We start from the raw sequence: 72,089 nt of genomic DNA, 5'->3' as shown, positions 1-72,089 counted from the left end.
GGAGGGATTAGGGGGATGTTGGCCCGGAAACCGGGAAAGGGAATAACATTCGAAATGGAAATAAGAAATACTCAAGTTTAAAAAAAAAGGAGCTGGGGGTGGTCTTAATAGGATAGCTTGAGTGAGTGGTGGTGCTGCGCTCTGTCTTCACCCAGGGAGTGAGTACGTGACCCTGTACAAGAGGTAAGAGGTAAAGAGCCCATGTAAACTGGGAACAGCAATGGTGCAGGGTAGCTTTGTCAGTTTGCTGGCTTTGGTATTGTCCTATAGGCTCATAAATGTTAATGCTTGGGAAACTAGGTAAAAAAAAAATAACAAGGAATCAGTTAACTTTTAGTATTTTTAAATCGAAATAGTAGTTTATTACACATTTTTGAAATTTTCTTTTGAAATTAAAATGTAATTGCATTATTTTCCCTTTCCCCCCCCCTCCAATCCTTCCACCCCACTTTGTTCTCAGATTCATAGAGTCTGGCCTCTTTTTCTCTAATTATTGTTTCATAACTGTATATGCATTCCTAAATATATAAATACAGTCTGCTCAGTCTGTGTAATGTTCCTTGAATGTATGCGGTTTTAGGGCTGACCACTTGGTTTTGGATAACCGATCTGACCTCCTCTGGGAGCACTATTTCTCCTGCTCTCAGCACTCTTTAGTTGCCTGTAATTCTGTCTAGGGTTGAGGTGAGATTTCCCCCTTCCATGTTCATGTTCTGTTGGTATCCTCTTTGTGCAGGCCATGTTTAGGCAGCCATATTGCTGAGACTTCCCGTATGTGTGTCGTCCGGGTATTCCCAAGAGATGCAATCTCACAGCTGACTTCCTGGTTCCCTAGCTGTGTTTCTCAGCCTCAGGTGCATGAGTTGTGCTGTAGATAGATTACTTTGGGCTGGACCTCCCAGCATCACTTGTTCTTTACATTCTGATTGGTTGTGAAAGTGTTGTTCAGAGATTTAAACATGGACATGCTTGGGGATGGGGAGGTGATTCCTGAGGATACTACAAACCCAGGTGTGGTGTGAGTTTCTTTGCAGTAGCCAACATACAATGGCTGTGGCTTCTATAATAACTTCCAAAGTTACTGTTTAAAGGCTTCTGTGGAATGCCCTGCCCCCTTTCTTTTCCAATAAATGCGATCAAAGAATGGTTTTACAGGTCACAAGAGTGCAAGGAATCCTTACTATATCAAGTCGCAGGGTAAGTAAAATGTGTTTTGCTGTAAATAAAATGTATAATCTTGTTTGTAAAAATACTCAGAAAAAACTCACAGTTTTACAGTCAGAAGAGGAGAGTGGTTAAGATTAAGCCTCAAACAGGCTTATTACTGTCCTCACATTTCTGTTTGAAATATCTACATGTAAATGGATTACCTTCTCTGTGTAAACAGTCTTCACTGCAAACGTTAAGCACGTAGGAAGCCTTGACTCTCTAGTCTGGAGACTAACTTGACTCCTTTCCCTCCCATCTCCCCTTAATTTTTCCGTCTTTCTCTTCTGCCTCAATTCTGCACTCTGAGACTTTGATCCCTGGACCAGAAGGGTTGATAATAGCTAAAGCCTGAGTTCTGAGGCATCTTTATATCTGAGTAGGGACATAGACACAGCCTTTCCAGAGACCAGAGGAAAGCATGAGAAAGTCCAAGCTTGCAGTAGAACCTTGACTTAAGAGGTTAAGCTATCACGACTGGAGAGAGAGCTCAGTGGTTAAGGGTGCTAACTACTCTTCCAAAGAACCTGGGTTCAAACCCCAGCAACCACATGTCACAACTGTCTGTAACTACAAGATCCGACCTTCTCAGACAGACATACATGCAGGCAAAACACCAATGCACATAAAGTAAAAATAGATAAATTAAAAATAAAAGTTAAGCGCTCTCTCCTCACTGTGCTTGAAGAGAGCTTTAGGTCTTCTGCCAGCTCCCGGGTGTAAGAGAACTTTCCTTCAGGATATATTTAAGGCTGTGAGTATAATAATGCTTCAGAGATGTTCCCATATAGGCTACTAAAAAGAAAAAACGTCAAGAGTAGCAGAAACACCAAACATTAGCACACAGCTGCCTGCAGCAGTGAGTTCCATGAGGTGAAGCAGCTAGGGTTCATGACTCAATCTTGAAAAGAGTTTCAGAATTGATCAGCGCAGACGACAAAGCAGACTGGCGTTTATTAAGAACAAGTTTCAGTGCAAACTTAAGCTCATGAGAGTCTTCATGCTCATGAAGACAGGAAGATGCTCATGAAAAGGAGAAGCCACGTCCAGGAGTGGGCGTGGGCTTCTTGAAGGAGTTACCTCTCCTTACAACTTTTTCACAACTAAATGTGACTCCTCAGTGATGGCAGTGACACTTTTTTCAATTGGGGAATATAAAGAATTCACAGAACACAGACAGTCAACAGATTTTTAAATATGGCTGCAGGCATTTAACCAGCTTTTTTTTCCTGCTTTTTTCGATTTAAACACTGCATCAAAGTGTCTGCAAAAAGGTTACTTCCGTGTCCTGATGTTTTGAATTAAGTCTGGGTTAACATAAGCTGAGATAATAGTTTGTGGAGAGAGGTGGATTTTAACAAGATATGTAAGTTAAAGACGACATAAATACCCCAAGTTGGAGGAGAACAGTGAAGGGATTACACAAGCCTTAAATGTTTACCTGCCGGCATGCTTATGTACTCTATGTGTGCCTGGTAGCCACAGAGGCCAGAGGAGGACATCAGATGCCCTAGAACTGGAGTTACAGGTAATTATGAGCCTCCATGTGGGTGCCGAGAACTGAACCTGGGTCCTCAGCAAGAGCAGCCAGTGCTCTTGACTGCTGAGCTGTCTTTCCAGCCTCGCTGTAGTTTCTTGTTGAGAAGATGAAAGCCAATGATGTCATATGCAAAGTGTCCATCCTGGAGTCTGAGTGGGGTGCTCAGGTCAGGAAGTTCTGTCTCCTGTTTGCAGCTATGAGTACCATTGTGCTGTCACTGGACTGTGCTGTGAATTTGCTGTATTCTATGGATTCCTCATCGCTTCCTTTTCCAAGACCCATTAGGATTCATTCCAACAAGATGCTCTTGTTCTGTGGTCCTCAGGATTGAACCCTCAAGCACAGGCAAGTACCTACCATGGAACTATATTCCTAGATAATAAATGCATCTGTTGAAGGAGATGTAGTGGGCACAAATGCTGGATGTTACAGCATGCTCATTGTTTTAAGTGATTTTACTGAACTTTGATTCTTCTATTTTTACCCACTGAGCGCTATTTTGAGAAGCCCAGTGGATCTTACATATTAACCATATTAATATCGTACGAGGGACCATACAATAGTAGTCAGGAGGTCAGGCTCTGTTTCCTAGCGTAAACCCATTCCTGTCATGCAGGAGCTAAGCCACTTGGTACAAATCCCTTACTCTTTCTGTTCCTCCATGTCTTCCAAAGGACTCATTGCTCTGAAGATTTGTATGTGCTCGAGTGTATATATGTATGCATGTGTGTGTGCTTGTGTGTCTGTCCAAGTACAAAGAAAAGGGAAAAGAAAGGATGTGGCTGATAAACATGCAAACTTCCATACTCAACCTGCCCACTACCATAATGAGGTTCTTGCCAATAAAGAACCCCAGTTCAGTGCCCAGTGGTGAGGGAACCAGTGGGAAATGACTAACTGGGCAGGGGAAGCTGGTTTTTATCACTGTTTTAGACTTTGCTTGTTCTCAGGGGATTTTAGATTAAGAAAACTTGGGTTTTACTCTGAACTCTGAATGATTTTTTTTTCTTCTTCTGAATATGGGCATAAGAACACCTCCACATAAGACAGCAAAGGGCATTTCTAAGAAGAGAAGGTACTTCTCATCTTCTGCTCTTGTAGAGAGTGGTGGCTCTCAGTAGCTGGGAAAGTCCTAGCTGCTGACCTTCTCTTCACATCTGGTAGAGTTGGGGACTAATCTCAGGATCTTTAATGATACTACACCAATCACCAGGTCACCTGTGTTCTTGTCACATTTCATCAAAGGCCAAGAGGAAAATCTATCTAGTCTGTCAGAGGGGCTGACCTAATAATCAACCTCATCAACTGTGCCTATGGAGAAAAATGTCTAGTAACACTATAATCATAAAATCCAATGCATGGAGCAGCCCAGGCAGCAGTGCATGCCTGCAATCCCAGAATTCTGGAGGAAGGAATACCATTGGAAGTTTGAGGCCACTCTAGTCTCCATGGAAAGTTCTAGCCATCTATGTTTTATAAGGCCCTTTCTCCAACTCCAAGAAAAAATATATCTATCATATATATTTGAAATGCAGGAGAATGAGAGGATAGTTGTTATATTTGCTTTTGATTTTATTTTGTTGAAAAGGTACAGGTCACAGACTGGTTCCAGTTCCTCCTTTAAGAACTCCCAACAAGGGTGATTTCCAGTCTCCCATCCTCCCTCCCCCAAAATATGCTCTTACTTCCCTCATCACCCAGAGCTTTTTCTTCGACAAGCTCCCTGATGTGTGCAGCTCCCTAGGGCAACATCTGCCAAGGCTTGGTGCTATCCCTTGTGGAATGCTGAGCTGGGAGATTCTGCACATTTTGTTGTCTTTCAACATCACAGTGTCAAGTAACACCCGTTCTGTGGGTGGCTCTGGGGTCTAGGAGCAAGACCTCATCCACCCCACAGCCCACTGGGTGTCTGGGCTTTCTTTATGTCTTGTTCACCACTGTCTCCTGTGCTTAGAACAGTGATTTAGCCCAAATGAATTTGAAGATGCCCCATTTGACCTGTCAAAAATCATAGCCCTTCCTCCCCTCCCCTTCTTTTCTAGAACTGGTAGTGCTCCTGAAACCTGGGCCATCTCCCACAATTCATTCTTATTATTACAGGGGGAAGACGATACTTTGCAGATCTTCTCTGAATGCCTACCGACTACTAATGGGGAGCATCTATTTTTCTCTGTCTAAAGAAAATTACCTAAAGCTGGGCACCTTTTAACTTAAAAGATTGCTTTAGTTCACAGTCATGAAGATTGAAGAACACGTTACCAACTTCTGCTCCCCTCTTCTGAGGACCTTCTGAGCTATATCACTCTATGAGAAATGGCACATAGCTAGCAATATGTATGTGATGAAGACTGCATACTGAGAAGAAAAGCCAGACCAGGGATAGGTTTCTTTCCCCCATGATACCTTACTCTAACAGAAGCTAAGCAGAGTCCCTCAAAAGCTACATTAATCTCATCTGAAGGTAACTTACCCAATAATAACCTAATTGTCTCCCTCAGGCCTTACCACCACAAGTCTGTAATACCAGGTACCCAAGCTTCTACACATGAAGACACCCCTAAATCTTATCAAACCCTAGCACTATATACAACCTAAGCCTACAGCTAAATGAGGAAGACTGACTGTCTTATTACTTAAGAAACACCGTGAAGCAGAAGCGACTTCTCAGACTTTGTATCTGACAAAGAAACCATCACTAAGCTGCCAAGACTTCAAAAATCTTTACAGAGCTGACCCTTCCCTCAAACATTTGCTGTGTCCCATTCATCATTAAAACCCAGATATGCTGGAGCAAGCCTAGTGAACCAAGGCATAAGCCCCATATTTTTAGAGAGGACTTGTCCAACAGCCAAGGCGGAAGTAGAAGCACTGAACAGTGACAAAAGCCAATGACCAGAAGGATGAAGGCATCCGAGGGGGACCACATGGGCCATGCTCTAGTGTTCTCAGAGGAGCCACCTGAGTGCCTGCCCCTGGCTTAGCAAGCATTAACATTGTTCTTTCTCTAAATTTTGTGTCAGGTTATCTGAGAATCCCTGCTTGGGGCCTCACAGACAATTACAAAGGAGGAAAAGTTATCCTAATCTACATGTTCCAGGGTCACATGCAAGGCTCTACATGACTTGTCGGAAGACCTGCTGTTTAGGGCAGAGTAAGGTAAAGAGCAGGCCAGACCTAGTCAGAAAGCACAAGGCAGGGCTTAAGACACCCAGAAACCATGGAGTAAACTGAACCCCTTACAGACATGTGGGTGGACTTTGCAGGAAACAGGGGTTTCCTGTGTAGGGCTAGCAGCTGTTTCATGTGCAAAATCAATTGACCTGGGTGGCCAGGCCTCTCTAGCCTGGAAGCTGACATTTTATGGACCTGCTTCTTTGGGAATTCTTTTTAAATAACTTTAATGTATTTACTATTTATGTATTTCCTGTGTGTATATGGGTGCTCTGTGTGTGTTCCTGTGCCACAATGTACATGTGGAGGTCAGAAAACAACTTGTGGCAATTGGCTCCCAGGGATTAAACTCTAGTCATACAATGTCTTAAGGAACAAGCCACTTTATTCTACTGAGCTGCTCTCTGGTTTCTCCTTCGGAGAACTTGTAAACATGTCCACATAGACAGGGCAACTTGTGTTTTAGAATAAATTCTCCAAGAGAGAAGCTGGGGACTTTGCTAATAAAAGCAAAGAGTTTTAAAAGTAAGGTGGACTTTGGTGGTGACTTTGTGCAAATCTGTCCTTTTACAGATGAGGACATGGATGGCTAGTTCAGGAATGTCACTTAAGTGGGGGTATAGTGGGGGTGTTGCTTATTTCTCAAGTATACCTAAGCTAAGAGACAGCCGTTTCAGCAAGTCCTGCTGTAGTCTTGCAATTTACATTAGCTCTGGCCTTTGAAGGGGACCGCTGTGGAGTTCAGTCATCAGGACTGTGAAACACATCTCAAGGGCAAGAGCTTTAGTCCACAGGAGATACCACAGTTCAGTATCATTTACCTCCAGAGTCTAGCTACTCTAGACTCAACGACCACCCTCTACAGTCTACCTCCAAACCTAAAGTTTTGTCAGCAAAGCCACTCAAGATGATATGTCAGCTAGCTCGCCGAAGAGACATCCTGGCAAGTCAAATCTCTGCTAAGGCTGTGAGCTGACAACCTTTGGGAGCCTTTGGCATGTAGTTGTGCTAAAAAGAGAACATCCTCTTCTTTCCTTTCTAATGTGAGCTTTAACATATCATTGCATTAGAACAAAGACCTAACTGGTCATCTGCTGGGAGTTTTTTTAATTAGAAAATAATTATTTATCGGCCAGGCATACTTGTCAATATAAGAATCAACTCAGGCCAGCGAGGAGGCTTAGTAGATAAAGGTACTTCCTGCCTAGCCTTACAGCTTTTGTTCAGTCCTTGAGACCCACATGGTAGAAGGAAAGAACTGAGTCTTGTAAGTTATTTTTGTCTTCCATATGTGTCTTCCACATGTTTGTGTGCACACAGAAGGGGAGAGGATAAGTAAACCAACAAATAAATATAAAACAAGTAAGTAGTGTTGTGGTAAATATTATTTGGGGGTTTCTACCCCACTTTAGATCATTCCATTCCTAAATAAAAGACACAAAACCTTCATGTGTATAATAAGCCTTAAAACCGCTAGAGCTGGGCAGATAGCAACTCCTCTATGCTATTCTGTCTACTTCTGGGTCAGTAACCCTGAGATAAAACTTGCCATGTTCTGCCCAGACCATTCCTACTGCAACTGGTCACCTCTCATGGCCATGCTCCCTTGATCCAACTACTCTCTGGCATCTTTCTTCTCTCTCCTCATGGTCTCTTCCTCAGACCCCAACCCTTGGGAACCAAAACCCCACCTACCTCTCTTCTGCCCAGCTACAGGCTGTAGGCATCTTTATTGACCAATCAGGGATAAGTTGTGGAGGGGGGAAGGTCACATAGCATCACCTGGTGAATGTGAGGATCTCCTTATTGGAGGAGGGGGAAAACCAGATCTTGAGGGCTGGTATTAGCATTACTATACACAGCAACAGACCAAACCTCCACAAAGTAGACTCAGCTCTGTTGAGAGTCATAATGAGCCAGTTACAGGCATTCTCCAACTCCCTTGAGAGAGACTGTTTGGCAGGGTTCTTTTAAGCATTTCTTCCCTAAATTACTCATGGCTTTCTTGTAACCCTCTCTAGAATTCTGAAATTAAAATAAAAAAGAGTAAACATCCTAGATATGAAGACAAGTAGCCAAGAGGAAAGGCTTAGTTTTGGGGGGCAGATAGCCATCCTCTTCACCAGTCCTTCATTGGCACACATGGGTCCCAATTCATCAATGGCATTCTCCCTCAAACACTCAATTTGGTAAGAGAGGACTGTGGCCCATTTACACATTTCGTTATTTATACTCCATTCAGTGAGTGCCCAATATGGCACTAAACACCATCAATGCTCCAGGAGCATCGTGGAGGTCTTGATCTCACTGAGTCTGCAGTGTGCCAGTGATCTTGATGATATTACTGGAGGCTAGGGCATGCTGGAATTGACTGACCTCAGTGATAGATAATAATAGAATGCACTCAAAGGGTGGCTACCTCAGGCTCAAGCATTGGGAAGTCTACCTCCAAAGGAAACTCTGATTTAGCTGCTACTGAAGGGTCTATCAGTGACTTAGTGTAGAGGAATAGCCAAGGCTGACATAGGGAGATCATGAGACTGCACATGGAAAAAACAGCCTGTATGTAAAAGCTCAAGGTGAAAGGAGACAGAGTTTATCCAGAAGTCAGAAAAATGAAGGTGATATAAATGAACAGGAGGCAAAGACAAGGCGAGAGGCTCAGACTAGCACCGCAGCGTCAGTACAGCACTGCATTGGAACCGTGACCACACACATGTCTCTTCCCTGCAGGCTTCGGTGTCCTCAGGAGTGACAGAAAAGGCTTGGTATGCTAAGAGGCCACCGTAGAGAAAGTAGTCACAAAGCCTAGCCCAAAGGCCTGTGAAGGATTCATGTGAGAAGGGCAAGGACCGTCACCTTGGTCTTCGTCTTTGAAATGACTCCATGTTCCTTCAGTCAGGTAGGGAGGAAGGCAGCGGGGAGTTGGTGGAAACTTTGCTGAGTCCTGGAGCCATGTTATCAGAGGGAGACATTTGTACAGTCCACTTTCTCGATAGTCGGTATCAAAAATGTTTCATTAAGCTCCAGAGAGAGTAAATACTTAGGTGTGATTACAGGGTACACTGAAAGAACTTCCGTCGTTTAATGACCAGAAAACAAATATTGATTGGCACTTGTTTTTTAAAAAAGTGTCATGTATTGAATAAGAAATAATGTTTAACAAGGTTCCTAGTCTTGTCCTATACATAGTAGGTATCCAGTCATCTTGACTTGATTTACTTCAAATATGTAACCTATTGAGGGCTCTTTATGCTATTGGTCATCAAATGGAAACTGTGCCTACTGGATTATGAATAACCACACAGAGAGACATGCGCCATTAGGCTAAGCCCCATACTGATGGTTTAAATCCCAGATTTTCCCTCTCAAGCAAATGACTTTCTCAACACCCACGGTTGTAATCAAACAAATGTCACTCATGTTAAATCTATAGCATCATATCAAAGCATGTTACAGTCAAGGTCACAGGCCCAGGCTTTCTCTTCCACCTTAAAGGCTTTGGTGTAATTATTAGACTTCTGGAAGATACAGCTCATGGGGGAGCAGAATGGGACCTTGGAGGAGCTGGTTTGCAATGATATAGTTGATCATTGATTTCTCCTTTGCTGTTTCTGCTATCTGGTAAACATTAAAAGAAAAAGGTGACCCCTGTATAGCTAGAAACCATGGTTTTGAAAATACGCCCACGGGTCATTAAAAGTACATTAGTAAATAAGATTGTGGTAAAAGAACCAAGAGGAAAGGTGAGAATTCACAGTCTGGTTTCCCAAAGACATATATCAAATGTTTTATTCAGCTAGTCTGACCTGAACCAGCCAGCCTGGACACCACTTCATCTCCACTCACCCTGCCAGACAAAAGATGTGACCAGTGAAAGGTCTTCCCAGGATGGAGAGAATTAGGTAAAAATGCCAAAGGCAAGACAATTCAAAAGTAGCTATTGTGAGAGTGACTCTCTAAATCCTGAAATTAGAGAAGGCAATATATACCACGTGGGAAACACATGACACTCCATGCCTACTTCCTGCATTGCGGAGGCACTGTTACCTGTCCCCAGACTGTGTGTCTTCAAGGAGGCCCCTGGGAGCCACCAGGGCACAGTTGATAGCAATTCTGGTGGTGACCAGAGAGAGCATTGACTTGGGAGCAAAACTGCAGTGAACAGTATCAGGTGACGCCCATCATTGGGGTGTTAGATGACATGTCCTAAAGCTGGCTTTTCACAGCCACACTTCTACCATTGCCATGTTCAACCATTACTTGGTCGGAAGCTGGACATGTAACCCTCCATCTATGTGGTCCAAGTATCTACTCCTTCCCACAATGCCGGCCAAGTTCAATCCTGGGGTCCAGGAATGAAATCACTTAAACAAGTGGTTTCTTACATTCTTTTTAACCAGTGTTGGTGTGCACTGCACACTCTCCTATCAGCACCGGCCTCAGCTGCCTGCATGCCTTCTTTTCTCTCTTTCAGAGTTTAAAGATAATTTTCTTCCTTAACACTGACCAAGGTGATCTTCCAAAACCATTATTGCCAGAGCAAGAACATTCAATTTGCTTAACCTTTCTCAGGCCAGCAGCTATAAGCATTCTCAGAATCCTAAATGAACACTACTTTCTCTGCTATTGTTCCCACTAGGATGGTGTTTGTTTCTCCCAGAAATAGCTTTGAGGTCTGATGCAATATTTCTATTTGATTCTCTCTCTGTCTCTATGTATGTGTGTGTATGTGTGTATGTATGTGTATGTATATATATATATGTGTGTGTGTGTGTGTATGTATGTGTGTATGTGTCTATGAGTGTGAATGTGTGTATGTGTGTATGCGTATATATGTGTATGCATGCATATGTGTGTATTTGTATGTGTGTACACACATATGTGGAGGTCAGATACTGATGTAAATGGCATCCACTATCATTCTCCTCTTTATTTACTGAGGCAGGATCTTCTTCCCTAACTTTAGAGCTTACTGTTGGTGACAAAACTCTTGTCTTCTCAGCCCCCGGCACTAGGGTTGCGATATAAACTGCCATGCCTGGCTTCTCACAAGGGTGGGGAGATACAATCTCAAGTTCTCATCCTTGTGAGGGCAGGCCCTGGAGACGCTGAGCCATCTCTCCAGTCTCACTGTTATTATTTTTGTGCAGATGGAAATTGTATGTTTAAGGTCATGCAGTTACCTGGCAGATATGCCACTCTGATCCAGACGTCTGGATTTGGGGGTTCACTGCTTTGTCCACATTTCTGCTTCTACTTTCTAAGAAGCAGAAAGCAGACTTACCAAACTGTGAGGGAACTTAAGAACAATTACAGTTGTAAGTAAAAATAAATAAATAAATACATAATCTTCAAAATCAGGCTCCTGCTCCCTGCCAGAGAGTTTATAAAAATGACTTTTTCTATCCTTCCTCTCAGCAGTGAGACATGAAACTAGAAAAGTCTTGAAGAACTAAGGTAGAATTTTGATGCTGGGAGCCTTCTAAATACTACATTGTCTCCAGAGAGGAGAACAATCCAGTCTTTGTTCCTCAGGGGCATTTTCCATCCATGTTGGGTCCCAGACAGGCCCTCAGTTCTTAGAAGGGCTGTTGTCTTTTTCCTGCCACAACACCAGTGTGACATATCTCACACTTCAGAAGGCAGCCTACTCAGTCCCCATTCATAGATTCCTCTGGAATTTAATGTCTACTTACCACCGCCCCCTCACGAAAAAAAAAATCCTGGCTTTGTTCAAAGAGTTATTGGAAATAGAACTTGTGAAAAACTCTTAGTATGTGATGTGGACCCCGACAATAATGTTTTGTAAGAGCTCTCTTGTCCGATGTGTGCTGACAGCAATGAATCACTTCACTTAACAGAATTGCTCTTTGTTGTGTAAACTTTGTAAAGTCCCCCTGAGGTGACCTCTTGCATTTGGGGGAATTCCCAGCCCAAAACTGGCATCTTTCTGTGGACAGTCGTATTTTTGTGGTCACTTTTGGTGGTAATTCCCAGTGGACTTCAAAGTTCTACCACCCCGTGGGTCAGACACCAAAGCCAAGTGCAGAACTAAGACTGTAAAATAGGTACCTGTACAAGGCTCATTCCTCAAGAAGCATTAAATAGAACAAGCATGTGTCTCTCCAGCTCTTGTGTTAGCATAGCTCCATCTTCTCCACCTTAAAATGCCAGCCTCTGTCAAAATGACCTCTCGTCTAAACATACAGTGTTCCTAGACTCATCCACTCCTGCATGCGTTAGGTTCCTATCTCCTGTAAGCATCTGATCTCTTGGAGAAGACACAGTCTGGATGGGGACTATGCTTTTAGAGGGGTTACCACCATCACTAACAATAGAAGGACTTCCTTCTCCACCCACATGGTTTCTGGTAGCTTTGTCAGGGCCTGAGTTAACTGTTTCAGTCTGAGCCAGTATACTTAGAGCCTGCAAGACCACTCACTCCTATAACCACAAAGACCACCCGACTGTCAAAAACTGCAGACACTTCCTGCCCATGAGAGCCTAAGATGACTTACCTGTCAAAAGATCTTCTTTGTCTCCTAAATTAAGCTCAGGGGCTTGACTATGAAGAGGTCAGAACCTGTGTTTCCCACAAATGCGTATCACATAGGTCCATCATCAGCCCCCAAAGATTTTATGTATAGATCTTTTAAGAATGACAAAGGCCGGGTTGGGGATTTAGCTCAGTGGTAAGAGCGCTTGCCTAGCAAGCACAAGGCCCTGAGTTTGGTCCCCAGCTCCGAAAAAAAAGAAAAAAGAAAAAAAAAAGAATGACAAAGGCCCTGAAAACGGATCCCCGTTGAAGGAATTAGAGAAAGGACTGGAAGAGCTTGAAGGGGCTTGAGACCCCATATGAACAACAATGCCAAGCAACCAGAGCTTCCAGGGACTAAGCCACTACCCAAAGACTATATACGGACTGACCCTGGACTCTGACCTCATAGGTAGCAATGAATAGCCTAGTAAGAGCACCAGTGGAAGGGGAAGCCATTAGTCCTGCCAAGACTGAACCCCCAGTGAACGGGGGAGGGTGGTAATGGAGGGAGGGTGGGGAGGGGAACACCCATATAGAAGGGGAGGAGTAGGGGTTAGGGGGATGTTTGCTTGGAAACCAGGAAAGGGAATAACAATTGAAATGTAAATAAGAAATATCCAAGTTAATAAAGATGAAAAAAATGACAAAGGCCTAGTAACACATTATCAATACAGTGTATGCAGGATGAAAGCAGGTGACAGAGATAAATAAATAAATAAATAAATAAATAAATAAATAAATAGGAAAATTGAGTCACATCCTACCTCTGCATACACACAGATTTTGTATATAAAATCATACATTAAGTATATCCTACCTTTGCATATGTGCACACACACACACACATACACATACATGCACACACATACATCACATGGCATATGTGATGTTGGACAATCTCTCAAAGATGCGGGACTTCTTTTCCCTTCTTGTGAGTGGCATGTGGTTGAAAGTGATCAGTCTAGTGTGACCACAGCAGAAGTCAGCACACAGAACACTGGACATCCAGTGCTGACAGCTATTGGAATTGCCATCATTATCGCAGATGTCATTCCTTCTATGACTGAAGTAATGACCATTGCCACAAGTTTTCTAGCCAAAACTAGAAAATTACTCCAGGAACTAGACTATTATCCTTTAAAAAAATTCAGTTTCAAGGTCAGCATGCAAAGCGACAGGTTTCCCTATGGAATTTCCACACACCATATTCTTATGCCTTCTCCTTGTTCGTTCTTTACTCTTGGGACCACTTTCTTCTTGCTGTTTATTATTCTCCAGAGTCCTACATTTACTTTTGCTTTTATTTCATTATTTTTGATCCTTCTATTCGTGTGTGTGTGTGTGTGTGTGTGTGTGTGTGTGTGTGTGTACACATTTGTATGCACAGAGGCCAGAGGCGGATGCCCTATTGCCCTCTGTGTTAATCTGGAGCCTAAGCTAGCAGTCAGCAAGACCCTGCTTTCCTCTATGCCCTCCCGCCGCAGTACTGGGTAACAGGCACAGAAGCAGCACGCTCAGCTTGGTGCTAGGAGTCTGAGCTAGGAGTCTGCCATGGCGGGTGCTCTCCGCTGAGCCACCTCCCCAGCTCTGCCCCAGGTTTTAAATGAGTGGACCTCTAAGCCAACAGTGGCTTCAGTAAGAACACTTGTTTGAGCTAGTGGAAGGTTACAGAAACAGCGCATAGCTCCCGATACTCCTTTCTTAGAGTGGTAGGAGAAGCCTGGGCTGCCTTCACAGTTTTATCTGCCATCTGAGTGGAACAAGATTAAAGTTCTGGCCCGAACACTTAGCACAACCGATAATCGTGTGAGTGCGAAAAAATAAAACCAGGGGAAGCGGGTGTGTGTGGCCAGCACATGACAGCCTGTAACCCTACCTGGGATTTCAGTGTTCCCCGGGCTTATCAACTGCTGATAGGAAACACAACACACCTTTCACTGGATGTGAAGGTTTCCTGTGGCTCTTCTAAATACAGGATGCACGGCAGACACGATCGTTTGAAAGCTTGTCTGCCAGGGTATCTGGTAGCCCATCAGTGTTCACTGACCAACAGGTAATCTGAACAGGTGAATTACCGCACACAGGGGATGACGAGGGCGCACTTGCCAGTCAAGGAGGGAACAGATTTGCCTGCCTCCGAGTGGTTGCTGGGTCTGCTTCCCGTTAACGAACAAGGAAGCTTTTGTATTGTTTGTCAAAATGTTGGACATGTGGTGTTGGCCTCTGTTGGGGCCTGCAGTAGCTCCCCTCAGACCTGGCTTCCCATAGAACTCCTTCCCAAGAAACTTCCAGCACCGGCACTATATAGCTTTAGGATTCCATCAACCGCAGATACGTACGAACACACGTTTGAGAAAAATGTCAAAATTAAATGTATTTTATTTTTATTCATTTTCCCCCCATAAGACTTGTGGTGCAATCCAGGGGGTTATAAAGTAAATAATAGGTATCCCTGGCCAAGAAGTCATCCTCAGTATCATTTTTAGAATCTGTATCTACTTATACATCTGTAAGAAAGAATCCAGCTCTGAACCCACGGCTTGTGAATTTCTCCCACACTGAACAGCACTCTGTTACAGATACCAACTCAACTGAGTAAAAGTCAGAAGTCTCCGGCATCTCCATGACCCCTTCATGGGTTGGTTTTGCTTTGCCACTTTTGACTCCAGTTAGTAAGAACAGCATAGGCATATGTGATTGTTTTAGATATCCAGTGGGTGTTTATAGAATGAGTACAGAGCCGCCTTCAAGTAAATACTAATTTTTCAGTACATTCTGAAATATTTTATCAGCACTCTTTTTCCAGTGCTAAGGGGTGTGTCCAGGACCTACTGTGTGCCAGGTAAGTCCTGGCCACAAACATAGCCAGTCCCAGCCTGTCGCTTTTACATGCAGGACCCTTTCCCTTCCTCTAGGTCTTAAAGAACAAAGATATTAATTGGGAAGTCAAACTCACTCTCTCTCTCTCAACTCTCTTTTCCTTAGATGTAATTTCCATGAGCAGATTTGGGGTTTTTTTTATTCCTTTAAGAACAATGTCAGTGCCATTTTCTAGAATTTTTATTTCTTCATCTCAGTCTTCTCCTTCCCCTCTCTGTTACTATGTCACTCTAGGCCATATTTATGTACTGTCATATTCTTAATGTTCTTTGAATCGTTACCCCCACAAAACACTCTGTTAAAGGTATTTCTGGCAGAGGTTGAGAGAGGACAGGGATGGGCATGTTATACTTTGTGACCAAACAATAATTATTGATGAGTAGAAGGCAGAAGGAAAGGCAGCTTCCTTTGCAATAAGGGAAGCAGATTCTCCTGCACCCATGCTGCTTCTCCGGGTCTCCAGGTCTTCTGCAGCAGAGCTGAATGAGAAAATTCTCTAGCCCGTGAGAAGATCCTCTGGGCTCACACTCCAGGCACCCAACCCCTGTCAGGGATGCCCATACAAGCCAAAAGCCCTTTTCCCAAACTATGGAATTTGTTACCTACTGCCTTGTTATTATTTAACATTTTCTTTGCTAACAAGTTGAAAAAAAAATGAAAACCTTTCTTTCCAAAGCAAAATACGTAGACATCACCTAAACATTCTTTAACAGACTGATTTATTCTTGTTTTTCTTTAGCAGAGGAAATTGCCATCTAGAGAGGCATTTTCTAGTTTTGCAGATTCTAACTGTACAATTTTGTTTCTGTCTAAACAGAGATTTTGCCAATAGGTGGCACTAGTGTGTTTAGACAGAATTAATGTGTCCCGGGTGGAAGATACTGTGAGGTTCAAATAGCTACAATTACCCTTTAGCAACACGTTTTCACATACTCAGAGGTTGCCTAGACTTTTCAGCACCTCAAAGTGGGCTGCAAGATTCCCATACTAGCATTTCAGAGGCTGGCTCTGTGCCTACTGGATAAGAAAGAAGGTCTGAGGTCAACCACCCCTCCACCACCACCCTTCGCAACCAAGTAAGAAAATGGCTGCATGTGTTTGCATGTGTCTTTGACTTTGGTTCTGGGACAGCAGAAACAGGAGACTCTTGGGAGCACACTGGCCAGCCAGGCTAGCAAGCACTGGGTTCAATGGGAGACCTTGTCTCGAGAGATTAGATGAGAAGCAGTTTATCAAGACACCCAACATCAACCTCTATCTTCCACAAGCCTAAGTCCACAGACACACAGAAACACATGCACACACATGCACACACGCAGAGAAATACACACACACACACACACACACACAAATGCACACACACACACACACAAGCAGATACACAAACGCACACACTCCATTGGTAAAATGAATTTAAATATTCTAATTTAAATGCTTTCATATCACACACCAATCTTGAGTTTTAGATCCAATCTTATTTTTGAAATCTCTCATACATATTCAAAAACCACTATTTCACATCCCTATGTTTTGAGGAAAAGTCAGTGTGTCAAATTCAAAATAACTTTATGAATTTATTTTCAGTGTAAAAATAGCATTAGATGATTAGGCAAACTTGGAAAATTATAAAAAGCACATACTGGAGTGGATAAATTCTCAGCACAGTAGAGATCCACATAGTATATAGAGCCTAACACTGGCAGAACATGAATAGCATTGTATTACAAGGGTAAAGAGAGGTAAGTGAAATAGGGCTGCCTTAGACTGGTGGAGTCAAGGGACAAACTCGGCACTTTACAAGACTGCTTACATTGCTGGGAATTTTACATGGGGTAGAAGACCGTACTACGCCACTTCCAAGGTACTTTCCTAAACTCAAATCTTCCAGCCACCAACCGTTGTGTTGAGTATATACTATTGAAAAGATGCTGTGCCAGGTACTACAGTTTGTACCGTGGAACAGGCAGCAGGAACAAGGCATTGGGCAGTGAATTTAATAATTCATTACTTGCTCACAAGCATAGTGAGAGGTTATTGCGAGATTTCCAAGAGAGAACAGATGGTGTTCCAGTATAGGGAACAGGGCTGGAAGCTTTAATCATTAAAAGACAACCAACAAGGCAAATGGAGGAAGAGGGAGTAGGAAGACTTATAGTAGGAAAGAGGTCCATTTAGTTTAGGAAAAGAGCATGGTTATGAGTGGGTCCAGGCCTGGCACCAAGAAAACAGAGATTGATGGGACTCTGTAGATTATGGATACATTTATCACAGTAGCTAAGGTTTTGTGCTTTAATTCAAACTAAGGTGGGATGCCTGGTGTGGTAGTGCACACCTGTAATCCTGGCACTGGGAGGTAGAAAAAGAGGAATCGAGAGCTCAGTGACGCCCTTGGTTGTATAGCACATTTGAGGTCAACCTGGACTATACAAGACCCTGTTTTTTAAAAAGTGGGATGTTTGGGATTCCACGGAGGAATTATAAGCTAGGGAGACCTGATGTTACTATCAGACTTCTGCATTGAAGCTGAACTGGGTGATCTGAAGGGACGGGTGGAAATGGAGATTTTTTTTTGAAGTAGGTCAGGCATGAAGGGATCATCGTGACCACCGTCACGGAGCATGCTGCTTTATAGCAGCCTCAGTAGAAACTGGTGCAAATAAATGGGAGAGGACAGTAGAGAGAATGGCTTCCTACTCAAGGTATTGAATCAGGTTGTTGGTCTTTGTATTAAACTTAAGAAAATAAGCTCTGCTTGATCAACAGACATGTATCAGTCTCTTAGATTTCAGGTCAGTCTCTATTCTACGCACAAAGGATCCATCAGGGAACACAAAAAACAACTACCTAAGAAAGCATCTGTGAAACCATAGTGTGGAAAGAGTAGAGACCAGGCATTAGAAAAGGCCCGCCACAGACAAGTCTGGCTTATTGCCTGTTACTATAAATAAAGTTTTATTGGCACAAATCCATGTCTGTTCATTCACATAGTGTCTGTGAGTGCTTTTCCGTGCAAGTGGGTGATGCAGTGTGGTCCACAAAGATGAAAGCATGCTTTGGTTGTCCCCTTACAGAAAGTTTGCAAATCTTTATACTTAGGTGATCTATATGTTAATCTTGCCTTCTCCCTTGATCTTTGTTATCTTGGGAAAATGCATTAATGTCTATGACTCACTTTTCCCAATATTAAACAGAAATACTGTTGGCCATGCCACCCACATAGACAAACAGAGAAGACACAGTGAGAGTTTTGGGGTAGGTAGCATGCTTCATGGATGTGCATTGCAAAGATTGTTCTGTTCATTCTAACTTTTCCTACATGGTGTCACAAGTCCCTAATCTACCCGTTTAACCTGATGTTCCACTTTCTAAAAGTATTTTTCTATTACAGCACACTGAGAACTGACTTCTTCAGTCTGGGCCCTCACATATGCCTACCCCATTACCTCTCCATCTTTGAGTTTATTGAAATCTTCCTTGTACATCTTTTCCCAGCTTCTCTTGTTCACATATCCATCATGCCAGGTTGGTGCCTCCCCAGTTCTCCTACAGCTGTCCTTCTGTGTCCTTCACAAAACAACGAGATGGACATTACAACTTGCACTCAGTACAATGTGCTGTCCTAGCAGATGCTCCATAGTCAGCCCTTAACCAGTATAATGTGAATTATACATTTTAGCCCTTAGAATGTCTCTTCCATAGGAAGAACGCTACATAGAAGTAGAAGTCTTCCAGGACCTGAAGACCAACAGAACAATGCTTGGGAGAATCTTTGTAAAAGCAAGAGTTTGTACCCAAATCACCATAAAGATTGAGTTGAGCTAACCTTTGTGTCTTCAGTTATTTGGATTCAGGCAGGTTATAGTTTTTAATGGAGTTACCCGTTTCCTAAAGTGGGAAAACTTCATATAAAAATCTGAGTTTGTGATTTCGTTTAGAGTAGTAGTTCTCAACCTTCCTAATGCTGTAACCCTTTAATATAGTTCCTTGTGTTGTGGTGAGTCCCAAGCTTAAAAGTATTTTACTGCGACTTCACAACTGTAATTTTACCACTACTATGAGTCATAATGTAAATATTTGATATGCAACCCCCAAAGGGGTCACAACCCATAGGTTGAGAACCACTGTTTTAGGAAAAAATAGCTAGATGTCTACATGGCAGCAGTCTGTAAAAGCTTAATAAAGACTGCTGTTCGTGTGGTACATATAGTCTTCACCTTGTCACGGTTGCCTACAGTCCACATGACATTAGCTCCAGGGCAGTGGCCAGATGTCATTATAATTTCTCTGTTTACGTATGTCTGCTTTCTTGTCTAGAACCAAGAGAAAAATGAAGTGCATAAAGAAGAAGCTCATGGCTTCTGGGCTCAGATTGGTGGGTTTCAAATTCTGGGCCCCTCCTATACAGATTTGGCAGATAAAACTTAAAAAAAAAACCCAGTAAAATTAGAATTTAAGAGAAACAATTTATAATTTCTTTTGCTTTAAATATGCCCTGTATGCTGCAGTCTGCTAGATCTGGTAACACTGCTTGTACTTGCTGTGTGACTTCAGGCAAACTTCCTAACTTTTCTGGGCCTCTGTTTCCTCCCTTATAAATTGAAGACAACAAAGGGACATTGTGAGGACAGAATGAACTGTCTGTGTTGGTTTTTAAAGAAACTTGGGGTGAAGCATACTTCTTGGGACAAGGTGGAGCATGCTTTCACATTCGATGAAGCAAGAGACTCATCTTGGTTCTTTTTTTTTTTTTTTTTTTTTTTGGTTCTTTTTTTTTTTTTTTTTTTTTTCCGGAGCTGGGGACCGAACCCAGGGCCTTGCGCTTCCTAGGCAAGCGCTCTACCACTGAGCTAAATCCCCAACCCGAGACTCATCTTGAAGTATACAACCCAAGATGATAAAATTGAATCGTTTATATTAGAGGTCACTCTAGACAAACCTCAAAATTCAAAATGATATGCTAATAAAGATTTATTTCTCTCTCCTATTTGTAAGGTGTCAAAGGTCATCTCCCCCATATATGGAAGCTGTAGCTTTTGAAGTCACCACCACAGCAGAGGAAGGCAATTAAGGAGCTCTAGCAGCAACTTCACTGCTGCCATAGAAATGATAATGGCAGCTTGACAATCGTGCCGGTTGACCAGAATCAGTCACGTGGTCCTGGCCTAGCAAGTAAGGGAGAGTAGGAGCCGGGGACAATCTTAGTACATGCTCTGAGCTCAAAGTCAAAACACCCACTGTTCACTTGAGTACTTTCCTAAGCCAAAAAGATGTAGCCAGAGGATCGTCAGTACTAGAAGCATAGAAGGGCAGCATCTGTAGGGAGAAAAGTTGTTCTTTGTTGAGTTGATTACAGACTTGGAGGCTTAGACGCAGTCTGAAGTCAAGCAGAGAAGAAAGAGCAAGAGGGGGCTATGAGGGTTCTGGTAAGGGACCCATGGGCATGAGGAGTGGTGAGGGTGTTTGGTTTGTTTGTTTTCCTTTTCAATCTGAAGCACATACACTAGCTCTCATTTTTCGTGTCAGATTCGGAGCTCCATAAAACCCTGACATCCCCAGCATTTGAAGAATAATTCTCAAAGGATATGCAAATGCCTGTACAGGTCTAATCAGTGGGTGAATCCAGGTGTCTGTCTGGAATGGAATGCCACTCAGAAATTCAAGTCGAGCCTTTGCACTCTAAAAGGGGGCGGAGGGCACATTGAGCAACACAGCTGGTTCACTGGCCATAGGAGCTGAGGGCCAATGCAGCTTCCAGAGTGCCAAGGTTAATGAGATTGTCTTGTTCTAATCTCATCTTAATCAGGGTTTCTGAGGTGGGGTGGGGGGGTTGAACTGTGGAAAGTGGTGAGGCTCTGTCAGTTACACCAGTGTGTTCATGTCACAAATCAGCAAACACTTTCTGATTTCCAGACCTGGACCTGCAATGCGGGGGAGGGTTCTAAAATATGCTCGAAGAGATTGCAAGTCAGGACTCGAAAATACAACCCAGCCCCACACAGGCGAGCCACCCGTGTGCTGAACAAAGAGTTCATTTTGCCTTTCCATGCTTTCAAAGAGGAAGAAAGTGCTGATGGCAGTCAAAGTCACCCATGTCCTCAACCCCTCCTGACTTCTAACATTGTCATCTAATGCTTCGTGAGCACCGGACCCATGCAGTGATAATCTTTATCCACCCCACCCCCAAATGACAGATTTGTTCTGGAATTTATCATCATCACCATGGGGGAACTGTCAAGGCTGGATGTTGAATGAACCTCTAACCTCCTAAAAAGTTCCAAGATGATACCATTGGGAGGTGTATTGAATAGTCATTCAGTCCTGGGGTCCTCAAGCATGTGCCATCAAAGGGTACTGTGGAACACTAGCCCCTTCCTCTGACTCGATGTGGTGTGTGCTCCCTGCCACTGGCATCCAGCATCTCCAACAGAGGTCTAAAGTTCAGCATCGGCTTCACCAGATGCTGAAACTGAAGCCTCTAAATTTGGAGGACAAAGTTGATTAGCTCAGGTATTTTGCTACAGTGATGGAAAGTTGACGAATATGAAGGTATTACATGTTAATTTACTACATTAAGGAAACCTAGACAAAGTTCTCTGGCAATGGTAATCTTTGTAATCTACCTTTTACTTTTCCAATATCCTTAAACTAGGCAGACACCTCCATGGCAATAGTAAGACATCAGGAGATAACTGCTTCAACACCCTCAAGTGAAAGCTGTCTGTCTGACATGGGTAACTTTGACTGCCATTTCATTTCCTGTTTATTCGGTGTGACTGACAGTCATACTGGATGGTGAAGCTTATTTCAGCCATGTTCTGCAAGGTTACTACTGAACACTGTATGTTTACCAGACACTATCCTTACATTGTTTTCTTACACTTCCAGTTTTCTTTTTCTTTTCAATTTTAATCATAGTGCTTATTGGTTTAAGGAACATCCCAGCCTTGTCTTATTTAATCTGTGATTATTTTTCAACCATCTCTCCAGCAATTGTTCACAGAGCTGGAGACCTAGAAAGCTCTATTTTTAGGCAGAGCTGTTTTGCTTTTCTTAGCATGGTAGATGACATTGAGATGTTTCTATTCTGCAAGACGCTTCTCTTCTTCAGTTGACCAGGTAACTAGTTTGATTTCTGAATAATATAAACTCACAGCCTCTGGTTTTCATAGTACTTCCTCAGTGCCATGGCTCAGAGTACTTTGGTCTGTACCTCACCTCGTCTTTTCTTAGGATTTCTCTTCTGATGAGAATTTTGCCTGCAAGTTTGGAATGATAACACCTCAACTAGCATGTTGTCAAACTGACAGGCAAAGATTGGTTTTACGTTTTTAGTTTTTGTAGAGTCCCCTAATCACTCACAATGCTTCATTGTGCAGACCCTGCCAAGTGGAATTAACTCATCTGCTCAACATTGTCACTTAGAGGCTTAAAAAGGGGTAGAGAGTGATCTGAATGCTGGGTTGACTTCAATCTGAGTGTGCCACATCTGTCCCTGTCAAAAGCAAACCACCCAGAGATGTTCATCTGGAAGTCTCACCTTACCCTGATGCCTAACATACAACACAAGTGCTGCTTTTGACTCCTTAAAAAGTTTCCCCAAGCATCCAATGGCTGACGGATGTTAACTAGGTGAAGGGCAGAGGAGAAGGCAGCACAGTCAGTCAGGTAGAACTCCATTTCTGTTGCTTCAACTCTTCAAATGTCTTCCCACCCAAGTTACAACCCAAGAAAGAAGAACTCAAAGGACCAATACCACTTTGCTAAACACGCCACCAGAGAATGTGCTGGAATTCTCTGGTGGGCTGAGAATTTCTGCTCAGCATCGACTTCCCTGCACATGAAAAAGGATGGTGGGTGGTGGTGAATAATAAACCCATCCAGCTAGCTGTCTGGCCACTCACAGGCCCAATTGAGCTACCATTGTTCCAGAACCTGAGAAGATAAGGTGAGGAGAAGAGCAGCTTAGCTCCCACTCACAGTTATAACCCTATCAGAAGGCACTTGACACCATCTCAGCTGCATAAGTGGATTTACACATTGGTAGGAAGATGTATCCACCCAAACTGTAGAATTTTATGTAATGTGCAGAAACTGGAAAGAACACAAGTGTTTGGTAATAATTGAATGATTGAATTCTAGCAGATCTATAATTTCATGCTATCCAGAAAGGAGAGCCTATTATCTTGAGCTAAAATAAAGATCTCTAATTCACACGGAGCAAAAAAGGATTCAAGCAATGGAAACACATGCAGAATGATCTTTCTTATGTCAACAATGATTTACAAACTCATGTTTCTGAGAATTCAGACAGAAAAATTATGGTTCTGAATCTGGGAGGAAGAATCTGGAGGTGATTGATATCTGAGCTGGAACTTGAAGATGGTGAACTACGATGGTCAGGGTTTGCTGAAGGTCACTTCACTAACATGGAGTTGATCCAAGATCCGAGCTTAGTTCTTCCTGACTGTAGACTTGACATTCAACACCTTGGCAATGGAGATGGTTTAGGTGCTGAAATGCTTAGTGGTACACACATGTTCTCAGTACTGGGAAAGCAGACACATGAATCCCTTGTGCTTATTGGCCAGCTAGCCTAACTGAGTCTATAAACTCCAGGTTCAATGAGAGAGACTCTGTCTCTGAAAATAAGGTAGATAATGACTGAGGAAGAGACAGTAAGCTAACTGCTGACCTCCTTGTACATGGAAACACACACCTTTGCATGTACCCTCACAGGCACAAGTCACTCTACACCCCACACCCCACACATAATTTTTACAATGCGAATTATAAAGATTGGATATGCATGAGAGCTATAACTCACATGCAATGTAGGTACAGAATATGTGTGTGCACTTATTGAGTACTAACTACACTTTAGGGGCTCTGCCGGAAGTAGTGGTATCCAGATGCATTAGGGTATTGGGCTTCATCGTGTGGTATCTTATAGGAGAAAAAAATTATAAGTCTTTCTGTCTAGGTCTTAAAGCAAAACTATAAGGAATAAAGACTCAATGGGCTAAGAAGAGACAAAATTATCTCTAGGGACTAGAAAAGGTACTATATAAAAATGCATTCAGCTACAGACATGTTATTTACACTGTAGGCTTTTGTTTCCTGGCAAGCAGGTTGAAGTTGGCTTTCCCTAAGCATGTTGAGCATCTCAACAGTATCACTGAAGATATAGGTTGAATAATAGTTAGCTCATGTATCAGCCTGGCCAGCCCATGGGATGCCCAGTAATGTCTGTACCTCATTTCCTGGTATGTCTTGAACCATATTCCTTGGGAGAGATGGGTATTTGAATTGCTGGGGCTAAGAAACTGTATGGCTATTCCTGGTGGTTGAGCCTGATCCATTCCAGTGAGGGGCTGACCAGAATGAGAAGCAGAGGGAGGTTGTGTCCATCCTTCTCTGCCCAGTTGCTTGAGCTGAGATGTTGGTCTCCTGTGCCAAACTCTCCGAGTTCTTATCTATGCATATGGCTCGAGTCTATGCCGTCGGCCTTTCAGCTCTCAGGCCTTCCAATACTACCCACTTTCAGGGACTCCAGCTTCTCACAAGCCAGGAGCAATTCCCAGTATTTCATTTTTCTGGAAAACCCTGACTAAAAGAAATCCTTTTTAATCTTCTCCAGTGATTTATATTTTTAAGTCTGCAAGTTTTGCCCCATAATCTAATATGGCAGCCACAGCTTCAGGCACCTTAAGCGGGATGCAGCTACAGCATAAAAGAGCTTTAATGAGGGTTGGTCTCGTTACTCTGAAAATGTTTTCCCTTAGTTGCCTCCTCCAAAAACTTGTTTTTATATATTGCTTCGGTTTTCTCAGTCCTGGCAACTGGACCAAGACTGTATTCACTAGGCAAGCATTCTACCTCAACCTCCTAACTCTCTTCTTATGTCTTTTTAGCTAAAACTTATAAATTCTGCCCCTCCCCTCAATTCCTCATCTGAGGACACTGGGAGTAAAGTGTGATCCTGGTTCCCCCTTCCCCTGATTCTGTCATGGGGACACTGGCTGGACGGAGAGAGCTCTGACAGTGTGCGTGGAAGAAGCCATATTGGGTTGGCCTTAAAGAATGATGACAAGGACATTTATTGGCTTGTCTACCCAATATCCCTTTCCTAAGATTTATTCCTATCCAGCTCCAAGGGACAGCTGCCAAAAACATACAATGTGCTCCTGTTCTCTGGGGATCCGCTGCAATGGATCAGGATAGACATTGCCAAATTGCCCTCTTTGGTTTGTTCCCCTCTAGGGGCATTTCCAGCTTTCTTGCTTTTATTGATACTAATTGTGTAAGCATCTTGCTCCTGCTTAGCTGTGAATCGCTGTTTATTAATTCTCTGTGCTCAGCTTCCTGTATTAGTCAGGATCCCAGTGATTTCATTACAAGGAAATTAACATAAGGTATTGGTAATCACATCTTGAGAATGCTGGGAAGGCAGAGGGGGCTGAAACGCTGGAGGGAATGCGTGCAGGGAGCAGCAACACCCAAGGGTTGAGGGAGCACAGAGGTTAGGATTATTAAGCTTAGTGGAGCAAGGAGCTGGGGGGTGGAGTTTATTTGATAGAAGGCTCACCTGGCATGTCCAAGAAGGCTTGGGTTCGATCCCCAGCACAATGTAGGAGTGGTAGGTAAAGCATAGATATAATCTTAGGACTTGATGGGGACTGGAGGCAGAAGGACCAAGGTCTTCCTCAGCCACATAGCAAGTTAGAGGCCAGCCTGGGAGATGGGAATCCCTGTGTCATCAACATCTTGACCTTTAGAAAAGAGGAATGAAGGAGGCTTGAGGGAAGGGCCCATAGAAGTCAGTGTTTTCAGGAGGAGGTGCCTGGGGATGCCAGCATCTCAGATGTGAAATGTTCTTAGTTCTAGAAGTAGAGCAGACTATAATCTCTACCCAACTCGTGCTACGTGAAACAAGAAGTGAGAAACACTAACAGCAGCAGGAAGCAGAACTGAGAGGAAGGATCCGGTCCCTCTTCTCCTCCAGCTGTCCAGGTGCATCTAGGGCTCCTGATTGGTGAACCTAAGAGAGCTGCAGGCAAAACTAAAGTGAGATTTGCAGAGTCCCTGCCCCACCATCACACAACAGGACAGAAAACTTGGCAGTCAAGAGACAGTGACAGGATAGTTGACACACCCTTGTTGTTACTGTTGCCTCAGGATGACCATTCCTGACAGAGCAACTTCTAGGAACAAAGACTAATTTCATGTCACGGTTTCAGAGGGTTTACCTGCTTGCCTGGTACTGTGTTCTTGGGCAGAGCATGGTGAAGAGGAGAGGTTGTTGTTCACTTCTTGAAAGATAAGGAGAAATGGAGATAGAAAGGGTCCAGGAAAATAATGTCTTCAAGCATCCACTCCCACCAAACCACTTCTTCTCCATCCTCAAAGGTTTCCCAATGTCCACCTCCCAAAATAAAGATACCCATGGGGAAACCAAATGTCCAACACCTGACCAAGGAGGGGGCAATTTCTCAAATCACAACACTGTTATGTCGGGATTATTAAACGTTAATAGATGGCCTAGGGACAGAGGATAAACAAGGTCTTTGTCCTAGTGAGGCCTGCACTCCAGTGAGGGATGGTCCATTATAGAACCGTCTCAGGAAGTGCTAAGTGAAACTGGAGATAGAGGAAAACCTTTGCTCAATGGGGCAAAAATGACCGAACACACTGGCATGGTGTCTATCTGTAACAATGTGGTACCCAAAGCACACAAAGAACTCTCAAAAGTCAGTCACAGCATGGCAATGGGATCACAAAGGAAATACGCAGCCTCTTTGGTCTTTGGCCCTGATAGCCAACTTGACAGAACTTTGGAATCACTTAGAAGACAAGGTCTGGGCATCCCTGGGGGAGACTGTAGATTACTTAACTGAGCTGGGAAGACCCACTCAATTGTGAGCGACACCATTTCATGATGCTGAACTGAATCAGAAGGAGACTGAGCTAAGTACTATTCTCTCTCTCTCTCTCTCTCTCTCTCTCTCTCTCTCTCTCTCTCTCTCTCTCTCTCTGCTTCCTGATGGTGGTTGCAATGTGACCAGCTGCCTCAAGCTCTTGATCTGATTTACTGTACCCTCAAGTGTGAGCCAAATGAAACCCTTCCTTCCTCAAGTTGCTTTTGTCAGGGTATCTTACCACAGCAGCAAGAAAATTAATGAGCACAGATAACAAATAGTCAGATAAAAGATGCCCCACCCCTTCAGTCCCTAGGTAAATGAAAATGAATCCTGATGAGAAGGGCAGGAGACATGGCTCACTGGTTACAAACACTGGCTGCTCTTGCAAAGGACTCATGTTCAATTCCAAACACCTACGTGATGGTTCACAACTGACTGTAACTTCAGTTTCAGGGAATCTGATGCCTTCTTCTGACTTCTGAGGGTTCCTTCATGTCCATGGTATAGATGTGTTGTGGTTTGTCCTGGAGTTATCTGTATTTTGATGCTAATTCCACTGCCCCAAGGACAGCTGCCTAGTCACATACTCAGGAATCAGGTGACTTCACCAGAACCTTCTCCCCATTGTTTTTGTAAAGTACAGGTGAGGGGCAGGTACAGGACAGAAGGAGGCCTGTCATTGGCGGAGAAGGAAGGATGGGTGGGAGAGAAGTTTGAAGGAAGAGGAGGAGACTAGAACAGAAAGGAGAGACAGGAGACAGACGGAGAGAGGGGAGAAGCCATGGCAAGTGATGTTAAGATTCTGCTCTGTGTATTTACAGGTTGTTATCAATGTTCCTAAGGGATGGATGGTACCGGGCTTTGTATGTTTAAGCGGGCAATTATATCTTACCTATTGGGTCAAAGATTATTGTGTTGTGTTTTCTTTTATGTGAGGGTTTGAGTGTAGGAAAGTGTGCGGCTGGGATGTGTTTCCGCCAAGATATCTAGCAGATATCTTGGGGCACCATGGTGCGGACCTAGTGAGGTAATAGACAATGATACTTCTTTTATTTTTATATTTTTATAACAACATTGATTCACACATTTGATCACACACATACACACAAAATGAATGAATGAATAATATTTTATAACTGAATGAGATTGTACTATACAAATGGTAAAACATCTTTTTATAAAAACTTCTATGGGTGTTAAGAGCACTGACTCCTCTTCTAGAGGTCCTGAGCTCAATTCCCAGCAACCACATGGTGGCTCACAACCATCTATAATGGGATCTGATGCCCTCTTCTGGTGTGTCTGAAGATAGCAACAGTGTACTCACATACATAAAATAAAAATCTTTCAAAAGAAAAAAAACAAACCTTCGTTGGGGCTGATGAGATGGCTCAACAGGCAAAGGCAGATGGAAAGATGCCCAACGCAATCGGTCCCTGTCAAGTCTAATGACCTGAGTTCAATCCCCAGGACCCACACGTAGAAGAGAACTGACTCTACACAGGTACTCTGACACACATGCGCGCATGCGCGCGCGCGTGCGCACACACACACACACACACACACACACACACACACACACACAAAGTAACTGTTTATTTAAAAACGAGAACCACAGCTAACAATGCTACTACTAAGGATAGGGTGACTGGAGTTCTTGTATGCTGCTACCAGGAATGCAAAACAGCACAGCCACATTGACAAAGGCTTGAGCAACTTCTTACAAGATGAAAATGAACTACTGAGAAGTGCAATAGCATAAACAAATCTTAATTGCATATGTGAAGCCAGAATCAAAAAGCTGGACCCTGAATGACTCTTCCTGTCTTGACTATATTCCGGAAAATGCAAAACCAGAGGGATATACTTGAGCTCCCTGTAGCAAGGGTTAAAACTGTTGGGGAGTGGCCGACTGCAGAGAACCCCAAGGGAGGTTTACACAGGTGCGAGTAAGTATTCCAGGCTTTGGATTTGATGCTTATGACACTGTGTTCCTTCAACAACTGCCCACTGAGAAGGAAGAAGAGCTATTCAATACGGATTGAGTTACTTGCTAAGGCCTTTCTGAGGAAGTAGCATTTGGGGTAAGATATAAAGTGACAAGACGAGCACTCGACAGCAGGGTATTCCAAAGAGAAAGAAAAAAAAATGGCCTGTGTATGAGCAATTAGAGGAGATAGGGGAGGAATTGGAAGACAGGCCTGTGGGCTTGAGCAGAACTGTCATGGCTGCTACCCTGAACTATACCTTATGGCTTCCACCTGACCATCTCAGGCTGGGGGAATCAAGGCTGCTGGTATTTCCCTCCAAAGGAGGCTTACACCCAAGAATCCATCAGCTGACCATTGTCCCCAGCATTAAGCAGGCACACATTTGGGTGATAAAATTAACACTGAATACAGTCTCCTTGGGAGATATGTCTTAGAACATGAATGCCTCCCCAACTCTCACCCCAGGAATATTATTGATAATTGGTAAGTTCTTTCTCCACCAGTAAAGTGATCCAATTCAAGCAAGACTAGAGTATACATAAAGGCAGGTTTATTAGGAAACCACTCTCGGGCAAGTTCAATGATCCCAAGGAATGAGGTCAGGGAAGTCACCATGCATGGAGAGGGAGACAGTGGGAAGAGAAGGAGAAAAAGAGGAAGAGAAAGGGAGAAGGAAGGAAGGACCAAAATGTCTGGATTATATAGGAAAAAGCCAAAGGAAGCTCAGCTCCAGGGCTAGAAAGTTCAGGTTAGAGGGCAGGGTATGCCAGGGGGATGCTGGGAGAACCTGGAGGTCAGGTCCAATTTGGTATGTTAAATAAACACCTTGATGTTTGTCCAGGATCTGAAAACCAACAATGCTCTCAAACTGCATGTTATATACCATGGAAATAATTTTTTGAAACATGGATGAACTTGTTTTAAGAAAATTTTCTAGCTATAAACCCAAGCTTATGAAATAGGCAAGACTGATTTGAAAAAAAAAAGGATTTTTAAAAGATTTATTAATCTTTACTTCTTGTGCATGGATGTTTTTGCTGCATGCATGTCTATGTACAACATGTGTACACTGTTTACAGAGGCCGCAAGAGGGCATCAGATCCTCTGAAACCAAGTTACAGATGGTTGTGAGCCTCTTTGTGGGTGCTAGGAACTGAATCTGACTCCTGAAAAGGAGTGACCCGTGCTCTTAACCACTGAGCCATCTCTCCATCCTCTGACGAAAGGATTTTTATGTTTAAATTTCAAAAACAAACTTTACCCAGGAATTTAGGTTATAACTACTGAAATACACTTAAGGTTCATTTGGTTGGTTGGTTTTAAAACATGGTCTCATGTAACCCAAGCTGGCTTCAAACCCTGTGAAGCTTGGTCGACTTTCAATCTCTGGCCCTCCTTCCCGAGTGTTAGAATTGTACTCATATATCACCACACTCGGTTTAATGCCGTGTAGGAGACTGAAGCTGAGCTTTGTCCATTAGGCAAGCACCATACAGACTGGGCTCATGCTAGGCAAGCACTGTGCCCGCTGGGTCATCGTTACACAAGCACCGTACCAACCAAGATGCATGTTCATCCAAATCTTGAAATACATTTAAAATGTCATCTGATTCTCCTGAAAACTTCCCCTTTGCGTTTGGTCTTTACACTAACTAGGTGAAGCACTTTGTCTCCTGGAAACCTTGCCTGGCTTTGTGTCCTGAGCCTGTAGAAGAGGAAAAAATTTCAGGTTGTCTGGAAGCAAAATCCAGTTTTGCCAGGACTAGAAAGAGGGTTATATCTTATCTTGACCCTGTCCATTCCTTTTTCCTTTATATTCTTCATTTAAACAGGTATCAGATTCTTGGCTCCTAAGCAGCAGGGCAGAAAGCAGGGGTGAACTTATGGTTCTGAGGACAGGGGAAAGGGGAGGGGTGGAGTCTGGGCTTAGAGCAGCAGGGAAGACAGCCTCCTGAGTGGCCTGAGGGACCAAGGACCAGGGATCATCTTCCTGGCAGTACCTGAATGAGATGGTAGCATCCTTGAGGAGAGTAGCAGTGCCCAGCAGTATCCCTGACAGCCCAGTCAGGGATGTCCTCTGCAGCTGATGACAATAGTGAAGTCTTGTGACCATGTGTGTATGACCTTGAATGATGGCATGTTGTATTTTTGAGTTTCTGGTTTTCTTTCTTTTGTTTTTGTTTTTGTTTTTTGTTTGTTTGTTTGTTTTTTTAGAACAGGTAAGGGAAAAGAGAGTGCATATGCCCACAGATACAGTGAATTGTTAGGCCAGTATTTCCTAGAGAATGCTAAGCCAGGGATACAAACAAGGAGGCAACTAAGTCTACCCTACCCCCACTCATCACTTCTGTAACCTGAGCCATACTTGAGTCTTCCTTTTCTGTATTCACATGTTGAAGTTATGTGGGCTACTCTGACCCTCACTGCACACAATAGTCCATTTAGCAGACTCTTGGGGGGTGGGGAAGCCTGTTATTCCTTTTAATCCCAAAGTCACATGTACACACATGTACACACACACACACACACACACACACACACATTGACGTCATTCCACTAATGTTAGTCCATACCATGTACAACTTCCAAGCACCGCCTAAAATATCTGCAAAATAAGATTGTTTCATTTGCCTAACCTAATTAATTGATATGACAAATGGGCAAAGAGGTTTAAGAAAACATTAAGAATTAAGACCAACCCACCCACCTTCTGTGAGCCATTATCAGGACTTGGGGCAAGTTGACCCTGTAGGGAACTTCAGGTCCAGAGAGTTTCTGGAGGAAAAGGCTTTTTCTCTCGTTTTGAGGAAGCTATGCTGCCTCAAGCTGACTGGGTTAAGGTTGCTGCTGGGTCCTTCCAGGAAGCATGCCCCTCCATGCAGCGACACGGCTGCAGAACTCCAGCTAAGCTGTCTCAAAAGTCCTGCATGACTGAATCCTTGGAGCTGTGGGGAAGCCAGGCAACGGATATCCTGGATCATTGTCTTGTCCGGCTTGCAGGGAAGGCAGACAACAGTTTCAATGATGTCTTTGTCACCAAACCAAGTAGGCACTCTGATCTGCCATTTTAATGAAAATGAGCCACCTGCACAGTGTTAGGTGGAAGGCTCTCAGCGACCCCAAGTCCCCAGATCCCTTTACGAAAGTCTGAGATCTTCAAGAAAGGCCCTTTATCTGCAACAGACAAGGCCCTTCCGCAGGCTGCCCCACCTCCAGCTAGCACTGGGTAAAGGAACAAGCCAAGCCAGCTGGCCTGTTGCCTGAACCCTGCTGTGGCTGCCCAGGTCACCTGCATGTCCACCTGTGTCCCCATCCCCACCCACCCTGGAGGGGGGAGCTGTAGGAGCGCCCACGGTTATTTCCCCTGTTTTCTGGCAGAAGCTACAGGAGGCAGCTGAATTAAAGTCATTATTGTAATTGAATTTCTTCAAACTCAGAACTATTTTCTTTCCAAATACATCAGGGGCCAGGAAACATTCAGAGAATTAGAGACACCATTCCAAACTCAGAAAGGTTAGAAAAAGGGAGAGCTCATGTTGAAAGCTACCACTGAAATCACTGGTCATAATGACCACATGGTTTTAATGTCCTGTACACTGAAGCACATAGAGTACATTATTAGATAGCTGGATGGTAGTCCATGAATCTACACTATAGTTACATAGTACGTTATTTATGCCACATGTATATGCACATATATTTAAAATACTCAAAAATAATGTTGATGAAGTTTAAAAAATTAGGTGATTCTGAAATCAGAAAAATTCTTAAGAGAAGAGGAAATGGTGGATAAAAATAATTACCGCTTTTAAGTTGTTGTTTATTGGTAGAACATATTTAACATATAGTTACATATTATATCATATAATTTCTGTCCTATAGGCATAACCGCATATTATTTTCCTTATTATTGATGTTGAAGGTGATATTTCTTAGTTGCTTACCAGCATTGTACTAAATAACTCAAAGAATTAAAATTTTAACAATACTCATGACATAAAAACTATAAGACTATTTACGTATTTACTTGTTTATTAGTTATTTATAGCAGGGTTCTCAAATTTACCAAATAGCCAATAAGGCCATCTGTCATGAAAGATCATGTGGCAAGGGGGAAAGGAGGGAGTGAAGGTCTGGAGAAGGGGTAGAGGTAGATGAGTAGAAATGTAGACAAGCAGAGCTTTGAGGACAGAGGAAGGTGATGGGGGACAGAGAAGGGCAGAAAGGAGTAGGGAGAGACCAGCCATTAATCATTTGATAGACAGGTGACTGCCCCTATGGGGGCTGTTGTGAATGATGTTGCTGCAATTCCTCATGTTCAGTTTATATGGATGTATACTTTCTCTTGAGGTACTGCTTTGCCAGTTTTGCAAAGGAAGAGATGAGATAGGAAACAGTAAGCGGCAGGTCCAAGATCAAGCGGTCAGTTAACACTCTGGGACTCAACTCAGTTCTGCCTTCTACTTGCAATGCCCACACCATTGCCCTCAAGTTCACCACCAGGAAGGTAACAGCTCCTGAGCCTCCCTGGATCTCTGGAGAGCCGCTGAGAAGAAGCCCAGCAGGGAAGGTTTCTGTTGGAGCTGACTATGAACTTTCTCCCATTACGGGTGGAGCCTGGACGGGATTGCAGAGGAGAGGTGGAGTCCTCTTAGGGAAGGAAGGAACCTCTGTGGGGCCTTTAAGACACACAGGGCTCCTGCCCTCCGGGGAACAGGGTTTGGATCAAGTCAAATAGCAGGCCTTCTTCTGCATCTGGTGTCCAAATGGAATGAGAGGGGCCAAGCTGAGATTTGGACCTCCCTCACCCCCATCTCATCCCTAGCCCCACCCCAGCCACTTCATTCTGTTTCCAGGGCCCTGCCTGGCCCAAAAGGACCTCCCAGGTCCCCCTCCTAGTTCATCCTTGGCTCTTCCCTTCCCTGCCTGCCCTGGAGTTCCCACTGGGGCAGCTGAAGCAGCTGCTTAGCTGGCAAATGTTGAGCTGAACCAGTGTTGGGTGGGGAGAATGGTGATAGAGGTTAGGGAGGAAGGGAGAAGGATCATCAGAGGAGCCAACTCAGAATACCCAAGGCAGGGCAGGGCTGAGGCAGAAGGGCCCACATCCTCTTAGAGAAAATGTTAATTAGAACACAGAGCTAAGGAGTCCTCCAGGGCAGACCAGCAAGACTTAGCACCACCATTGGTGCTGCTACATAGTACACTTGCTGTGGCTTTCTTATAAATCCTAGTGGAGAGTAAGCAGGGAGATCTAAGATTACTATTGTTCCAGCTAGAGGCAAGTAAGATCCACTCACTGGCTTTGGGAGAAGCAAGACCAGGAAAAAAATGATTCCAATTTTATGCTAACCATTCAGCTTGTCCTTTTTAAAACCTAAAGATTAAGCCAAATTGTGTTCTCATCTCCACATGGTGACAAGCGGTCCGAGTGGGTGGTCCCTCCAGGCATCCGGTTTACAACCTTTGTTGAAGAGAGGAAGAGATCTCGATGAGTTTTGCCTATAAGTCCCTTCATTTAAAAATTGTTGAGCCGCGTGTTTACAAATCATGACTGTGCCTTTCTGAATAGCCTACTGTGTACAATATAAAGCCTATACTAGGAACAGTTTAGCAGAATGGGCTTGAAAGTAAACACAAGTCAGCCTAGACAATGGCTCAGAGGGTGAAGCACTTGCCGTGCAAGCCGGAAGGTTGGGATTCCATGCCCCAGAATCTACCTCGGCAGATTTGGCAGTGCTACCGTTTTCCCAGCACTTGTGAGGCAGAGATGGGGGTCCCTGTGGCAAGCCTAAACTGTGAGCCCTGAGTTCAGTGAGGGGCCTTGCTGCCTGCTAAAGAGCAACTGAGTAAAATGGATGGTGTCAACATCTGTCCTTCACATACATGTGTGCATACCCACATGGATACACATTTATATGAGCATGCATATCACACACACACACACACACACACACACACACACATATATAAAATGCATGCACATCACGCACAAGTACACACATACACACACACACAAACACACTCACAATCATATTCACACCACATATACATGCCAAAAATAAGACCCCAAGTCACTCTTTCTACTTTCCCTGTATTCCCTGGACCCACTGACAGCCCTTCTCACAACCCTGGCCACTTCATGCAGCCCTGGCCACTTCACAGAGCCCTGACCACTAAGAGCTCTTTCTCATCATGGAGCCTAGACTGGCGTGAACTTGTGATCCTCCTGTCTCTGCCTCCGTAAGTGCTCTGTCTTCCATGAAGTCATTGGTGGGTAAATTCAGAAGTCCACCACTAAAGAAAGGCAGCTCACAGAACCATGGTCCCTGACCCTGACCCAGACCCTGGGCTGCAGCCTGGTTCATGTGAGTTCATCAGTCTTTACTGCAAGATTGTGAATAAAGGGCTGGTTTTCTTTTAGGTTATCCTCTTCCTTCCTTCCTTCCTTCTTTCCTTCCTTCCTTCCTTCCTTCTTTCCTTCCTTCCTTCCTTCCTTCCTCCCTTCCTTCCTTCCTTCCTTTCTTCCACTGTGAGAACAATCATAGTCATCTGGACTTAGGCTATACCTGTAATAGTAATTTAGTTAAATGACAGCGTAAAAAGAGAGAAAAGCCAGTTCACAACTTTTCTCCTCAAATACAGTAAAATTCTCACCAGACAGGGAGAAAATTGTACCTTTTAAATGATGGGAGTCTTCAAACCTTGAAGGAACCACACTCTATTATAGCCCCCACCCCAGGGAGCAGTGTCATAGCAAATAGTAAATGCTTGTGAAGTGGCCTAAGATAGCTGGTCAGAAGGACATGCAGGACAGTTAGAGAGTGTTAGTTAGTATGCTGGTTTCAAGGTGGACGTTTGGAGGCTTCAGCCTCATCCCTTACCAAATTTTGAGGTTGCCCAAAAAAAAATGACTGATAGTTCTGGGGTTTCCATCTCTTAAAATTCAATAATAAAACTGAGTGAAGCAACAGCTAGGCTTCCACCGTACTCACACACACACACACACACACACACACACACACACACCTGCACACATGTGTGCATGTATGCACATGTATCCTCTAAGGCATACAATTGAACTTACATACATACACACTTTCACAAATACGTGCAACATTAACACACATACTCATATACACAGACACAATTCATAGACACACTAGCATGTAGACAATATAAACACTCATACACACAAAGACGTACATACTCATATATGTACATAATCACACATACACTCAAACACATGCACACTCATATACACAATGACACTCAAAAATTCACATTCACACATACATGTACACACTCATGCTCATACTCATATAGACATATACAGTAACACACACAGAAATACTTTCACACAGATACATTCACACATGCATGCATACATACTGATACTCATACATTCAGACATGCATGTACACATATACAATAACACACACACACACACACACACACACACACACACACAATGCACACAGTGCACCCAGAGCATGTCAAATGCAGCGATATGAGCCCATGGAAGGCTGCTGCTGCCTGCCAACACTAGGATTTTGAACACTATTAATTCTTGCTGTGACAAAACCTATGAGAGGAAGAGCTTATTTTAGCTCACACTCCACCATGATGGGGAAGTCACAGTGATGGGAGCACAAGGTGGATGGCCCCATGGCGTCCATGGTCAGGACAAATGCTATGCCCGGCTCCTCTTCTCCTTCAGGAGAAGGCCCCCAGCCCATGGGACGGTGCCACCCATGTCACAGTGGGGCATCCTATTTTGGCTTAGACCTCTGGCAACACTCTCACAGATACTCCCCGAGGCATTCTTCCCTGATGATTCTACAGCCAGTCAATGTGACAATGACAAGAACCACCAGAGTCCTGTCTCGCAGCAGCCCCTCACGATACAGAGGGCAGGTGGTATGTCATCTCTGAAACACAAGCTTTCAGCTGTGTCCTGGAGCCACAACAGCACCTCGCGCACCCTCGGGGTTGAGGGAATGCTAGGCACAATGTTTTCCCACAAGAAAGTGGCTCGTGATGGTCCAACCTATGATTTCTAACTTTCTGCTGACGTAAAAACAAGAGATACTCAGTACGAAAAAATACCTTCAATGTTGAACTTGGACCTTTTCCTGAGCTAGCTAAGAAATGATGCCCTTCTGACAGGGACAGCTGCAGTAGCTGGCCCTCTACCGTGGGTGGCACTGCTGGGTGACTTTCTCCAATAGGATCGATACGGTAAACAAAATTTTCCTTCCATTGTTGAGTTATCATAACTTTATCAGAAGTGGCCCCATCACAAGTCCAGGAGCAGGTGGACATGCTCAGTCATTGAGGGCTGTTTCCCCTGCTTTTCTGGTCTCAGGAAATCAGGAGTCCACCTTCGAAACTTTGGGTCTGCTCTTCTTCTCAGAGCATCTCTGACCCACATTTCCTTCATGTGAGCCACGGTTTGGAAAGCTTTTCTCCAGAAGGAACAGACAAGGAAATAGCTTCAGCTCTGTAGGGTGGACAGTCTCTTTTGCAATGATTTACCTCTGCCTTGGTTGCTCAGAGGCAGCCATAGCCAGTAAGCACACAGTGGCTGCGTTCCAAGGAAATTTGTTTTACAAAAATAGGCAGTGGTGGGATTTGGCCCTCAGGCTGAAGCTTACTGCTCCCCCTGCCCCCGCCCCAACTTAGGCTGGGTCCCTGTTCCTCCCAAAGTGTGCAGGAAGGAGGCAGGAGGCCACGTGAGGGAAGCAAGTGTTTAGCACATGTTCTTTAGAAGGAACCAGGGAAATGAGCCCGGCTCGCGTGGGCTTAAAGGAAATGAAAGAGATTGGGCCCTCTCTCCCTCCAAAGAGCTGTTCAGACCCTATCTCTGCAGAGCAGAGCGGTCTCAAAGCACAAAGAATGGGCTGTCGGGTAGGGGAGAAGGGAAAGGACCCGGTGTTCTGTGTGCATCAGATGCCTGCAAGAGGGCCCTGCTTACATGCCCCTCCATCTTACCACGTGGTGATGTAACCCCCACTGTTCATAATCCTGGGCAGCTGGAGAAGGCCGCACATGTCCGCACCAACAAGAGCTTTGAAATCAGTCCAGAACCATCCGCTCAAAATATTCTCGGTTTTACCATGTGGTGAAGGCGCCGAACATTCCCAAAAGGCTGCTGAAACTTTCAAAAAGGGGACATGTGAGAAGGCTATTTCTTAGTAATTTTGTGCCCTTCTCTACCCACTGTGTGATTGACATCCCTCCTACATCTTCCTGGAGAAAGCATCTTCTCAAATCCTTGGATTCCTGTAGTGGCGACCTTCTATGCCCATTCAGTCTCCAACTTTCTCTGGGGAAGCGAAACTCTCTTCTTCCACCATTCCAGCAAGCTCTTGAGTAGAGAGTGAAACTCCGCCACAGAACAAACGGAACCCGACAGCTCCTCTCTCGGATCTGCACTACCCTCGCTGCTCTGTCTGTCCCATCTTCCCTGCCCCTGGAGCCACAAAACTCTGGAACCTAAGTGTGGTGGAAAGAAGCCCCAAAACTGGCCTTTTTGTGTTTGAGAAGAATTATCAATGTGGCGGGATTAGTGTGATGAAATCTGCATGCCACGTTTGGTCACCTCTGTTCTATTCACAGCCAAACCCTGAATAACTGACATAAACTCGGGTCTGGGGTATCACTGCCCTCACTTTCCAAACTGTGTCTCTGTGCTGGGAGGCTGGGTGCTGGCCCTGGGTGGCCTACTTAATTGTGTCTGAGAGCGGTTCCCTTTGATTCTTGGGAAGGTCCCTGTGGTACCAAGGTGTCATTCTCCCTTGGATACAGAGTTTATTTTCTAGTTCCTGGAGGGAACAGATGTTTGAAGGGAAAAATGTTAACCCCCTAGCAGCAAGAATTCTGGGTTATTTAATGTAGTCTCAAAAAAAAAAAAAAAAAGCAACCAAGTTGGAGGATTTATAAAAGGCTACCCATCTGCATTCTGGGCTACCCTGAGCCTCCAAATGATAACTATAGTAAGAATAATGTTTTCTTGATCAAGAGCTCCTCCGATTTCAGGATGCATTAGAGTTTACAGAATTTATCTGAAGAAAGACAGTGAGGTCTGAAGGCCTTCTCTGCTTTACTAGGACTGAGGAAGTACTGGGGCCTCTCCTGTAACATGCACAGTGTCCACCCACTTTCCAGGGTAGCATAGGGGGTGAGAACGCAGGTTTCCTATCGTGGGGCCATCAGTTAACACAGCACTGAGTCTCCCCTGCTTTAACCCCCACATCCTGTAATCCTTTAATCCTAACAAATGAAGTAATTCGATGTTAAACAACTCGTTATTTTTCTATTATTCTGTCTCCCTGGGCCCTCCCAATAAAGAAAGTCACTTTGAAACAACCAGTCTGCTTTCTCTTTTCATTTCTTAGCTCAGCCTTAGTTCGTCTGTGAAAACCGTCCTTCTGCTCAGCCTGTCAGAATACTTCCGTTTCACAGAAATCCGATTGCCCAATTCTAAAATCAGCAACAAAGCCTACTTAAGGGCTTCACACTGAATCATTATCATATGGTCTTTTGACACCATTAACCTCTTTCAAGGTTCTGGAAGTTTGAGGGACGGACATCCAATGACAAGGCCACAGTGGCAAAACTACTAGTCACAGTGAAATCCTCAAGGCTCCATAGTGAGCGTGCTCAGGACTGTGCAAGTGAACAGCCAGGACATGAACTGTACGGCGGAGAAAGAGAAACCAAAACAAAGCAAAATTAAAAAAAAAATACCCCACCTGATGGGTTCTTGCATCTGGGGAAGCCTTTAGAGCAATCACCGGAACAGCCAGAGGATGAACAGCAGCGAGGAGCTTGGCTTGTCAGGCTAGGGTAAGGTGATTAATTGGTGAGTGGAATAGAGCCAAGAGCAGAGAAGTCACACCAGGCCTCCATCCATTTGTCCGTGCCCTGAGGTCAGAGATGGAACAAATGAATCTTTTCTGGCAGTGGAGAGGGTGGAATGCAGCCATGGGGGGAGCTGTGTAAGGAATTCACAGGTGTTTTCTCCTTGTGTTTCCTCCTCCCCCTGGGGAGGTCCGGGTGTGCTGCTAGAGGCAGAGAACGGGCAGTGTGCTGGGCTGGGCTCTGCAATCCTTCACCCACCCTCCCCCAGCCCTGTCTTCTTGTGAGCTACAGCAGGTTTCAATTGAAATAGCAGAAGCCATGCTCAAGTCACCGAGAGATGAAGGTTCTTCACTTAACTTCAACAGGTGACAGTGAAAGGGACCTTAGGTTTTAGAAGTCTCCAGTCTCTGAGGGCAGTGTGGGCATAAGCAGGGCCTCTCCACTATTCTTCAAGTGACCCAATCTTGGTTATTCTGTAGAGTTAGGGGAGTTGGCCAACTGCCCTCACTTCTGAGGAAAAGAAAAGTGTCTGAGATTGGTTCAGCTGATTCCTTCCCACTGAGATGCCCTCGGGATTGGTAGTTGACACTCCAAGGCATGGTGGGAGGAGAGGGACAACTGCTGTGCACGTGATCATTTCTCACCATTACTTATGCTAATCCTGAAGTGATAGGACTTTTTCTATAAAAATTATTAGTGTGTGTGTGTGTGTGTGTGTGTGTGTGTGTGTGTGTGTGTGTGTGTGAGATGAGGTGTGTGCAAGTGTTACAGAGAATGTGGTAGAGATCAGGGACAACATTGTGGGTTCTGGGGACCAAACTCGGGTCTCCGGGCTCATGTAGCAGATACCTTTACCCACTGAGCCATCATCTTTAAAGTCAGTTTTAAGAGTGGAAAAGATGACCCAAACACGTAGATGACACTGGTTGGGATTGTAGCACCTAAACCAGGCAGCTCACAACAGCAGACAGGCCTGTAATCCTGGAACACAGCAGACAGATGTAGGGGGATCAGGAGATCCAGGTCATCCTTGGCTACATGGAAGGTTTGAGTCAGCCTGGGCAATGAGATGCTGCTTCAAACAAAAATCTAAAGCCAAACTGGCTCCCTCCCTCCCTCCCTCTCATTCTCCACTACAGCTTCTATCCTGGAAACTGCTGCTGTCATAGCCTTAGCAGGGAGCATAACCTCTAATCTGGGTCTCCCACTTGCTGCCGATTATACTTACTCTGAATTCCCCAGTTTCCTCAGATCTCTAAGGGACCAGGACTAGGCTGAAGTGTTTAGATTCTTAGGAAAAATAATGATACGAACATTTTTTTTTCACAAAACTCAGTCACCACTCACATATAGCTTACCTTGCCTTTACGTCAGAGACTCTTCCTTCCTGGTAGAGAACAGATCAAATGGCAGTGGCTGGCTCAGGACAGAGCATGCCTTCTGCTGCATTAGATAGTAAGAATGCGATGCTCTGGGACCTAATTCAGCAAGCACTAAAGGAATCATTTAGGAGGTAAGCCATGGACTCTCTGTATCGGTCCTGTATGGAAACTGAAGTATGGAGAGGCCACAGAATTTCCTTGCTCGTGGCCAGAGTATTAGGAAACAGAGTAGCATAAATCCTAACCTGAGCTATCTAACCATCAGAGGCCCAATCATGGCCAATAACATCTTCTAAAGATGGATGCACCAATCAAGAGTGGGTTGGGGAATCAAAGTTTGTTTCTTCTTCTTGAAACTTAAAACTATCTCAACCAATAAAATGTGGTAGAAGTGGCACAGTTACTCCCAAGGACTGTGTGTGTGTGTGTGTGTGTGTGTGTGTGTGTGTGTGTGTGTGTGTGTGTACATGCATGTACACATGCTCCCTATCTAGGTTGATTTCTCATTTGGAGCACTCACCTTAGAATCTAGTCTCCAAGTCATAAGGAGGCCCATGGGGTATACCTTATATGGTTGTTCACAGGAAGATGAATGAAAGATATTTAAGGTGATTCAAGTTCCTAACCTCTAGACCCAATAGCACAGAACAGAGCTGTTTAATTTTTCTGGTGTACAAAAGCTGTGAGATAAAGAATGAGCAAAATGTTTAGTCCAACAACATTTTAAGTTAACCTGTTACATAGTCAGAGTACTGGGAACTGTATGTGAGGGGTACAGTAAAGAAACTGCCAACATGACCGCTTCATCAGTGGAAAGGTTTTCTTGTTTGGTTTGGTTTGGTTTGGGAGTTCTTTGTTTTGTTTTGTTTTGTTTTGTTTTCAAGACAAGGTTTTCTGTGTAGCCTTGGCTTTCTTAGAGCTAGCGCTATAGACCAGGCTGGTCTTAAACTCACAGAAATTCTCCTACCTCAGCCTCCTGAGTGCTTAGATTAAAGGTATGTACCACCACCACTTGGCAGGGAAAGGTTTTTGTTGTAGGTAAGAGAAAGAAAATGTTCAGAGGAATCAGAATTGTTCAGAGTAGGGAGAAATGAAAGACTGGGACTTGGCTGGGGAGGGGAGAGGTGGGACAGTGAAGGCAGCAAGAGACAGAGCACAGTGAGGACGCACTAGACAGACAAGTCTGTGGACAAATACCTGAGGGTGGACACTCTTGGCGGATGGAAAACCTGTTTCAGGAGCAAGAATGCTGGCTTTTATCTAACCACCAGGAATTCTTCTGTAGTCCAGCTTGAACCCATTTCTGGATATATGGACTTCCTGAAGTTCTACAATTCTCACCTATACACCGGGGATAATCCCTACACCCATCCCGCTCCACCATGGTTCCGGATAGCTCTAAGCTGGTGCCAAACTTGAGCTAGCCTTGAAGGAGTTTTTGCATAAACACACTCTCTCTGTCTCTCTGTCTCTCTGTCTCTGTCTCTGTCTCTTTGTGTGTGTGTGTGTGTGTGTGTGTGTGTGTGTGTGTGTGTGTGTGTGTAACTCCCTTTTGCATAACATAAACTCAAGGGCCTGCTTCCTAAGATTTCAGTTATTGAAGATTTTTGCATTTCTTCCGTTTTTATGTCTTTTATTGGGGGAATAAGCAGAGAGTGCTTTGGCTCCTGAAAGCCAAATGCATTTTAAGCCAGATGTTGAGTTGGCCTCTTCTGGGAAAAGCTGTAGCCATTCGCTCAGTAACCATTGACCAAGCAGATGCTTACACCAGCACTGAGCTTTATCCGAGTGAGTTTGCTCACTCAAAAGATCGTCTTTGTCATGCTCTTCTCTGGAAAACAAAAGGAAAAAGACAGCGGTTGGTGGGAGCTGGTCCACAGACAAGGAAAAATACAAAGGTCCAAGAATCAGATGAAAAACAAAATCACTGCTAAATTTGATTATAGGAGGGAGGCCAGATATTGAAGATTTTCCAAACTCTGGACTTGATGCTTGGCCCCAGATTCTAGAGTTTTTTTTTTTTTTTTTTTTTTTGCTATATTTTTTAGAACTATAGCCACACAATGAAGTATGACTCAGTTCTTCTAACTTCCTGCTGAAATTTCTTTGTAAAATTCCAATGGCTGATAACAACTTTCAGTGATCTGAGGAGATATGATGGGAAGGGTGATGTCAACCAACCGCTAGGAGTCAATCCTCTCCCTAGGGTCAAGCCTGTCCCATTAACGTAAGGGAAACCCTTGTGCCAGGCTCACATGGGCTCCAATTCCCAAACAGAACCTGGAGGGAGCCCACTATTTATTTTACAAGTTCCCTGTAAGTCACTTCCTGGAATCCTATACACATCTCTCTGCATTTCGTTTGCTTTTTATAGGCTACAAGACTGAGGATGAAGAAAAAGGGACAAACAGAAGAGGAAAACAGACCAAAATTGAAAGCAAAAGTTCCCTAGTTTGAATGTTAAAAGATACACTGCTGCCATCCTGGCTCTGGGCCCCAGTGAGGACAGATGGTGCATGAATAATAAACTCCCCGAGGAAGTTTTATGTGCAGTGGGTCTTTTTCAGTTATGTGAGGATAAAGACCCATAGTGTGTGAGCTCAGGACTAGTTTTAGTGAAGATGTCACTTCCCATAGACCAAAGGTGAAGAGAAAACCTGCGAGAATGGAAAGGAAAGAACATAAAGAACAGGGTGCTTAGAACAAAGCTATGACCTCCCTTTTCAAAACATAGTTGATCACAAGAGGAGTCCAGACCATGGACTGGATGCTGGGATCTGTCTTCTTCCTCTTCTTATTGGCTACAGCTTGCTATTGGATGTACCTACCTTTCTGAAAGCCAGTGGGGCAAGAGGCCATTAAACTTTTCACAGGAAGTTCCTGGAGCAGAGAACAGAACAGAAAGTAGTGGATGTGGAGGATCCAAAACAAAGACCCAGGACAATTGCCACTACGCATGTCTAAAAGCTCTCCAAAGCAGAAAACATTTGTTTGGGAATAGTGCTAAATAATAGGAAGAATCATCTAAAATATATTGCTAATTGTATATATTAGAAATATATAAAACTCTAACTCCAAATAAAATACAGTTGAGAATAACATTCACAAGACCTCATAAGGTTGATCACTCATTCCTTGGCTTAAATATAATTGTGTCCTCTGGGTGAACAACCCATCCCTATTTTACCTCCATGTGGCTGATCTTCACAGTGAGTGACAGCGACCTCAACTCCACTATCGATGATGATGTGAGCACCACATCTCAGCATATGACCATTTTAAACTCTTTAAAGGACTCTTTTGCCATAGCTCCATGTGAGAACCCCATACCCCACAGATCCCTACATAATAAGCTCTGCCCTTCTCTGACCATACTTCCACCCACACTGGTCCAAGTTCATCCAGCCTAAGGTGCCTCTGGGCCTTTGTTCTTTATTCATATGGTCTGGCTAAAGAATTTTTGAAAAAATACTAAAACATGTTTCCTGGCTTCATTTTACTGTCTGTGGTAAAGGAGAAGGGGAGAGGCATGGCCTTTTGAAAAAGAAGATAGTCATAAATTTGCTTTAAAGGAAGCTTAAGGACCCCAAGCTTCTGTGGTTCGAAACTAAAGTTGTTACCAAATCCTAGCCACACTATCTGCTTAAACTGAGAGAGTGCTTCAGGGCTAAGAGGAAAACTGGAGTAAAGTCACAGGCATTTTTAAATTAAAGTCCCAGACACAGCTAGTGCAATGCCTTGGGGACTCTTTTCTTGTCACTAAAGCCTTTCTGAAGATTCTTGGGTCAGAGGAGATGGCTAAGTATGTACTTGGCATATGAGGTAGAGGTCTGAGTTTGGATCCTTAGAACCCACAGAAAACAGAACCCAGTAGCATGCATCTATAATCCCAGCACTATTGTGGAATAGCAGGAGGCTGAGACTAGAGAGTCCCTGACAGACTTTTTCAAAAGTGAGTCCTAGTAGCAATTGTTATTCAGTGTGACCTTCCACAGCCTTGCTGCACCCCTTCAGTGGGGTAGCCTGTTTCTCCTCCCTTTGTGAAGAGTTTGAGAAATGTAGCTCCATTTAAAATAAAGACAAACTGATATGGAAACACTTGAAAGTGTCCACCAGACAGGGACACGTATTTTAAATGGATGTTTCAATGTCATAAGCATATCCACTATCCCCAAACGAGCAGATTCAAATGGTTTAAGTAGCTGCCATGTCAACAGGTAGGGCTTATCATGGAACTGATCGACCTGCTCTAAAATGTCCTGTGAGAGGGCTAGAGAGATGCTTCAATAGTTAAAAGAACTTGTTGCTCTTAAGACCCAGGTTCAGTTCCCAGCACCTACACAGTGACTCACAACCATCCAGAACCACAGTTCTAGGGGATCTGACTCCCCTCTTCTGACCACAGTAGGTACCAGGGATATACACAGTGCAAACCAAACACTCACACTTACAAATGGGCGGGTTTTAAGCCTAATAGAGCAGATAAAACTATAAAGTAGAAGGATGTCTCACGGATGTCACCATAGGGAAGGATTTTCTTTAAAAAACATATAATCCACAATAACTATAGGGAAATAATTGATAATTTTGTCTAAATTAAAATTCAAAACTTAGGCCTGGTGGTAGTGGTGCACACCTTTAATTCCGGCACTCGGTAGACAGAGGCAGGTGGATCTCTATAAATTCTAGGCCAGCCTACAAAGTGAGATCTAGGACAGCCAGGGCTCTTTGACAGAGAAACCCCTCTCAAGAAAACAAAACAAACACACAAGCAAAAACAAAACAATCAAACTTAGAAAGTTCAAGGATACTAAAAATAACGTTCAGAAAACACTCACTGACTGGGGAAATATTTGCCATGAATTTAAACCCACACAGGATTGGCATCCAAAATGTATAAATAACCCTTCCTGAAACTGTAGCAATGAGAAAAGTACAAATTATAACCAGAAAGGGCATGCTTTTCACAGGCTATGGTTTGGCAAAGAAAAAATGTTGAATCTGCCCATACCAAATGCAGGCAAGGATGTGGGAGAGAGAAAAGTTTCATACATGCTGATAGAATTATAACCAGGTCTCCATGGAACGTCTCCGTGGTGTCTAGTGAGGTCGAAGCCTCACACAGCACATAACCAACACTTCCACTTGTAGTCATTTGTCTTGCAGGGAGTTCCTGCACATAGGGCCAAAGAACTGTCTATGCCCAAGCATGTTCGAGGAGACAGCATTTGTTATGGAAAGACAGTGGAAGGAAGGCACCATGTTCATGGGTCAGAAAGATGGACAAACATATTGTGATTTACTCATACAACGCGATGCTTTATGGCAGTTGAAGTAAGTCAAGTCTCACGGATGTATATATAGATAAACCTCAAAAGTAGGCTACTGAGGTGGAAGGGACTTCCAAGGGAGCTGGGATGTTAGGATTCTTTAAAAGGAAAAAGGCAAGAGTATTAAGACTTCACAATGTTTCTGTGTGGTGGCATGAGCGGTTGGTACATTTTCCATCCTCTTCTGATGACAAACACTTTCAAAGCTAACGAGAATCATAAGCCTCAGCAAGTCTTACTTGTGGATCGAGTGCTATATTTATTACACAGACTCTGCAAAGAATGTCTTAAACATATGTATGGAATTCCATTCCTATTGTTCTCTGAAGCAATGGCTACATATTGTCAACAGAGCTCTTGGGTTTTAGGTAAAATAAGTACTCGTTTGCTCTCACTTCCTGCCAAAGGGATTTCTTTTCAATTTATCTCCAGAAAATCTACTTATAAGGGATCTAATCTACAAATGAAAAGATGAATTGTTGGGCTGGTGAATTTTGGTTGTCAGCTTGCCAGATTTAGAATCACTGTGGAAACACACCTGTGGGTGTGACTATGAGGGAGTTTCTGGAGGGATTAACTGGATTGGAAAGACCCACCCTAAACATGAGTGGCATTGTTCCATGAGCTGGGGTTCTAGACTGAAGGAGAACACAACAAAGCTCTAGGATTCACGTTCTTCTGCTCCCACACCTGCCACTGACCCTCTGTGGCCCAAAGGACAACACCCTTTCTTCCTTAGCTTACTTATGTCTGGAATTTTGTCACAACAGGTAAAGTAACCAATATAGTAGTAATAAAGTTGCCTGCCCCCCACTTCCAACAACTAAAGACAGAAGGAAAAAAAATAGAAAAACTTCTTATAATTTATACGTAGCTACAAAGACCATATGTTTCCCAGAGTAAGAAGGGAGATAGATCCCACCCTTCATAGTGGAGTCTTACATTAGGAGCCTAAGCTCTCCTAAAAAGACTCTTAGGCATAAATCCATCCCCATGTGGGCTCCTTTGCCTCACTTGACCTCGTGGTTCTAGGTATAGGGCTAGACCATAACTGAGATTCATTATCAGGGAATGATACAGAACAGATGGCCTTTGCATTCTCTCTCTCTCTCTCTCTCTCTCTCTCTCTCTCTCTCTCTCTCTCTCTCTCTTCACTTTTTAGGTACAAAACCATAAAATGTATTTTTTTGGTGGTATTCTCTAAAATCTGACAAAATAATTTAGGTGGAAGCAGCTTGTTTGGGAAAGAAACTTCAGGACACTGGGGACACTGGGGAATGAGAAGGAGAAAAGAAAGTTAACAGAGGTTATGTCAATGAGCAGGATACTGCTGGAGCAGGCTGGGACTCAGTTTTACTATAGACCCAGAGATTTCAAAGAATACACCATGAAATAGGCTGTTCACAGCATACAAAAGCAGACATGTTTATCTTCCCAATCTGGTCTTGGTGATTGTTCTCAAGAGACTTTGTTTTTTAGGCCTGACCTCCTGTATATAAGCCAAATGGGCTTCTGTGAGCCCAGAAGCCAGCTGTGTACAAGGGCACTATGTACAAACTTCAGATGGCATCCATCACAGGCCAGGGCAATTTGCCAACTGCGTCTGCCAAGGATGTCTCCATCTGAAGCATGGGCAAGTACCACCAGTGAGCGGTTAGGGACAGGGGTACTGGCTGGTAGTTCTGGGTCAGCAAATTTTGTTTGGAATCAGAGTTAGGGTCCCTCCATTTTCACTTCTTCTTGTCCTCTGATTATTCAAGGAAATGGCCTTATTGTAGTGCTAATTACAGTTTTAACACACCTCCAATTCACAAAGATAGCCACAGGCTCAGAACATTAACGGTATTGGCTGAAGAGCACTAACATTGTTCACTCTCAGGGTATTTACTTTTATAACTATGTCCCATGTATGGCAAGTGACATTATTGAATTTCTGCTGGCATCTTGTGGCACTGCCTTTTAGAACTTATTTATTTAATCATTTAGCTCACTCAACCTACAGTGTTGAACGAGAGAACGAGACAGAGGATGTGAAATCGCCACATCCTGATGAGTTATTTGCTCAAGTGAGAAGGTTGTGTAGACTGAGAGAGACTTCGGACAAATCACCTGACTTCTCTAAGCTTCCGTAACCTTGATAGTGTCCTCATGGGAAAATTCAAATGGGTAGATTTTGCTAAAGCAAGTACTACACTAAAAGTAAATTGGGGAGAAAAATCAGTAAATGTTAGCTCACTCTCCTTCAAATATTTATAAAATACTGTATTTTTAAAACAGACTTTAGGCAACTTATTGATCAGCTATCAGAGAACTATTCATCAGATAGCAATTAGATTTTATATAGTTTCATTTAGAAAAACCCCTTTCCCGTCATTCCACTCCATCCTGGAAAACGGGTAGGCAGTTGAAGGGGTGGGAACATCCCTGTCCTTGGCAGCCATGTAGTTGCTTTGTGCATTTCATTCAGATCCACTTAACTAACTAACCATGGAGGGCGAAGACACGCTTCGCCTATGGCTTTGTTTCTCAATATGCAAAGTACTAACACAGAGCACTGGAGTTTGGGGAACATTTCCTGTTTTCACTCAGGAAAACTATGCTTAGACCTGTTGACAGGCAGTTCTTAAAACAATGAAAACATGAATTCATAATATACAGAGCAATGCTTCTTCCTCAGGGAACAAAAGCCAGAGTGGAAATCCCCAGGTCTGCATTACTGTAGTATCGTTCTTTCTTTCTTTTTGTTTTTTTCTACTTGTTTATTTTCTGTATATGAGTACACTGTAGCTGTCTTCAGACACACCAGAAGAGGGCATCAGATCTCATTACAGATGGTTGTGAGCCACCATGTGGTTGCTGGGATTTGAACTCATGGAACTCTGAATGAGCAGTCAGTGCTCTTAACCATTGAACCATCTCTCCAGTCCATCTGCAGTATCTTTCTTGCTGGGACTTTTTAGCTCTTGTTTTCTGGTTTCTAGTTCTGTTTCCTCTGCCCAGGCATATATGAAAAGTTTGGCACCATGTTAGAAACCAAACCAACCAAACAAACAAACAAACACACAAAAGTTCCTCCTCAGCAGAATTCTTAGGAATATTATCTCCAAATCATTTTGAAGGGTTGTGTGACCCTGTCACCTATGGTGAATGAAGGGAAAGGTGGCCTCCTTCCTTTCCAATCTCCTCCTCTTCCTTCAAACTTCTCTCTCCGCCCATCCTTCTCCTCCAATGACAGGCCTCCTTCTATCCTGTACCTGCCCCTCAATTGTATTTTACAAATTCAATGGGGAGAAGGTTCTGGTGAAGTCACCTGATTCCTGAGTATGTAACTAGACAACTGTCCTTGGGGCAGTGGAATTAGCATCAAAATACAGATAACTCCAGGGCAAACCACAACATTTCATAAAGCACACAACCCAAAGCATAATACAAAGCCAGGCATGCAGAGGGTAGGGGCTACTGCTTAGACAAGGAACACTACTCTGGGAGGATGTTGTTTAGCAATGATCTGAAAGAAGAAAGGAATTCAAGCATGGCTGTCTGCAGGATGAACATCTAGAGACAGGACAGAGGTATAATGGAGAGTTCAGAAAAGCTTCATAGAAACACCTTGGTTATCAATATTGTGCAGATTGTCACCAGGTGAATTTGAATGGAGACACACGTAGTCTGACTTGTAAGAATCTTCCAGCTCCAGTATCTGCCAGTCTGTAGGTGGGAGACAGATGGAAACAGAAGAACCTCTTTGGGGACTTTCATTGTAATCTCTTTGAGAGAGAATGAAGAGTTGAATCAAGGTAGCTATAAGAAGTAGTGAGAGAAAAAAAAATATATATATGTATGTATGATGTATCAGGGTACTCTAAACATTCTCCTAACAAGGGTTGCTGTCCTAAATGAGGGCGGACAGTCAAGTTTATAGTCCTGAGGCTGCTGGGAGAATGCAATTCTCATCCACTAAGATGAGAAAGGCTGCAGGGAGAAAGGACCAGCAGCGTGTTTTGGAAGTCAGGTATGTCATGCTTGCAAAACTTATTAGAAACTCAAGATGGCGAAGGGTGAGTGGGATGATGGACGCGTGAATCCAGGTGCAGTGAGTAGGATGACAGACCAATGAATCCAGGGTGTAACGCTGAATTGGGAACCGAGGATTGTTAGAACATGAAAGGCCGGGCCCTGGAGCTTCCCAAAGGTTAGCAAAAGGAGAAGCATTCTGCAAAAACAACCTTAAGGAAAGGTTACCCAGAGGTAAGAAGAAAACAAAAGCCTGCCACGAAAGAAAGAAGTTTGGACAAGACAACAATGATGAGGGTTGCAGCATTTTATTAGTCGCGGATGAGTAAGACCTGAGGTCTGACTACTCTTTGGCAAGAAGAAGACCAGCAGTCATCATAAAAAAGTCAGTGGTGGTTTGGAAGCTACAGGAATCTTTTCACAATAAGACAGAATGAAAGAGGAGACTGCAACTTAGCTAGTCTAGCTACCTAGCTTGCCTTAGAGATCCCTAGTCTCTACCTCCCAAGTGTTGACTGGCTGACACATTCACCTGGCTTTTACATGAATACTGGGGTCACTGGTCATCACTTTGCATGGCTATCCCTTTACCCATTGACCCATCTTGCCAGCCCTCGAGCCGTGTTTCTGAACATTGAGAGAAGGAGAAATTAATTATAAAAAAATTAGAAATGTTTTACCCATGGTAACAGGACAGAAGACAGAAGACAAGGATGGTTGTGCAGTGGGCAGCTGAGGAGAGATTCAGTAGACAGAATCGTATGAGGAATGCATTCAAAAGGGAGAGAGGAAGTGTTCACTATCTCTGCAGGTTATTGTTTTGGAGAAGTGGACTGGGATGATAGCCTGACCTGCAAGGCCTGAGGAGGAAAGGATGATGAGAAGCAGGCATCTGGAGCAAAGAGGACATCTCCCCTCCTGGTCCAGCAGCTGTGAACAACAGTTCCCTTGGAGAGAAGCAGTTTACACTCAGTAGGAGGTGAAGGGATCATCCAGAGAGAGATTGAAGATGTGGGTGGCTTGCTCTTTTGAGTATAGTGTGATGTGGAAAGACACTTTCAGGGAACAGTTAGGACCCGAGAGCTTCCTATGTGTGCTTTATCTAGCAATATGCTCATTCTTCTATCTATTGGAACATCTTTATTCATCTCGAAGAAAGTTACAGACCTCTAAATGACTTGCCATGCTTGTACTGGAATATCTGTTAGCCATAAAAAGAAATAGGCTTCATGCAACCCTACAGGTGGGTCTAGAAGCCATTACACTATCATGCTCCTATGTTAGACAAAAGTACATTAGCATACACATCATTAAATAGAGATGCCCATTTACGTCTTTGTTCTCTTACAATAAAATATATATGCCATGAATTGTATAGATCTCCATTACTTATTTGCTATGTTTTGAAAACACATACTTTATAATGCCACAACCCCTATAGAGATATAAAACATTGCCATCACCTTAGAAAGAGCCCTTACTCCCTGCATATCCCACACTGTGTCTCCAGACACGGTTGCACTTCTGATATCCTTCTTCATAGTTTGACCTATTCTGAAATTTCAGAAGGAATGTGTGTGTGTGTGTGTGCATATATGTATGTGTGTTAGAGGGAAGCATGCAGAGTGGCCAGTGCATGTGTGGAAGGTAGAGAGCAACTTTGTGGAATTACTTCTTTCCTTCTATCTCTGTGGGAGCCTAGGGATCGAACCCAGGTCACAGGACTTGTTTGGCAGGCACATTCTGCTGAGCCATCTCCCCAGGCCTATTACCTTTTGATATCATTCTCCACTTATTCTTAATGATAGCTTTTAGACTTATCCATGTTGTTGTGTGCATCATGCTTTCTCACAGCTAAGCTGTTCTGTTGTTGACGTCTACCCTGGCCATTCTTATTTAAGCCTTTAGTGCAGTGGCTCTCAACCTGCGAGTCATGATCCCTTTTGCAAATGTCCATCTCCAAATGTATTTATGTTACAATTCATAATAACAGCAAAATTAGAGTTACACAGTAGCAATGAGAATAATTTTATGATTTGGGTATCACTGTAATGCAAGGAACTGTATTAAAGGGTTGCAGCATTAGGAAAGTTGAGAACCCCTACTTTAGTGGAACTACATTTCTTTTAGTGTTTTCCTGGAGATTTAAAAAAAAAACTTTATTATTTTTAAAATCACATGCAAATACAGCTTTTAAAGACCAACAGAGGGGAGAAACAAAATAGAAATAGAGAAAAGGACAGATGGAGAGGGTGTCAACCATTTTATTGGTTAAAAACAAAGAAACAAAAATCAAGGTCAGCCATCCCTAGACCTTGCCTGTTACAGCTGTAGATGGCGGTTCAGAATAGTCTTCTCTAAGACTGGTGTGAATTGAGTTTTCTGGTCCCCTATAACCCACAGCACCCCCAACTCTGCATCCCCCAGATGACTTAGCTGTAACACAAGCAACCCCTAAGAGGAAGGAGTAGCACTCACTGAACATTTATGACAGGTTTTTTTCTTGACAAACACAGGGACTGGGTTTGGTTTAAAACAGGTCAATTCTTAACCGCAGTATGCAACTGTGTGCTTATAAATCTATGGAATTCTGAATTTTTTCCCCTAACATTAAAGAGGTTAGGTTGAGGTTTTTTTTAAGTAATATAGATTCATGAAATTGAATCTTCATATTAAGTTACACACACACACACACACACACACACACACACATCCCTTGAATACCGTTTGTGTCCCCTATACTATGGCAGCATTCTAGAAATGTGAGTTTAATCAATATACTTGGGGAGATGAGCAACAAGACGCACATGATGAAGCTACCTAGGACTTCAAACAGCTGAGACAGAGCACGGTAAACAGGGTGACCCAGAGGGCTGGTTGGCAGGTTGCATATGGTCTAGAGCAGTCAGAAAACCCTGCTAAGCAAGCAAGCCATCAGAGGTGACTCAGAAGTTTTGGGCACTCACTGCTCTTAAAGCCACTGCTCTTATATCGGGTTCCCACTACCCACACTGTAGCTTACAACCTTCTGGAACTCCAGTTCTTAGAGATCCAGCAGCTACTAGGAATATGCACGGTGCAATTACACATGTAAGCAAAACTCATACACATTTTTTTTAAAATTAAATGATTGTATCTTCTTTTAAAAAAAGAAAAAAGAAAGAAAGAAGAAAAGAAAGGACAAGCTACCGGTAAAGCCTCAGAGGAGATGAAAGTGTAAGTCCTGTGGATTTCTAGGGTAGAGGTGACAGCTAAGCAGGGGCCCTCAGGCACCACCTGGCACATCCACGAAACAGCAGGGAACAGGTCAAATGATGAAGAAGGATATCAGAAATGCAACTGTGTCTGGAGGTACAGCATGGGATCTGAGGGACTGAGGGCTATTAGCAGAGGGAGTTAACAGAGGAAACCTGACAGAAGACATCAGAGAATACAGTGGAGTTGGAAGCTAATCCTTGTAGTCCCTGACAGTGCTTTAGTGTCTGCCCTGAGTGAAACAGCAAGCTATCCCAGAGATTAGAGCAGGAAAACAGTTGTACATCAGATGAGGACATGTACTAGGAGTTTTCATGTGTGGATTTATTTTCATGTTTTATGTTTTGGTACTAACATAATAGGGTAGCTGATTGTTTGATTAAATAAGACATGAATCTGGCTGGGGTCATGGCTCAGTGGCAAGGCACTTACTTGACAGGTACAAGACCCGGGTTGGATCTGAGGCACTGCCACCAAAGAAAGGAACGGAATATGAAGAACAAAAGGAAGGGATTATCCTCCTCAAGTAATAACATCAGAAGAAATATAGGACCATGAGCCAGCTAACCATATTCTTCTTAATGACGCCAAATGCTCAAGTGATGGGGACTAGACTCAGGTAGGGGCATTATTCACAGTCCTGGGAGGGACATCTAATGAATTGAAACATCAGGATCCTAAGGGAGGTTTGACATTTGCCCAGCCGTTTGTGGGCCTAGACACACTCGGTGGGACTTCCCACAGCACAGTGATGTTGATTAATGATAAAAGCCTCCATGCTCTATTCCTTTATCATAGGAAAACCCCTGTCTCAAAGTGATCTGATCTGCTGGCTAGAAGATCTGTCCTTGCACACGAGAAACATGAAGATGATGTTAGCCTATGTCATGCAGACCGGGACTGGACGGCTCCAACCCAAGAGTGGGATCTACTTCACCAAGTCTGTGAAGTTTGACTCCAGTGGATAAAGTGGCTCCTTCTCAGACTGATATTGCATTATTACACTCTTCATGAGGAACCAACTCAAGGAATGTCCTAAGAAGGAAGGAGAACCCCCCATCCCCCAACACACACGTATCTACATACCCCAGGTTACCCTTACACTCTCCAACCACTCATTCTAACCTTCAGAGCTACAAAAGCCAACACGAAGTTCTTCTGGGCTCAGGGAAGGTAAATTTTGCCATGATAAATAAATAAGTAAATAAACACATAAATAGGCCAGCGCTGTTTTGTAATGTCAAAAAGAGATTGCCTAATGCTTGGAATATGATTTGAGATTCGGTCCCAAGTTATACAAAGGAATTGTAATCAGTTCATTCCCAAAGGCAATGTGAGAAAATCCCCCAGGGAGTAAACAAAAGGGAGAAAAAAACGAATTAGGACCCAACAGGACTGGCTGGGCTGGAATCGGAGAGACTGGCAAGCTCACAAGACAAGTCATAGTACTGGTCTCAAAATCCTCCCTGAGGCTGCAGATTTCCAAAGTGCAGCCAGACCAAAGCAGCACCTGAGAGATAAGTGTGAGAGACTCAAAGGAGGAGACTCTTTTATAGGCATCACCCATGCTACAACTGACCTGGAAAGGCACCAGGGAAGATGAGAAAAATGAAGGCCTTCCACAAACAGTAAAGATCAAAGGTGATTTTTCTCCTCCCTCCCTTCCCTCCCTCCCTCCCTCTATCTCTTTCTCTCTTTCTTTTTTTCCTTCTTCTTTTTTGTTTTTGTTTTTCAAGACAAGGTTTCTCTGTGTAGCCCTAGATGTCCTAGAACCCTCAGTGTAGACCGGGCTGGCCTCTGCCACTGTGCACCTCTGCCTGGCTCTTTTTTTTTTTTTTTCAACATTGAATTAGGTCCATGTAAACTAGAGATTTACAAACTCAGGCAAAATTCCAATGCCCTCAACTCCAGATACCCTGCTTCAGGAAGCTGCTATACAAATTTTAGAAAATGGAGTTACTAAAGAGATGGAACCACCCGCATTCAAGCTAGAGTTTGCCTGCCCTGGTTCTTAAAGGACTTGAGGATAAGAACCTGAATAGATTACACATCACATCATTAAAATAATTTACCACCCTAAATTTCTACACGCACAGACACACACACACACACACACACACACACACACACAAAATCACACAAACACATACATACACACACATGAACACACACTCACTAACACAAATGCACAAATGCATGCACATAAAAAGAAAAAAGAAGACCCTGAATGTACTTATCCAAGCTTTAAAGATAGAGAAATAGTAAGTAGTTGCCTGTATTATTTTTGCTCAGAATAGGAAATCTCCATTTTCCTAGTTAATCTCTGTATTAGTTAAAACACCATAACCAAGGCACCTTATGGAAGACGTTTATTTGGCTTGCAACTTTATCACCATCGCAGTAGAGAAGCTTGCCAGAAAGGCTAGGCATGACTCTGGAAGCTGAGAGTTAAGGCCTTACATCTGGAACCACAAGCATGAAGCTTAGAGAGTGATCTCAAAATAGCAAAAGTCTTTAAATTCTGAAACTCTACCCCAGTGCCATACTTCCTCAAGCAAGGCCACACCCTTAAACCTTCCCAAGCAGCATCGCCACCTGCAGATCAAATATGCAAATGTCCCCAATCCTAAATGAGAATGGCCTCTTTGCTGATCTAATCTAAAAGACACTGATAGAAACTTGGTCTTGGGTCTGGAGAGATGACTCAGAGGTTAAGAGCGTTTGCTGTTCTTTCAGAAGACCCAGTTCACTTCCCATCTCACGCCATCTATATCTGGAAGCTCATAACTGCCTGGAACTTCATTTCCAGGGGATGTGACACCCGCTTCTGGCTTCTCCTACACGTGGACACCCCCGATGTGTGCCTGTGTGTGTGTGTGTGTGTGTGTGTGTGTGTGTGTGTGTGTGTGTTTGAATATATATTATATATAATATATTATATATATAATTTTATCTTTATATAATTTTGTTATTGATTTGCATATTAGCACTTGTCCCAAAGATAAGGACATACCACTTAGCATCACCAATTTGCTTCTTCCAAATCATATAGCATTCTGCTAATTTTATTCAAAACTCTTGTCTTTTAAAATCAGCCCATGAGGGGCTGGGGATTTAGCTCAGTGGTAGAGCGCTTACCTAGGAAGCACAAGGCCCTGGGTTTGGTCCCCAGCTCCGAAAAAAAAGAACCAAAAAAAAAAAAAAAATCAGCCCATGAGAGAGGAGAGAGAGGTGTATATCCGAAATACAGTGAGCAGTAATTTATTCTGTCAACACGTGACTCCTAAGATTTCATGAGTTATCTAACCCTCCCCTCTTGTTTTACATATGAAGAAACTGAGGGTCAAGGGGGAAAGTCATCTGTCAATAGTCACACATGTGTCTCATGTTTACACATGCAAACTTTATTCACACAAGTTCCCACAGACCGGTGAGCTGACTTGTTATTGAACTCCATGCTCATTCTTTCTGTGAGAGCAATTTGTCTTTAAGGACAACCAACAAGACAAAAAATTCAACTGGACCTGCAATTTCTTTTCTCTTTCCTTTGGTGTTTTGGGTAGAACCCAAAGCTATGAAGAAGCTGGATAAAGGCTCAGCTAGGCCGATAACCCCTAGCCAAGGCTGCCCACTTCTTATCTGCCATGGCAAAGGAACGCTATAACAACAAGCTATGTAAACACGGCTATCTTGTGTTTGAAAAAAAAAAAAAACCCGGATTGGAGAGTGTCACGGTTACAAGGACAAGGACAATAGCCACATGGCTTATGCTTGGGAAAGAAAAGTCCAGAATTAGTTGTTCTACCGTTTTACCTTCAAGGATTTTGTTCTATTTTATTGTTTAGCTAGAAAAATTCCTGGCTTTTACAGCAATTAAAACTTTTTGATGTAGACAGGTTCTCCCAGTCCATCAGGGTTTCATTTGATCTCTCCAACCTCCTGCCTCAGCTTCCCCCCAAGTGCTAGAATTAAAGGTGTATGCTATCATGCCACCCTAGAAATTGGATGTTAAATGAAAAAGTCAGTCCCCATGCTGTGGTGGTCTCCTAGTTTCTCTGCTCTCCTAATCCGGCTGTGGTATACTTTTTCCTTGACTGACCAATTCTGAAGAACAATAACGTGGAGAGAGCGTTCACATGCAGCATTCCTGATTCCTGCCAGAGCAGTTTGTCATTTTTGATTCCCTGTAGCAGTATATCTCAGCCTAGGTAATTTATAAATGAGAGAAAAGTGTTTTTAGCTCAGAGTTCTGAAGGCTGAAAAGACCAACATCTGAAAGGCCTGCACTTGGGGAGGCCTCATTATTCAGACACAATGGTACATGCCTATAATTCTAATACTGAGAAGGCTAAGGCAGGAGGATCACCAGGAGTAGGTTCTAGCCTAGCCTATCCTGTGAGACCCTGGGTCAAAAACATTTATCCAAAACCAGGTAAGACGATGCTAAAGCGAAGAGGCAAATAACAAGTGGGTCAAGCGGGTGAGGGCATTCCTGCCTTGTTCCACCTATTCTGGTACCAGCCAAAGGCCTCCTCAGTGCTCTACACTTGAGAATCACATCACGTTTCAGCTTGAGGTGTGGAGGGGCCAAAGCATCAAGAGGTAACAGTCGGTGCTGTATAAATCTGAAGAAGTCTTCACTCACGTTGCCTGCCTTGGTGTGTTGAGTATGTTCATTCAGGGAAATGTCTTACTTCCTACTCCAATTTACCAGTTTCTACCTGAAAGAACCAACATCAAGAATATTTAAACTGAGCTTTAAGTGCTTCAAACATAGAGTAGAGAAAGTATTGAGAGGTCCTCAACTCTCAGCCCTGGCAACACTGGGTTAGATAATTCTTCATGGAAAGTACCATCCATCGTGTGGACTATGGAATGTTGACAGGCACCCTTGAGCTCCAGATGTCTTGTGCTTAGTGGCATCACCATCTTAACCCACTGTGAGAACCATAAAGTGTTCCAGATGCCTTCTAAGAGCTGAGAACAACTGAGGAAACAATAGAACAAGTAGGATGTGGTTATATGTGTGTAGTTATGGGTACATGTATATATGTATGTATATGTAAATATATACATGTGTAAGATATGCACATATATGTGTGTAATATTTGTATATATAGTACATATATGTACCCATAGCCACACACATATATATATGTACTATATATACATACATAGGTATACATGTACCATATACATATATGCATTATATATGCATATATATGTAAAAAGAAAGAAAGCAATGTAAAGGAACTGCTTCATACAACTGTGGGGACTCTGTGCAGCAACCCAGAAATCTCAGCAGCAATTGACAGGGTAGTACAATGCTTGAAAACAGTCTAGAAGCAGAAATCTCTTCTTCCTTGGGGAAAATCAACCTTTGTAAGATCTTAGGCTGCCTGATTCAGGCCCACCACTTGTTAATAGTCATCTTCTTTGCTAAACTTCCCTGGATTTAAGTGGCTATCGCATTTGCAATCGACATTCCCAGCAATGCCTAGACTGGCGTCCAACCAAGCCACCGGCTCCATGGCACATGAGATGAACCAACCAGTGCACTGGTAAAAATGACCACCTTTGCCTGTAGAAGCTGTGCTTCCAGGTCGCAGTGTTTTCTCGTTTGCAAGAATAGTAATGCTGATAGTGTAAGATCAAATGATGGTGAAATGTACCACTTATTGCCTTTATCACTAAAGATACCGACTGTTTATACAACAATAAGATTTAATAAAAGGCTATGGTAGAGTGTCACATCAGTTCTTATAACACTGCACATTGCAAAGGTTAATTAAGTAGACACTCTATTTGGTACACAGCTGGAATTCAACCCCAGAGTGTTCTGACATTAGTACTTAATTCTCGGCTGCTCTCATTTCAAATCCTAACCCTAATTTTTATAATTTATCTTGTTAAATATTTCTGTATAAACATGTAATATAAGCTACCTTGAACATTTTTTTTCCAACAGGAGGAATTGAACATCCCACCTATGCCCCATCTGAAGGTAACAATAATAAAGATTCTGATGTGTGTATTTATCCAATTTCACTCCCACATTTATTTTACTATAAACATGAAAGACGTGAGTCATATCCAGTTGCAGCTGGCAGTTACAGTATGCAAGGTAAGGTTACACAAGAGTCAGGACAAAGGGAGGTTTGTGCTGTGGGATCTACAGACCAACTCCAGACAGCAGCATGGTTGTGCCCGTATGTCGTCAGAGTTTGCTACTGACTTCCGGCTTAGTGTTCCTTCCCATCATCTTCTACCCCAGGAGCCAAGACTATCACACTATTTATTATGTAGGCCTTTCAAGGGAGAACAAAACTCTTCTACATGAGGCCTCACTTTCCAAGTTAAACTTCTAATATCTCTAAAGCACCCCCAACACACACACACACACACACACACACACACACACACACCCCACACACACACACACACACGCATCTTATTATTTTAAACATTTTCATCTTCCTCTGGATTTTTATCTTGAGCTGAATTCGGTGCTACATGCATTTCCACCACTTCTGCCACGAATAATGATCTGTACAACAAAAGCAATCTTCTTGTGTAATGAGCTTGAGGTACGAAGGAGCGGATCTTGAAGAAACAGAGAGATGGTCTCTGCTGGCACTTCACCCTTCTTACCTCTCACTAAACTGTGCTGATTCAGCTATCATTGGAACCATGTTTTCAAACTGTTATTAGGCTGTGCTCATACACTACATACTTTAGGAATACATTCAGTGTTCTAACTGAAAGCTGCCCTTGAAGTTCTGTCTCTGGCCCATGGAAAGCCAGTATCATCTGCTTCGAGTAGGAGGTAGCAGTAAAGTTAACAGCGATTATCAGTCACCTAACGTATTTGTGTAGCATCTTTGGTGTGGGAAATACTGCTTTAATCATTTGGGTGTAGATTCCAGTGCCCCATCATTAATGGAAGCTCTGGATTCTAGAAGTGTCCCCAAGAACAATAAGCTTTCTAGAAAAAGGTCCAAAAATGCAGGCTTCACAAGACTCCCCAAACCTCAGTGTTGTGAAACAGAAAAACTGACCTGTGTACTTAGGGATACTACAGAATCACAGATTTAGAGAGCACAGGGTAATCTGGGCTCAGCCTCAGCACTAGTTTGGGGAAAAGGGTGTGTGGAGTGTGGGGGAAGTGTTGAAGGCAGAGCGACCCATCCCTGCAGGTGGACCGTGGTGGCACAAAGGTACCTGTTCTGACTTTGATCTTGTCCCAGTTCCTGGACTGGCCAGGTTTGCTGCAGTAAAGCGGACATTTGGTTTTGCTCAGCTGTCTCTTTGTCCCAGTTTGCTTTCTGTTGCTATGGTAAGTACCATGACCCAAAGCAACTTGGGAGAGGAAAGGGTTTATTTCATCTTAAGCTTTATGGTCCATCACTGAGGGGAACCAAAGCAGGAAACCAAGCCAGGAAGCTGGGTGCAGGAACGGAAGCAGAGACCATGGAGGAATGCTGCTCGCCCAGCTGCTCTCTGTAGCTTGTTCAGCTGCCTTTCCGATATAACCAAGGAACCCTGCCCAGAGATGGTACTGCCAACAGTGAACCTGCCCTCCTATATTAATTAGCAATTAAGAAAATGTTCCTAGAGATGTGCCCACAGGCCAAGGTGATGGAGGCAATCCCTCGACCGGGGTTCCTTCTTCCCAGGTATGTCTAAGTTTGTGACAACTTAACAAAAACTAATTATGACACTGCATAACAGCCCACCGCAGAACTTAGTGGCTTAAGCTAGCAACCATTTTGCTCCTTTACCCATCTGGGATGGGCAGGGCTTGTAGAATGATGTCATGGGGTCAGCTGAAACAGATGCTTTAACCCTCTTCTGCTAGAGCTTGAGTTGGGTCAAAAAATCCAAAGAGGCTTCATTCCTCTTTCTAGAAAGTCTGTGACTTTCCACACTCACGTTTCCATCCTCCTCTCTCGCCCCTCTTCCCCTCTTTCTTCCTCTGAGGCTTCCCTGGGGCCTGGAAACCTAAGATCCTTAATTTCTATTATTATGTCTTCCTGACCTGCATGTGAGGGGGAAATGCCCTCCTCCTTCCTGCCCTTAGTCCAGCGTGAGAAATCAGCCCACCTTTCAAAGCAGGGAGTGGCACAGAAACAACAAGCCCCTTGAGAACCCACAGGCCACACCAGTTTTCGTTCCCAGCACCACTATGTGCTATCTATTCTGCCCTAGATGAATCACTTCGTTTCCATTCTGTCATCATTCACCACATGAGCTAGATGGTTGAGGATTAAGTGAAGCCTGTGCCATGGCTGGCCAGGAAGAGCGGTTACATTCTGCAGATTATCGGTTTCCTTCCTTATCTGCCAAGAGCTGATTTTCCTGCGATGCTGGGAGGCTCTGTAACTTTAGTCTTGAGAACTCTGGTCCTGGGGCAGAATATCCAAGCCCAGTAGAAACATCAGCTACCAAAACATTAAGCCAAAGGGAAATGCCTTCGGATAGTGGTCTCCAGTCATCCCAGATTAAAGCTGCGCCCATGCCAAGATGGAGGCTCTCACTTGCGAGGTTTATCTTCAATAGCTAACCTTCAAACACTCCCTAGGTCTGTGTTAGAAAGCAGAAAAGGGAGCCAGGACATAATGGTTAGGGAGTCTGATCTTCAAATGATAATTTCATTGACAGACTTTTTATTCAACATCCTCAACCTGCCAGTCTCTTGAACATAGGTCCCAGTGGAATCCCCACTTCCCCAATCAGTCATTTAATGGGATGGACTACTTAGTAGTAAAATGCGGAAGGTTCTTCTATGGCATGAATTATGTCTTGTCGACTAATAGTTCCCAACCTGGAGTAATTCTTGCCTCCCTCCCCCAGGAGATATTTGTGGTTAACGTCACTGGGGAAATGAAGTAGTGGCCCTTAATCTAGTGAGTACAGGACAGAGATGCAGAAATACAGCCTGGGATGCTCAGAGCAGCCCCACAGCAGAGAGCTGATGCAATGGCCCCGTATGTTAATAGCAGCTAAGAGTTGAGGAGCCCCGGTTTAAGACATCTGTCTTAGACGTATCATACTATTTTCTTTAGGAACAGATATCAAATTTGGATGATGGCAGGCTAACCTGGAGCCCTGTTAGCCATTTGGTAGCTGTCCTAGTTTTCTTGTATTGCTTTTGATAAAGATTATGACCAAAATCAACTCTGGAGGAGAGGCTCTATCAGGTTCAGACGTTACAGGTCACAGTCCATGAAGAGAAGGCAGGGAAGGAACGTGGAAGGTGGAACTGATACAGAGGAGGAATGCTTCTCACATGGCTGGCTCAGTCTGATTTCTTATGTAACCCAGAACCATCGGCCCAGTGATAGCACTGCACCCCAGTGAACTGGGCCCTCCAACATTAATCAAGAAATTTCCCTCACAGACTTGCCTTCAAGCCAATATCATGAAGCATTTTCTCAGACGAAGTTCCTTCTTCCCAGATGACCCTAGTTTGCTTTAATTTGACGAAAAACTGTCACAGTAGTGAAGTTTGTTTGTTTTTTTTTTTTCATTTTGTCTATCTGGTAAATTTCCTCATAAGGAACCAAGAACCAAGAGCATAGGAAGTATCTATGGGGGGGGGGGGGGACAGTTACCCACCTTAAACATGGACTCCGAAAGTGTTGTCTTTTCAGTAATGAAACTCTGTATCCAGAACCAGTGTGGAAATGAACCTAGGCAACACACTGAAAACAGACCCACTGGTGTTCTCCCTTTCCACAGTCTGCCTGACTCCAGACAACCCTGCTGTAGTCCCGTGTCTAGCCTGGTCCACCAGAACTGGGTGTACTGCTGTGAGTAACCAAACAAAAGCACTAGAGCCTGGCTCTTGCAGAACCCCTATCTCTCCACACTCTAGTGCCATGAGAGCTGGAGGAAAATGAGTGGTTTGTGGTTATTGAAATTCTAGAGTTAAAATGGCTTTTTTTTTGAGGTGCTGGGCCAATACTTTCCATGGGTGACATGTTTGCCTTCCAAGCATGAGGATCGGAATTTGATGCCCCCAGAACCCATCAAAAAAACATCCAGGCATGGTAGCAAGTACTGGTAATATTTAGCAAAGCTCTCTAAGCCAGTGAGAGACACTGTCTCAATAAAACAAGGTGGACAGTGCCTAAAAGTTGACAGGCAAGGTTGCCATTTGGCCTTTGCATGCATGGGTATGTATGCATCTGCACACAGGAGCACACACACCAGAAACACCAGAACAAAAGTAATTAGAGGGGACACCTGGAAGCATCCAGAACAAATGCACTCCTGATGCATGTAACAAGATGGATGGATTTCTTAGATACGGTGGTGAGCAAGTGATAACAGACATGAAAGTACCTTTTATTAAAACACCAAGCTTTCAAAACACTGGCGTTATTATTGGCATTTGGAAGCAGGTACTTCCTCGTTTGCGGGGTGGTGCTATGTATTGTGGGATATTCTCCTGCATCCCTATTCTTACCAGATGTCAGAAGTGCCCGCTCCCCATTTGGTGCAGTCAGCAGTGTTTCCAAGGATTACCAAATGCCTGGGAGCAACTGAAGAAACAAAACACAACTGAATCTCCTGATAAAAATAATAGAGTGGGAAGAGTGAAATGGTACCAGGAAGTGGACCCACCGGGGATTCTGGGGTGCCAGGAAGCAGACCCAGGAGGGATTCTAGGGTGCCAGGAACATTTCTTATTTTGGCACAACCTAATTTTGCGTGTCCACTTCGTCAAATGTTCACATCCAGTCATATGTTTTTCACAGATGCCCATTCATATGTAAACTTTCAACTTTTTATTTCGCCCACCGTGGAACAACCAAACTCCTTCCAAACAAAGCATTTCGGGCTTCACTTTCAAGGCGAGCAGATCTTATCAAATGTGAAAAAAAAAGTTTTATGGAAGCAAAAGGGAGAGCAGTCGTTTGGGTGAGAAGGGAATGGCACAAGAGGGATTGGGCATGCTAAGAAACGCACCAAGTTCGAGGGCTTGAAAATAACCTTTAAAAAATCTCAGATTTCACAAAACAACCCTAGTCCTTGATCTTCGGCCATCTTTTTGCCTCTGTCTTTCTTTTCACCATTTACGGCCGCAGCTGTTTCTTTGTTTCCAACTCACTTGGGGGAGGGGAGGGAGGAAGGGGCTGAAACTTATGGTCCTCCAGCCTACCACCCCACCCAGCCCATGTGCGTAAAATTTGTTCAGGAAGAAACGGAGAAAAGAAACTTCGACCGTTAATTGGGCAGAGTCTGGTGGTGGCCGAACAGTGCCTACAATATTCCAGCACTTTCTGGAACTATTTCCTGGCTTTTCTTGCTATTTTTGAGAAGACCAGGTAAGATTTCACACAAATAGAGGGCAGATAACTGTGCAGTTCCCGCGCTCGGTTTTAGAGCAGAGAACTAAGGGAAAATAAATGTGTCCTACAGAGTCCTAGGCCACCATGTCCTCTCGCCACCCCTATACTTGGCACGTAGCCTATAAGGTGGAGTTTCACCCAGCTTTACAGTTTGCATTGTTGAGATTATCATGAAAGGGTTCCGCTGGCCGCATTTTCCTTCCTTGTTATGGTAACTGTCAAGTTCTCCGCTGATAGTCTCCTACTGGTTTCCACAGTGACTCACTGCTGTGGGAGGAAAAAGAACTTAAAAAAAAAAAAATAAAAACTTAGAAATGTCTGCACCCTGTAACTTTATCAAGTCCCCAAATCCCATGTCAATGACCTCTGAGGACCTTGTCGAGTCCTTTTCTTGTGCAAGAATTTTGCTTTATCTCATATTGTTTTAAATAAATAGGCCTGTGACTGGAGCTCTGAGATATTTTTACCCTTTTGTTAATATATTGACAATGCGGCCATTTTGTTTCAACCTGTCCAACATCTAAGTCCTTCTGTTATTCCAGTTCTGTCAAGATGCTTTTTTTTATGTTTTGGGTTTTTTGTTTGTTTGATTGTTTGTTTGTTTTTAGAGACAGGGTTTCTTTATGTAGCCCTGGCTATCCTGGAACTCACTCTGTAGCCCAGGCTGGCTTTAAACTCAGAAATCCACCTGCGTCTACCTACTGAGTGCTGGCATTAAAGGTGTATGTTGCCACCACCGACTGGCTGGTGCATATTTTCCTATTATTATTATTATTATTATTATTATTATTATTATTATTATTATTATGTAATCTGCTCTATTTTCTCATACTTAATTTTATCCATTGGCACACTAAGTTCTATAACTCACTACCCGACCCAAGATGGCAGCCAACTCGGGGATGCCGTGTGCATTGATGACCTTTCTCATTGCTGATACAAACCCCTGACAGGAAGCAACTGAAGACAGGAAGGACCTATTTCCACTCACAGTCCAGGGGACCCAGTCCTGTATAGAGGAGAACAGGACAGCAGGAGGGAGAGGAGGCAGGGTAGTCCTCTGAGCTCTTGCCCTGGGATCTCTCCTTAGGCTTTAGCTTTGTTTCAGGAAACCAGCCATCACAGGCCACAGCATTCTTGCTCTAGCTTGCTCTGTCTCTTGTTCTCTTAAGGCACAAAGCTTTAGAGACCAGGAGATACAAAATTGTGGAACTAGCCACAACGTGGGGGATGTGGGGGTGGGATCAAGTTCCGGAGTTTCTATCTGAGAGACAAAACTCGACAGTTCTTGACCCAACACAGAATCATGAATAGTAGGAAGGTGCCACAGAATGTGTCACTGGATATCTTCCTTCTTGGGACAAAAGATAAATCGAAGGGCTTGGTTTTAGCTCAGCTCAGTTTTAACCTTTATCTAGCATGCACAAGATCCTGAGTTCTGTCTTTGCACCAAAAAGAAAAATAAGCCTAGAAAGGAAGAAGAAAGAATTTGTAGTAAAATTATTATTATTGTTACTATTATTATTACTATTATTATTACTTTTGTATTATTATATGTCTTCTTATATGAATGTTTAGGGTTTATCCAGAGAGCCAAATCTGTCTGTATTCATTCATGTAATGGTCCGTGGCTTATCCCATAGCGAGTAGATATGACAGAGACTACAGAGCTACACAACAGAAAAACATTTACTATGCAGTCTTCACACATATACACACAGGGACAGGGCAAGGAAGGGAGGGGAGCAGGAGTTTGCTAATCCTTTTCAACAATGAAAATGGTTCACTGTGCCTACAGATTGTACAAAGTTTAATTGTCTGAAACATATTGTCTGCCTATTCAGTGTTTACTTATAAAGGAGAAAACCCCCCGAGGTAGTCCTCCTTTTACAACTCTCCCCAGAGAGAGAAGAGGGAGACTAGATGGGAATATATACATATATATATATATATATATATATGTATATATATATATATATGTGTGTGTGTGTATGTATATATGTATGTGTGTATGTATATATGTATGTGTGTATGTATATATGTATGTGTGTGTATGTATATATGTGTGTGTGTATATATATATATTTATATATATATATATATATGTAGAGAGTGATAGATAGGCCTAGACTTATCCTATATGTTGGTATTGCTGCTTCATGGGCTGGGTTCCTTTATGAATAAGTAGGAGAAACTGAGCTGAAAGGGGGCCTGACATAGAACTCTGGGCTCCACACACATGAACACACATGTGCACATGCGCACACAAAGGTCTTCATGTCGTGCATCTTTGGAGACATGGAGGTTTTATCCCCTCTTACATCATCTCTTGTTTTCCCTTTTTCCTACCTGCCTCTCCGTCTCCTTTCCCTGTCTTTCTCCTCTCTTCCTGTCCTCTTTCCCAACACCCTTTCACCTCTCACATTTCTGTATTCTCAGTGAAGAGAAGCTTAATGAAAAATAATAATAAGGTCCACAAAACGACAGCATGATAACATATTACACACCAGCACATTTCTGTAAAAGACAGGCGGGGTTTGTCATGTTATAGACACACCTCAACCCCTGGCAGGTTTGGATCCCAGAATCCCTGTATCAGCTGAAAATATTATAGACAAATATGCATTCCACACCCCTAATCTATCAAACACCACTATGTGCTACAAACCACCTAATGTTACTCTACAACTACTCACAACATGTAACTCAATGCCTGTTTTACAATCAGGTTCACCTAAGTAATTCATTGAAATTTTAAAGCTTTTAAATCTGAAGTAAAATTTCAACTGAGTGCTTATTAATTTTGCTTCAGCATAAAGTTTAAATCCTCACAATCAGAACCATCATAAGCCATTTGTCTTACAAAATGTCTCTATTTGTCTTACAAAATGGCTTTGACTGAGACCCTGAGAGATTCAGACATGTACTAAGTTAGAAGGCATTGAGTGGGCACACGAATCTGTCATTTCCACAAGCTCATTAGAGCCAGAAATGGCCGTGGCTCAAACCAGATCCTCAACCTATCTGTCTGCACTATTATTCATGCTTCCTTTCCCCCACCAAGTACTGCTGGCAGAGTATGGGTTGAGAGATCAGAGCAACCTCTTTTTCCCATAAATGGTCCTGAATTTCCTGCACCCTAGCCATGAGTTTCTAAAGAGCCCAAAATACCTTCACAGAATGAGAACACAGGGTTTCCAGGGTAGGGGTTAACAGTGTAGCAACCCTCCATGTCCTTATGTCAAGCTATCAAGGATGGGACACTCACATACATGCCTATCACCCCGAAAAGGACTCTAGATCAATGGTTCTCAACCTGTGGGTCACAACCCTTGGCAAACCTTTCTCCCAAAAATATTTACATTGTGATTCATAACAATAGCAAAATTGCTGTTATGAAATAGCAAGGGAAATAATTTTGTGGTTGGAGTTCACCATAACTGGAGAAACGATGTTGAACGGTTACAGCATTAGGAAGGTTGAGAACCACTGCTCTAGATAGTACAGGGTTTGTAAGACCTGGAGGCAGATTAAGACCATAATGCTACTTCACGAACACCTTTAAAACCCTACAAAGTGCTTCCTCCCTTCCGTAAGGGATAACTACACACATAAGCCACTTCTCTAAGCACCATCTTACTGTGATAGTGCAGTAGAGTTTTGAAAATCCACTCTGGCACCCTGTCCTTTTTCTAGAATCCATGTTTAGTGCTTAGTCTCCTCCAGTGCTCCCTCCAGGTTTGCAAGAGTCCCTCACCTTCCTAGTTTACTAGGGTAGTGAGACACAAGTACCCGGATTCTCCTCTCAATTATTTGAGCTAATTTTCTCTGGGTCCCATTACTACTATGTTGTAAGGCATGTTACCGTCTGTCACCAACAAAGTTGGGAGGGCCTGGAGGATAACCACTTCCTCAGCCTTGTGCCACCTCACCTTACACATGCCTACTGGATATCCTGGTTGGTGCTGAATGGGTGTACCAATTAGTTCACTGTTCAGAGAAGGAACAAGAGCTGCCCTGTATTTTGTGGTACCCTCAACCTAGGCAGGATGGTTGGAGAGCATTTTCTCAACCCTGGGGGCAGTGGGGGGAGAGCAGCATCACACAGCTGCTTAGAATTTTGCTTGTGTGGCAGTGGCTTTGGGCCAAACCGTTGCACTTTCTGCAGACTCAGCCCCATCCACAGACATTTTCTGGCCCAAAGTTCCTTGCTCAGATGTTTCCCGCCACTCTGACTACATTTGTCCCAAACATGTCACTCTATGGGTTGAAGAAAATACAAGATCTTGGGGACTAGAAAAAAAGGGGGCTTTGTTAGACAAGATGATTCGTATCTCTGCTTCTCGCAATCATGAGGGCTGTGTGGGCTTCCTTTAGAGTTGTCCTTTTTCTCCCCGCGAAGAGCAAAACCTATCAGGGTAAGGGGGCAAAGTGGTGGTGAGCTTTAAATGAAGCATACTCTGACCTTCGGAGCCTGGCCGGGCCCCTTTCCCCAGCCCAGTGGCCGTGTGACTGAGCCACACTTGTTCCCATCTGTTCCGCAGCTGCCGAGCCAAGGAGAGGGGCAGGGATCCTTCCTAGCATCGGGGCTGCGCGGTCAGGGTTGCTTACACTGCATCTGGCATTCGTTTCTGTGAGCACTCGGGCTATTTTCAAGTAAGCCCCTGAGATTTTTTTTTCTTCCAAAGAAAAACATTCTCTACATTCCCATCTTCAGTTGGGCATAAAGATGGGAGCGTTCCCTTTGTCTCTAAGCCTGGTGTTTTTGTTCCACTTAACAAATGTCTGTTGAGTTTCTGCCACGCGGCACAGTGGACCGTAGGAGGAATGAAGTCGGAGCTTCCATGATTCTTGCCTTCAAGGAAGCTGTGTCCTACCAAAGGGGACAATTACAGTACAATAAGATAGGTACGAGTAAAAATCGAAGTTCTCAAGTACTGTAGAAGATAGGATAATAACTCTGCTGTGGTTGTGAGGGAAGTTCCTTTTTCAGTACCTCTTAAATCCTTTTAAGGTTTTAGAATGCAAGAGATTGACAAAAGTATTCAGTAATAGAGATGTTTACATATTTTATTATAGAAATGTTAATAATTTATATACCTATAGTGAGTACCACTTGTTATTGCACATGTATTGGTGATAGTTAGCTGAAAGATTTATAAAATACAGCATTTGTTTCATATGATCACATACTTACATATGAGTATGTGTCCTCCTTATTTCTTCGAAATGAAATCTCTCCCTGAACTTGAAATTCATCCATCGGGCTAGCTGGCCAGCATGCTCCAGCAATTCTCTTGTCTGTCTCTCCAGGGCTGTGATGACTGGCATGTGCCACCGTGCTTGGTTTAGGTGGGTACAAACTCAGGCCTTACAGGTGGCACTGTACCTACTGAGCCATCTTTCCTGGGAAAACACAGTTTTTAATTTTTATTACACACAGGCTTTGACGATTAACTTAGAAATGTTTCTATTTAGGAAAAATCACTCACTATAATTAAAGTGTTGATACCACTCAGAGGGTGTATGCTAGGAATGTAAGTCACCATAGCAGAAAGATAGCTGTTTATCTGTGTTTATTACTACCTTGTTTACAACAGCCAAAATTGGAAGTTAGCCCAGGTGCCCAACCACGGGTGGATGGGTAAAGAAAACATGGCATCTCTACACAGTGAAGTTTTACCAGCTTTAAAGAAGACATGAGTGAAACTGGACATCATCATGCTTAAGTGTCTTAGGGTTTTACTGCTATGAACAGACACCATGACCAAGACACTCTTATAAGAACAATATTTAGTTGGGGCTGGCTTACAGGTTCAGAGGTTCAGTCCATTATCAAGACGGGAGCATAGCACTGTCTTGTCAGGCATGGTATAGGATAAACTGAGAGTTCTACATCTTCATCTGAAGGCTGCTAGGAAAAGACTGGCTTCCGGGCAGCTAGAATGAGGGTCTTAAAGCCCACACCCACAGTGACACACCTACTCCAATAGGCCACACCTCCAAATAGTGCCACTCCCTGGGTCAAACTATCACACTAAGTGAGAAAAAAAAAAACAGACCAATACAGACAGACAGACAGACAGACAGATAGATGTTTTCTCTCATATTTAGAATTGATCTTTATACTTCACAATAGATGCATGCATGCATATGATATGAAAACAGACGGGATACTATTGGGGGAAGTAAGGGGAAGGTACATATGAGCCCCGAACATTGTATAGGGAAAGATTATACTGAGCTCCAAGGGCTAAGGTGATAGCACTCAGAGGCAGAGAACTTGCTTTACATGCATGAGATCCCGAGTTCAACACCCAGTATGGCCAAAATTCAAAAAGAGGAAATCTATGATTCGTGCACAAATTTAAAAAAATAATAAAAATGCTACAAAATAAAATAATAAATAAAAATACAATAAATTATCCATCCAAGAGCCATTGGGAAGAATAGATTTTGAAAATGCAGCAGAAGCATCACCTTCAGAAGCCTTTTCTGGCTTTAGTCCCTTTTCTTTATTATAGATCTAGTTTCCTTTTTCCCCCTGTGCATGTGAACACTTACATGTGTGCACCTATGCATGGAAGACAGAAGACAGAAGCATCAGTTGTCATTCCCTAGGCACTGTCTACCTTGTTTTG

General features: G+C 43.4%; 1 long non-coding RNA gene across 3 annotated transcripts; it reads right to left on the bottom strand.

Moving 5' to 3' along the window:
- Positions 1–18,781: 18,781 nt before the first annotated feature.
- LOC134486618 (uncharacterized) lies at positions 18,782–40,637 on the bottom strand. 3 transcript variants are annotated; one of them, XR_015686083.1, is made up of 5 exons: positions 40,463–40,637; positions 40,002–40,173; positions 38,239–38,404; positions 34,598–34,708; positions 33,049–34,002 (listed from the first exon to the last, which is right to left on the bottom strand). It is a non-coding gene; the product is annotated as an uncharacterized LOC134486618 (long non-coding RNA). The 3 variants fall into 3 exon arrangements; XR_015686082.1 differs by lacking the exon at positions 40,463–40,637 and having other exon boundaries at positions 40,002–40,352; XR_015686084.1 differs by lacking the exons at positions 33,049–34,002; positions 34,598–34,708; positions 40,463–40,637 and adding an exon at positions 18,782–18,902 and having other exon boundaries at positions 40,002–40,352.
- Positions 40,638–72,089: the final 31,452 nt, after the last annotated feature.

This window comes from Rattus norvegicus, chromosome 4, assembly GCF_021556685.1.
Source record: "Rattus norvegicus strain SHRSP/BbbUtx chromosome 4, alternate assembly SHRSP_T2T, whole genome shotgun sequence".
Lineage (NCBI taxonomy): Eukaryota > Metazoa > Chordata > Mammalia > Rodentia > Muridae > Rattus > Rattus norvegicus.
The sequence above is the reverse complement of the archived record's forward strand: the minus strand, read 5'-3'. Positions and strand labels throughout refer to the sequence as shown.